Source organism: Eptesicus fuscus, chromosome 3 (assembly GCF_027574615.1).
Source record: "Eptesicus fuscus isolate TK198812 chromosome 3, DD_ASM_mEF_20220401, whole genome shotgun sequence".
Taxonomy (NCBI): Eukaryota; Metazoa; Chordata; class Mammalia; order Chiroptera; family Vespertilionidae; genus Eptesicus; species Eptesicus fuscus.
This window is the reverse complement of record NC_072475.1, coordinates 9,921,795-9,993,383: the sequence shown is the minus strand read 5'-3', so window position 1 is coordinate 9,993,383 and position 71,589 is coordinate 9,921,795. Positions and strand designations below refer to the sequence as shown.

At 47.4% G+C, this 71,589-nt stretch overlaps 1 protein-coding gene, 1 long non-coding RNA gene and 1 other non-coding gene across 5 annotated transcripts in view; 1 reads left to right on the top strand and 2 right to left on the bottom strand.

Annotated features, from left to right (window-relative positions):
* LOC129148545 (uncharacterized) overlaps positions 1–8,138 on the bottom strand; it is a 13,293-nt gene extending 5,155 nt beyond the window's left edge. The window contains exon 1 of the long non-coding RNA XR_008555506.1: positions 8,068–8,138. This is a non-coding gene — a long non-coding RNA (uncharacterized LOC129148545). The remainder of the gene's footprint in view (positions 1–8,067) is intronic.
* Positions 8,139–35,697: 27,559 nt separating this feature from the next.
* LOC114233056 (U6 spliceosomal RNA) lies at positions 35,698–35,803 on the top strand. The gene has a single exon (XR_003619178.1). It is a non-coding gene; the product is annotated as a U6 spliceosomal RNA (small nuclear RNA).
* Positions 35,804–44,194: 8,391 nt separating this feature from the next.
* PRMT2 (protein arginine methyltransferase 2) lies at positions 44,195–71,333 on the bottom strand. Of its 3 annotated transcripts, none has more exons than XM_008145630.3 (11): positions 71,246–71,333; positions 69,918–70,016; positions 63,588–63,692; positions 62,713–62,895; positions 56,295–56,456; positions 55,261–55,425; positions 51,684–51,859; positions 48,839–48,968; positions 47,139–47,275; positions 45,279–45,450; positions 44,195–44,316 (listed from the first exon to the last, which is right to left on the bottom strand). In XM_008145630.3, exons 2-11 carry the CDS (start codon positions 69,954–69,956, stop codon positions 44,284–44,286), a joined length of 1,302 nt encoding a protein of 433 aa, XP_008143852.2. In that variant the 5' UTR covers positions 69,957–70,016; positions 71,246–71,333; the 3' UTR covers positions 44,195–44,283. The 3 variants fall into 3 exon arrangements, with proteins under 3 accessions (XP_008143852.2, XP_028007507.2, XP_054569609.1); XM_028151706.2 differs by having other exon boundaries at positions 69,918–70,019; positions 71,246–71,306; XM_054713634.1 differs by lacking the exons at positions 44,195–44,316; positions 45,279–45,450; positions 47,139–47,275; positions 51,684–51,859 and having other exon boundaries at positions 48,870–48,968.
* Between the last annotated feature and the right edge of the window lie 256 nt (positions 71,334–71,589).

Here is a 71,589-nt window from a genome sequence, read left to right as displayed (position 1 = left end):
TCCAATCTGGGACCCCTCGGGGGATGTCCGACTGCCGGTTTAGACACGATTCCTGTTGGACATCCCTCTCGCAATCTGGGACCATTGGCTCCTAACTGCTCACCTGCCTGCCTGCCTGATAGCCTCTAACCACTCTGCCTGCTTGCCTGCTCACCCCAAACTGTCCCCCCCCCGCCAGCCTGTTTGCCCCTAACTGCCCCTCCCCGCCAGTCTGATCACCCCCAACTGCCCTCCCCTCCTGGCCTAATCGCCCCTAACCGCCTCTTCCTCTGCCTGGCCACCATGGCTTTGTCCGGAAGGACATCCAGAAGGTATCACAGAAGGTCTCCTGATCTAATTAGCATATTACCCTTTTATTAGTATAGATGAGGTGAAACATTTTTCCATACTTCTCTTGATATTTTAGACATTATTCTCCAAGTTCAGAACACCAGCATTGTACCCTGTGTTCATTGGTTGGCAGTTTATTTGATCATGGTTAATGCCAATGGGTAGCATGTACCTATGACACAGTGTCTACCAATTTCGCTTTACAGTTAAAATACTGTCTAGGGAGAAACCAAGATGGCGGCATAGGTTAAACACCTAACCTGCAGCCGGGCACAACAATTTCAAAGATACAACTAGAGGTCAGAACGGACATCGTCCAGAACCACAGGAGAGCTGGCGGACTGAAATGCCCACAGCTGGGGGGAAGGAGAAGGCCACAGGGACAGTCGGGGAAGCCGTAAAAGCCTGAGGTATGGAGAAACGGGCGGAGACACGAGCACACGCGCCTGCGGGGAGGATGGAACCGGAGAGGAGGGGGCGGCTGATGACCTGGCCGGAGTTCACTGGCAGGAAGGAGATAAAGGCTCCGGAGTGCGCTGAGCTCCGGCTCCGATTGCACTGAACCCCATTCCGGGCGAAACCCTGGGACACTCACTCACTTTCGCAACTCCGCCGCCCCCGCAGGCCGCCCGGCCCGGGACGCTGGGGACGCCGCCGCAGCGGAGGCGCCCGGAGCCCGGCGGCCTCCCAGCACCCGTCCCCGCCGCGCAGCCCCCGCGCGCCTGGTCCCGCGGGACGCGCGCACCGCGCAACGGACGGAGGCCCGGGCGCCCTTTCCGTGCACCTCCCGGCGGCGCTAGACTTCAGTAGAGTTGACTGAATTCAAGGGATTAAAAAGTATAAATTGGGGGGACGCTGCGGCGGCGACGTCCGGAACACGGTGATGGCGGTGCCTGGAGCTCGGCGGCCGCCCAGCGCCCGTCCCAGCCGCGCAGCCCCCGCGCGCCTGGTCCCGCGGGACGCGCGCACCGCGCAACGGACGGAGGCCCGGGCGCCCTTTCCGTGCACCTCCCGGCGGCGCTAGACTTCAGTAGAGTTGACTGAATTCAAGGGATTAAAAAGTATAAATTGGGGGGACGCCGCGGCGGCGACGTCCGGAACACGGTGATGGCGGTGCCTGGAGCTCGGCGGCCGCCCAGAGCCCGTCCCAGCCGCGCAGCCCTCGCGCGCCTGGTTCCGCGGGACGCGTGCACTGCGCACCGGACGGAGGCCCGGGCGCCCTTTCCGTGCACCTCCCGGCGGCGCTAGACTTCAGTAGAGTTGACTGAAATGAAGGGATTAAGAAGTACAAATTAAGAAGTTTGAAAAAGATGGCGGCGGAGGTTAAAGGCTGTTCTGTTGCCTCGCACCCAGCGAAATCGGAGGGGATGAGGTGTGGAGGTGCGTGGGTCTGGCTGGTGGCGGGGGAAAGGGGCTTTTGTTCCAAACCTAAGGGAGATTAGCTCTCCATCACCCTGAAACCCATCTTCTGGCGAACTCCGGGAGACCCAGATGCCTGCGGGGAGAGGCGGGACTCTTGCAGAGGTGCGCCCAGCAATCAGTGTTTGCTGCGCTGGAGTGCGGAACGAGGGGACTTAGATACATGGAAGGCAGAAGGACCAGACTCACAGCCATCGAGGCTCGCCGCACCATGGCCTGTTGGCGCCCTGAGACCCCGCCCCGCCCTGGGACCCGCCCCGCATGTTTTGAAGACCTGCCCCGAAAGTCTTGCAGGCACACCTGCGCCCCAAGCAGCGGCTTATGCATGTGGGTGGCCTGCCCTCTGGCAGCGGACCAGATGATCTGCTGTTCTAGTCGGACTGCTCCAGAGCCACTCAGACAGGAGGAAGAAACTACAGTTTTTGCTGTAATCCTTGCTGAGTGCCTAAGGCAGTAGCTGATCTACACCCCATTGGAGACCCAGAAACGAGGGCATCTAGTGGTCTGTGGGTGATGACACCAGATTTCAACCACGTGCATAAGGGACACATTCAACGGGAATATTCAGTGAGCGCCAAAGCTTTGCTGCACCAAGACCCGGCCCATAAACGTGTCTCCTGCACAGCAACTCTTCCTTTATAGACAAAGAGAGCCCCCCCAGTGACACCAACAACAATCAAGACTTAACTATACAAAGGAGGACCAAGATGGAGGCATAGGGCGGAAGCCTGATTGTTGCCTACCACAACAACTTTGAGACTACGACAAGAGAGCAGAGCAGACACCATCCAAGACCACCATAGGGCTGGCTGAGTAGATGCTCTACAACTAGAATAAAAGAGGGGTATGAGGGATGATGCTGATGCCGGTGACCCAAAGACCACACTTTAAGAACTACAGCTCAGGCGACACAAAAGAACTATGGCTCAGGCGATACAACAGCGGCCTGGAACGTGCTCGGCGCAGTTCCCCCGGCGGTCTCCGGCTGAGGGGACGGCTCCACTGGCAGCCAAGCACGGACAGACGAGCCCCTATGAGACATGGGGTGGGAGACTCCGCGCTTGCTGACCTCTGAGTCCGTCAAGAATCTCAACGCCCCGGAAGCGGCCAGGTGCGCATACTCGGCGACCGGCCACCGATGCAGACCCAAGGGCCGACGCAGCGACGCCAGACTGGCCCACCGCCATGCACCGGGTGCACCGGAGCTTCGCCGAGCCGCCGCCCGACGAGTTCTGCAGCAGCCATACTGGAGCTCTGGAAGGATGGCCAGGGGAATTGCTGAGGGGGGATTGACCGGCAGGAATTGGGATCGGGAAGACGGGGCCCCGCTGAGACCCGGGTGCGGGCGGGGTTGCGCGCCTCTGGACTCGGGTGTGGTCACACGCCTCTGGGTATAAGTGAGGCCTCACGTCCCTGGGTCTAGGTGAGGCCACATGCCCCTGGGTCCAGGTGAGGCCGGACTCCGGGTCCGGGTGAGGCCAAGTGCCCCTGGACCCGGATGACGCTGGACCCCGTGCCCGGGCGAGGCCAAGCGCCCCTGGGTCTGGGAGAGCCCACACACCCCTGGGTCCAGGCGAGACCATGTGTCCCTGGATCCGGGTGAGGCTGCGTGCACCTAGGCCCGGGTGAGCCCAAGTGGCCCTGGGTCTGGGAGAGGCCACGCGTCCCTGGGTCCGGGTGAGACCATGTGTCCCTGGATCCGGGTGAGGCCTCATGCACCTAGGCCCGGGTGAGGCCACGTGCCCCTGGGTCTGGGAGAGGCCAAGCGTCCCTGGGTCCGGGCGAGACCATGCGTCCCTGGATCCGGATGAGGCCTCGTGCACCTAGGCCCGGGTGAGCCCAAGTGGCCCTGGGTCTGGGAGAGGCCAAGCGTCCCTGGGTCCGGGTGAGACCACGTGTCCCTGGATCCGGGTGATGCCTTGTGCACCTAGGCCCGGGTGAGTCCAAGTGGCCCTGGGTCTGGGAGAGGCCAAGCGTCCCTGGGTCCGGGTGAGACCATGCGTCCCTGGATCCGGATGAGGCCTCGTGCACCTAGGCCCGGGTGAGCCCAAGTGGCCCTGGGTCTGGGAGAGGCCAAGCGTCCCTGGGTCCGGGTGAGACCATGCGTCCCTGGATCCGGATGAGGCCTAGTGCACCTAGGCCCGGGTGAGCCCAAGTGGCCCTGGGTCGGGGAGAGGCCAAGCGTCCCTGGGTCCGGGTGAGACCATGTGTCCCTGGATCCGGGTGAGGCCTCGTGCACCTAGGCCCGGGTGAGCCCAAGTGGCCCTGGATCTGGGAGAGGCCAAGCGTCCCTGGGTCCGGGTGAGACCATGTGTCCCTGGATCCGGGTGAGGCCTTGTGCACCTAGGCCCGGGTGAGCCCAAGTGGCCCTGGGTCTGGGAGAGGCCAAGCATCCCTGGGTCCGGGTGAGACCATGTGTCCCTGGATCCGGGTGAGGCCTCGTGCACCTAGGCCCGGGTGAGCCCAAGTGGCCCTGGGTCTGGGAGAGGCCAAGCATCCCCGGGTCCGGGTGAGACCATGTGTCCCAGGATCCGGGTGAGGCCTCGTGCACCTAGGCCCGGGTGAGCCCAAGTGGCCCTGGGTCTGGGAGAGGCCAAGCGTCCCTGGGTCCGGGTGAGACCATGCGTCCCTGGATCCGGATGAGGCCTCGTGCACCTAGGCCCGGGTGAGCCCAAGAGGCCCTGGGTCTGGGAGAGGCCAAGCGTCCCTGGGTCCGGGTGAGACCATGTGTCCCTGGATCCGGGTGAGGCCTCGTGCACCTAGGCCCGGGTGAGCCCAAGTGGCCCTGGGTCTGGGAGAGGCCAAGCGTCCCTGGGTCCGGGTGAGACCATGTGTCCCTGGATCCGGGTGAGGCCTCGTGCACCTAGGCCCGGGTGAGCCCAAGTGGCCCTGGGTCTGGGAGAGGCCAAGCGTCCCTGGGTCCGGGTGAGACCATGTGTCCCTGGATCCGGGTGAGGCCTCATGCACCTAGGCCCGGGTGAGCCCAAGTGGCCCTGGGTAGGGGAGAGGCCAAGCGTCCCTGGGTCCGGGTGAGACCATGTGTCCCAGGATCTGGGTGAGGCCTCGTGCACCTAGGCCCGGGTGAGCCCAAGTGGCCCTGTGTCGGGGAGAGGCCAAGCGTCCCTGGGTCCGGGTGAGACCATGTGTCCCTGGATCCGGGTGAGGCCTCGTGCACCTAGGCCCGGGTGAGCCCAAGTGGCCCTGGGTCTGGGAGAGGCCAAGCGTCCCTGGGTCCGGGTGAGACCATGTGTCCCTGGATCCGGGTGAGGCCTTGTGCACCTAGGCCCGGGTGAGCCCAAGTGGCCCTGGGTCTGGGAGAGGCCAAGCGTCCCTGGGTCCGGGTGAGACCATGTGTCCCTGGATCCGGGTGAGGCCTCGTGCACCTAGGCCCGGGTGAGCCCAAGTGGCCCTGGGTCTGGGAGAGGCCAAGCATCCCTGGGTCCGGGTGAGACCATGTGTCCCTGGATCCGGGTGAGGCCTCGTGCACCTAGGCCCGGGTGAGCCCAAGTGGCCCTGGGTCTGGGAGAGGCCAAGCGTCCCTGGGTCCGGGTGAGACCATGTGTCCCTGGATCTGGGTGAGGCCTCGTGCACCTAGGCCCGGGTGAGCCCAAGTGGCCCTGGGTCTGGGAGTGGCCAAACGTTCCTGGGTCTGGGTGTGACCAGGTGTCCCTGGATCCGAGTGAGGCCTCGTGAACCTAGGCCCGGATGAGGCCACGTGCCCCTGGGTCTGGGAGAGGCCAAGCGTCCCTGGGTCCGGGTGAGACCATGCGTCCCTGGATCCGGATGAGGCCTCGTGCACCTAGGCCCAGGTGAGCCCAAGTGGCCCTGGGTCTGGGAGAGGCCAAGCGTCCCTGGGTCCGGGAGAGACCATGTGTCCCTGGATCCAGGTGAGGCCTTGTGCAACTAAGCCCGGGTGAGGCCACGTGCCCCTGGGTCTGGGAGAGGCCAAGTGTCCTTGGGTACGGGTGAAGCCAGATCCTGGGTCCGGGTGAGGCCGTGCACCCCTGGATCCATCCGGGTGAGGCTGGGTCCCAGGCCCGGGTGAGACCACGCGCCCCTTGGGTATGGGTGAGGCCACGTGCCCCTTAGTCCAGGTGACGCCGTGCCCCTGGGATCGGCCGAGACCAAACCAGAGGGAGTCAGACCTCCATTACCACCATATGTCCACCATCCAGAGCTGAGGGGTCAGTGCTGACATGTACACATAAGGAACTACTGGACATCGAAATTGGGTCTCAAAAGAACTGTTGGTCCAGGGGGAAGCTCGCTACAGATTGATTCATTTGCCTGTCAGCATAAATATTATTGCTCGTCTCACATTCAGTTCTTATTAGTATATATCTAGTGACATTTAATCTCGTTCATCTCGAGGAAATGATGAACAACATAGACTGAGGAACAAGAACAGAACCAGAAGCAAGGAGGCATCGATCGGACTATCGGGCCTCAGAGGGAGGATGCGGGAGGGTAGGGGGAGGGTGGGGGGGAGGGGGAGAGTTCAACCAAAGGACCTGTATGCATGCATATAAGCCTATCCAACGGTTAAGTTCAACAGGGGATTGGGGCATGCGTGGGGAGAGGGGTGGGATGGTAATGGGGGGATGAGGACAAATATGTGACACCTTAATCAATAAAGAAATTAAAAAAAAAAAAAAAAAAAAAAAAAGAAAAAAAAAAAAATAAAATACTGTCTAAAGTATTATTTGGGGCTTTAAGGGATGGGAGAAATAAAACCTACAAACATTAGTTGTGAGATCAAATTCATGGAAACTTCTGGAGCCTTGGGAAATTAACTAAATGAACTCAATCTTCCTAGACCAGTAGGAGGAAGCCAGGAATCATTACAAATGCTGGCTTTCTATAAGCTAGACGTAGTTGGGGGGTAAAACTCAGACCACATAGAAAACTCGTTTCCTTCCCATTCTGATTGCTTTCCACTCTCCAAATGCATAGCTTTTGCAATTAAACCTCGTTATGCTCATGAGGCATTTTCTAAGTGCCCCGAGACTTCAAATAAAATGTGCAGCTGGTTAAAAGTTTGCTTTCCTTGTCTCCTGATAGAAATTTATATTGGACCTGGGGCACCCTCTGGGTAAGACACAAGTGATTACGGTGGTAGCTCTAAACTTCTTGCTTAGCAATTTTACTAGATGTTATGTTCTTTTTACCATGATGTTCAGCATGTTCTAGGAGGTTTTGGCAAATAGGTATTCCCTTTCTGCTAGGCTTATGAAATGTAGGTAGGCTTTGAATGGACACAGTGGGAGAAAGTTGTCTAAAACTCAATTTCTTTCAGGCAAGCTTAATCCTCGCCCCTTCCCCAATGTCCAGCTGTCACCTCCTACAAAAACTGTTGGCCCTAAGATGTACTAAAATAACTCTTCAGGAATTAAAGCCAGTCATTTAACACAAATGATTTGCTTTAAATAAAAATCAGTGACAACGTGTACAAAGTTTCCAAATAAAAATGCTGAATGTAAACATGACTGAGATTGTCGGGTCCCCCTACCAGGGAAAGGAAGCATGTAAAGGCAGCAGGCGTTGATGTTTTCATAGCTTGGCACACTTCCTGGCTGGCTTCAAACCGCTCTGGCACTTCTAATTTTACATCCAGAGTCCCTGCCTTGTTCCCTTGCCACGGCTGCTATCGTTCGTACATTCTGGTCTTTTCTCCAGGCACCTCTGGCCCGAAGTCAACAGCATTGCGTAAGGATGAGGAAACAGAGAGTGCTCTTCTCACACCAAGCAGCTTAGCAAATTTGGGGTGTGTTTTTTTTTGTTTTTTTTTTTCATGTCCCACCTTGACCTTTCCCGTATCACTGTCATAATATTAGGCCAAGGCTTTAAAAATTAACAAACAAACAAAATTTAACATTTCTTTGGACTCACTCTCTTCTGTAAACTAAAATCTATACATCTATGTACCTTAAACACATTAAACTATACTGTTGATTTAAGTAATTATTAAACCTTCACTACTTCTCTTCCTCTTGTCCACGAAAAGAAAAGGCAAGATTTTGGAATGATTTTCCCAGGAAACTGCCTTCCTACCTCATTCACTATTGAGCCCAAAGACTTGGAAATAGGTCCTAAAGGGGTCCCCACAAAAGAAATAGAAAAGCAGTATGTGCCCCACTGACCGCCTAACTTAGTATTATTTGATCAACTGATTTAGATCGCATAAAGCCAAAATTAGTGCGCTGGAACGAAAACGGAGAGCTGGGCGTTGGGTTATCAATTTCGATCCAGCTGTACTCACTTTCTGCCATAACAAATTACCGTAAATTTAGTAGTATAAAGCAACACAAATTTACTAACTTGCATTTCTTCCATTGGAAGTCCAACAGGGTCTCATTCCTTTCCAGAGGTTCTAGGAATAAAGCCATTTCCTTGCCTTGTCTGGGTTCTAAAGGACACGCACTTTCTATGACTCATGGTCCTTCCCTCTCCCTCCAAAGCCAGCAACGTGGCACCTGTAACCATTCTTAGTCACGTCTCCCTTTCTCTGACTACAGCCAGGAAAGGTTCTCTGCTTCTAGGAACCTATGTGATTAAGCTGGGTCTGCTTGGATCATCCAAGAAAATGTCCCTTTCTCAAAGTCCTTTCTACCACATCTGCAAAGTCCTTTGCCATGTAAGGTAACGTGTTCTCCGGTCCTGGTATGAGGACATAGACATGCTTGGGAGGCCATTACTCTGCTCACCACACCAGCTGTCAGAGCTTCATTCCCTGTGGGCAGAGTCAGAGCCTCGTTGTTTCACTTTGCAGTAAATCTAACTTCCCATGGGAAGGCGCAAGTCTGTCTCTAAATTCCATCTGTTTCCATCTAGAAGAGCTCCTTGGTGTGGGCTTGTTTTTTGTTTTTGTTTTGAGCATTCAAAAGTAGTTGGTTGCGCCCTAGCAGGTTTGGCTCCGTGGATAGAGCATCAGCCTACAGACTGAAGGGTCTCAGGTTCGATTCCAGTCAAGGGCACTTGCCTGGGTTGCAGGCTCAGTCCCCAGTGAGGGGTGTGCGGAAGGCAGCCGATCAATGGTTCTCTCTCATCAATGATGTTTCTATGTCTCTCTCACTCTCCCTTCCTCTCTGAAATCAATTTTTAAAAAAATTTTTTTAAGTAGTTGGTTGCAACTACAATAGCATTTAATCTGTTGCACAATTTGTTTTCCACTTGAAAGATCATCTCAAGACTCCATAGGACCTGCCTGTATTTTCTGAGAAACTTCTGGCCCCTGCTAGATCTCAATCAAATGTTACCGTGTCCTCTCTCACATGCATCTGGAGGAGGAGTGCACGTAAGATACGAGATAGCACCACTGCCAGCAACTTTACTCATCTTGGGAGCAGGATGATGTAGCTGGTTTCATAAACTTTCCTTTTTTGCAGTGTTCAAGTCTCTCTAAAATTTGAAGGCTTCTCTCTCTTACCCATCTTTGAAAGCACAGAATTTCCTCAACATTTTAAGAACTGGATGACTTTCCCAGACTTTACACTTATTTTTTTTCCTCTTCATGGTCACAACCACCACAGAAAAAGAAAGCCTGTACTTTCAAAATAATAACCCCAGTTTACAAAGTTATTATTTGGAAGCTAAATACTGAATTTTAGGTACTCACTCTGAATCACACACACACACAAAAAGTAAAATTGACATGATTCTCTATATCATACTATAACTACTGTATTTTCTTTTTTTCTTTCTTTCTTTATTGATTAAGGTATTACATATGTGCCCTTATTCTCCCATGGCCCCCCTGCGCTTATGCCCTCACCCCCTGGTGTCTGTAGACTACTGTATTTTCTTGCTGTTATATGACCTCTGTTCTACCTTGGAGCTCTCTGACAATAGGAAACTGCTTTATGCTTTCAGATAAATATAAATGCCCTAGAGATGGAAAGAATATAACAGGACCTTTGAAGAAGTAAATAATCATGTGCACAAAGAATGTGGAAATGATATTTGGATTCTCCAAAGTCCAGCCATTGCCAAACTCCTTGGCTTCTGCGTCCCTTTACACTCTCAGTAATTAAGGAGCATCCCAAAGCGCTTTTGTTCATATGAATTACATCAATTGGCATTTAATAGAAATTTAACTTGAGACATTTTTAATGCTTATTTACTCATCTTTAAATAACAATAATGAACCCATCATATGTTAACATAAATAATATTTTTATGAAAAAGAACTATATTTTCCAAAAATAGTGAATGAGAAGAGTAACATAGTTTTATATTTTTGCAAATCTCGATTGTATGGCTTAACAGAAAGCATCAAGGTTCTTCTACCTGCTGCTGCATTCAATATATTCAATCTGCTGCTTTGGTTAAAAATATGCAAAGAAAATTCAGATACTTCATTAAGAGTGGGGGGGAGTATTTTAATAATCTTTCCAAGTTATTTATGGATATTCCTCTTTGGTACTACACCAAAACTCAAAAAGTGGTAGTCTTCGAAGGTTAGCGGCAATGAACATTTCAGACTCTGAACACTCATGAATGTAAACAAAAAAGTAAATAATATCTTGCCACTATTATGAAAAGAGTTTTGACTTCGCAGTGCCCATGACTTTATCTCAGGAACAACTGCAGTTCCCCACCCCTAAGACCCACTGCTGTGTCTGCTAGGTGAGCAAACGCAAGCTTTCATTGCGTGAAACTCCCTTAAGTCAAAATAAGTCAGGATAGACTCACTCACTTGTAAATAAAGTTTAGTCAGTTATCTCTTCCCAATAAAATGTTCTACCACCTAATATAAAACTTATGTGTGGTGTTAAACAGCTTTTGTTAAAGATCTTTTGAAAATCAAATTTTACTTTGATTTGGTTCTTCAAATCCCTGTCCTGCAAGTGGTTTTGTCTTCCTCTCAAAGGATGCCTTCTCCCACCCATTATGTTACCCATACTTATACCTTATCTTAGCATTTCCATCAGGGTGTTCCTGGATATGATCCCCATCTCTGATTACAATCTCCAGGGTATGGAGAAAAATAGCAAGTCATCTTTCATGTGGGTACAGGCTAGCCAGGTGCAACAAGGAGTTCAAACCATATTTCCAGAAGGATAGTTACAGCATCGGTTACAGCCAAAGAAAATGCGGTAGAAACCTGTACGGTGTGTTTTTTTTAAGACATTTGTCCCTTGGAAAACTGTAACAGCAAAAGTAATACTAGGCAATTAGCAAAACAAAAAAAGAAGATGCTAAAAGTAAATCGTAAAGTCTGCTGTTCCTCCTGCAAAGCTGACTCACACACCTGGAATACTGTGACTAATTCTGACAGCTGTATCGCAAAGAAAACATAGCTGAGCTGGAGGAGGTCCAGGGAAGCCAACCAAAATGCTGAAGAGAACGGAGGCTTCTCTCAGTCAGAAGAGACTGAAAAAGGACAGAGGGTTAGAGTGATTGAAGCCTTTGAAATTATGTAAGGCATAGACAGCATTTAGCGTCATTAACCAAATCTAAGAATTCTCAAACCATCTTTAACTTGTGGACCTTGTGAGTGGCACAATTTTAAATATAAGTAGGTTCTGGAAGGATTTCTGGTGGAAGAGTCACATGGAGGGTGGGACTCTGGAATGCATCTCTCTAATGACTCAGGGTGGCTGTCATGAAGGACAACCAGGCCTGCTATTAATGAAGTGCCCCCCTTGCCCTGGCCGGTGTGGCTCAGTTGTTCAGAGCATCGTCCCATACGCCTAGGTTGTGGGTTCTGTTCCCCGTCAGGCTACATGCCAAGGTTTCAGGTTCTATCAATCCCCAGGCAGGGCAGATACAGAAGACAACCAATCAACGTTCTCTCTCACATTGATGTTTCTCCCTCTCTCACTCTCTCTCTTCATTTCCCTCTCTCTAAAATCAATAAGTGTAACTTCAGGTGAGGATTAAAAATATAAATAAATAAAATAAAGTACCCCTTGGTGTCGCCCCATCAAATATTTCCCTGTGCTCGTATTTGTACAGTGAAATGCAAAGATTATTTTCTAAGGATCCCTTGCTTTCCCATTCTTCTGACCTATGAAGAATTCTAGATTTGCATACTCTGTCTTCCTCTCTTCCGCCTTCCGAGAAGCTCCCACTTCTGACAGACTGGCTCATTTAGGGTTTTTCTGGGCAGAATCAGGTGGGTGGAGGGGAGAAGAGCATAGGAAATAGGAGGGCTGGTGCTAGGGGAGGAGTTTTCTCGGTGAGACTTTTGAAAACTAAGGGCCCAGATACACCTGCAGAACATGGCCGGTGGACGGGAGAGAAGGGGGGAAGGGATGTTAAAAGCATGGCTTTTGAGAGATGTAAAGTATTTAAATTACTTTGAAGCAAATGTTGGTTTCGGCGCTGTATTCTTTTGGCCACAGTGTACCCCAGGCTTAACCACACCAGTCAAAACTTTACCAACATTCCCCAGGTGGGTTCCCCCGGGAACGCTCTTTGGGATTCCTCGCTAAAACATCTAGGATTCTTAGTTGATATTCCTGCTCTACCACATGACACTCTGCAGTACCAAGTGGTTAAGTTAAACCCCTTGGAGGACCTCCGACGTTAGGTAATTGGAGCATAAGAAAGAATCTGTCATCAGATGCCTTTCACTAAGTTAATTACAGATAAAACCAACGCGAAGTGGTTAGAAGCAGAGGTTAAAGTTTCACTCTCTTGGACTTTGTATAGTAACGAATTAAACTGCTGGAGTGGATGGAGGTCTGCTAAGAATATGATTTGGAAACAGAAAAACCGACCAACGTGTGGTTTAAAGGTAAAGTAACACAAGCCTACCAACACTATACCTCCCTTTGATTTTATAATGTTCTTTGTGATAGGAACTGTCAGATGAATAAGAGAATCTATATGCACCTTCTCAAGCAGAGATATTTTCTATACATGTGTGTGGCCAATGAATCACCAAAATACTCCATAACTCAGGCACTGTGACCGCAGTTCAACACCAATACATTTTCTTGAAGTAGCATACGCCACAGATCCAAAAATCGCTCTAAAAAGCAGCCAGTCCTAGGGAGGGGGGACAAGGAGTAGACGTGAAGGGAGACTCAGAGGACAGCGAGTGCTACAAACATGGAAAATGGAACGAAAAGAACCCGTTTGCTGTTTTCCCTGCTGGGAAAGAATCGGCTAAGCCTGCCTGGGTGCATGTGCTTCACGTAAAATGCATTTGCTGGTTTTTAAGACTTTGGGGAACATTCCTGACCTAAGAAGCCATCCAGATTCCAAGCCCCTTATTAAACGGGCTCTGCGTGGCATCGTTGGTGAGGAAATTCTCCTGACTTAACCATGTGGTTAATGCCTCCCATATTCCGTGATAAGGTTTTATGACCCTTCCCCCTGCTGGTGGCGCTTACTATATCCAGTCAGACCCCAGGGCCTTGTTATTTTTCACTTTCCTTACAGCCGCTATAAATTCTAGACCCTGGTTTTTAATATGTTCGCCGTTAAAATATATTAGCTAAAAACTCTAGGTACATTTAATAAAAATCCCAGGTCCCCGCCACACTCCCCTCTGGTAATACGCTCCTTTCCTTCTCAAATCCCACCTTCTCTTTATTGTCTCGGGGGAGGAGGGAGACGCTTCCATTACTGTCTATGACTTCGAATAAAAAATGCTCTCTGTGTGAATGATCCCTGCAGATACCATCGGTGTGTTCAGCTCTCATTTTTCTCTGTTCACCCAGAGCTCTCAGCTGCAAATATCCGCCACTCTCTGTATGAGGGGCCTTCTGGCTGCTGAGTGTATTGGCCCCATGCATCAGCCCTCAACCTTTGACTGACTGACTGAGGATAGGGACTATCTCTCCAGCATCCTTGCCTTCAGGTGCAACCCTGAGGCATGTTCCACACTGCCTCTCAGGGGTCCCAGAGGGAAGGAGCCCGGGCACCTGCAGAGTTACCTGCTCAGCGATGCACCTGACCCGGCTCCTTCCCCTTTCCTGTCTCAGTGCCCCGCTCCCTGGAAGGCACTGCCTGGGATTCCCTCCCAACAGAGATTAATTACTTGCACTCCAATCCTTATCTCAGGATCTCCTTCTGGGGGAACCCAACTTGAATCAGAGGGTAAACTGAACAAGATTCCCTGATGGGGGAAAAAGGGAATCAGCCCAGCCAGTGTGGCTCAGTGGTTGAGCATCGACCTATGGATCAGGAGGTTACAGTTCTATTCCCGGTCAGGGCACATGCCCAGGGTTGTGGGCTCAATTCCCAGTAGGGGGAGTACAGGAGGCAGCCGATCAATGATTCTCTCTCATCATTGATGTTTTTATCTCTCTCCCTCTCCCTTCCTCTCTCTGAAATCAATAAAAATATTTTTTTTAGAGAATCAAAACAGAACTTTAAAAACTATTCATCTAAAGGAGGGGACTGATAGGAACAACTTCACTTTAATTCGAGCCTGTCTGTGATATGAACTCACATCAGAACAAGGCAATTTACAAACATTTGACAAGGATCCACAGAAGCTTCAGTGAGTCAATCATGTTTCAAAAAGGTCTCAAAGGATGACTACAAGGTCATCTGGGGCAGACATGCTTAGAGGACATCCAAGGCCGAGGGTCAACAGACTCAAAACCAAGACAACACAGCGCCCTTGGGGTGAGGGGAGTGTGAAGAAGGTGAAGCAGGAAATCGGCTCAGGGCCCTGAATGTGATGCTGAATCCTAAGAGCATACATTTCATTTTATGGGGAGAAAAAATAAATGTTTGATCAGCGGGTGAATACATTACAGTTGTTTAGAAACATGTGAGCAGCGCATATAAGACAGATAAGAACAGTATAAAATTTTCAAATCTTATACATCTATATCTACACTCATAAAAGAGAAATATGCAAATTGGCTACCTCTGTGACGCCCACCAGCCAATCAGGAGTGAGTATGCAAATTAACCCAACAAAGCTGGCAGGTTAATTTGCATATGCAGGCGTGGAGCGGCCTGGCGGGGCGGGATGCCTGCTATGAGGGGAGGGCGGGGGGCGGAGGGAGCTACAGGAGTGGCGCTCCAGCCAGAGCGAACACTGAAGGCTCCGGCAAAGACAGAAGGCAGCAGCCAGAGCAAAGGCCTGGGTCCTGGATGCCGGAGGAAAACCGTTGCCGGCAGCAAGGGGAAGGAAGGCCTGTTGCACAAATCTTCGTGCAACCGGCCTCTAGTATATATATATAAAATCCTAACATGCAAATAGACCAAATGGCAGAACAACTGAACAACTGGTCGCTATGACGTGCACTGACCACCAGGGGGCATGCACAGAACATGTTGGGCGTTGGCAGCAGGCGGCAGAGTGCAGAACATGGTGGGCATCGGCCGCGGCAGGATGGTGGAGCAGGTGAGCAGAGGCACCAGACCAAGGCAGGGTGTTGGGTTGCTGTCATCGGGGCAAGCTTCTCCTGGTTACTGAAAATTCTTTGCTCCCATGCACCCGTGGGGCACTCACACCTGCTGCCGGTGCCCAGTGCTGGCCCTGACTGCTCGGCGCCGTCAGTGGGTGCAAGCAGTGGCCGCCAGCTCCAATCACCCCTGAGGGCTTCTCCATCTCCCCCTGGACCTTAGGGGCAATTGGGGCAGCAGCTGCTGCTAGCATGCGATGATGGTGCCAGCCCCACTCATACCCGCTGCTGGCACTGGCCCCAATTGCTCTGTGCTTGTCAGTGAGTGCGAGCAGGGCTGGCGCCTCAGCACGTGGGAGCAGCTGCAGCGGGGGCACGGCTGCCAGCAGACAGGGGACTGGGGGCTGTGGTGGGAGGGGCCGGGCAGGGCGCAGAGGATGGGCAGAGACCCACCCCTGTGCCTACCGCAGCCTCGCAGCCCACAGTTCTTTCAAGGTGCATGAATTCATGCACTGGGCCCCTAGTTTGTAATAAAGCTAAATAAAGGTTTTGACTGGTTTAGACCAATTGTGGCAAACCTAACATTTTGGTGTATATGTGTTTGCATAGAATTATACATATGAATATTGACGTTTCCCCACTGTTCTCAAGTGCTCTGTCACCACCCAGCCACAGCCACCATCAGCTCTCACTGATGGACAGCCCCTTACCCACTTCATTCTATTCTCCCAGAAGGTCATGTCCCTCTGCAACTTAGAGTCCTGTGTTGGCTTCCCACTGCATCTATATATATAAAAGCCTAAGCGACCGTTATGACCAGTTGACCGAAGGACCAGTTGACCAGTCGCTATGACACGCACTGACCACCAGGGGGCAGACACTCAATGCAGGAGCTGCCGCCGGTGGTCAGTACGCTCCCACAGCCAACCTCTCTCGGTCCCTCTCCCGAGCCGGCCGGCCCATTATAATTGGCCTCAAATCAGATTAACTTGCATTGTAATTGAAGTAAAATTTAAACTACTGTTTAAAAATCATTGTGTGTGTCTCCTTTACCTATTTAACCCCCAATCCTCCTCTAACATCCCTTTCTCAGGTAACCTTCCATGGCCCCAGATCAGCCCAGATCTCTCTATTGAGTGTTCTCCTGATGTTCTACTATTTTCCTTCTCCATCTGTCATTATCTACCTGTGTGCTGATTTGATTGTCTGCCTTCCTCTCTAGACCCTAAGCTCTGTGAAATACATGTGGCAGGGGCTTAAGAAATTATTTTAATAAGTTAACTTGCCTCATGTGTCTTATTAGTCACTTGAGAGGCATTATCTACTTAGGACCATGTATAGCTAAAGAATACTAAAGCTGAGAGAATCTTAAATAACTTGCTCAGTCAGTGATGACTGGCCTGAATTTTACTCTGTCTGACTTGAGCTGACACCCCCGACCACCACCCTATTCAGCACGGGAGAATAACAGGTGACGTCCATTGAGTTGTGTTACTGTTAAGTTTTGCAAGAACATTTTTCTACTCGGTATTTTCTGTTATATCATTGTCTTAATATCCCTTCAACAAAAATGGTCTTTTATATGATAGATAATTTTTCCTGAGCTTTATCTTATACAGATTCTAATTTCTAATTAATCTCTGAGCATCCTTCTCCAACTTGGTTATCTGGCTTCCCACTGTACTATATTATGCCATTTCAGATATATTTTTCTTACTCTTTGCCTATATTTTCCTCTAATTTTTACGAAGCTGGAAAAAAGTGGGAAAATACACTACCATTATGGCTTGTCAATTTTGTTCAAAGTATAAACGCATTTTCCGGTACAGGTGGGGTATGGAAAGTGTTTTTAGAATAAGGTAGGAACGGATGATGAGATGAGGCTGAACTGTATATAGAATCAAGACTAGGAAAACTCAGTTCCACTTTGGAAACAATGAAACCAGATAATATTCCCAGTTGATAGAACAAACATGGTTGAAGAATGCCTACAGCATCGTGGGATTGAGAAATACGCAGAAGGCTAAACATAATCTTTATTTTAAAAAGGAAGAAATTTGTTCAACAACATTTACCCAAAGGAGAGTTCGGTATAATTGATAAACTTGTATAATAACAGAATCACTATGTATTTTAAATATGCTGCTGTTTTGTTGATGAAAGTAGAAGCATTTACGATATATAAATATGCTTTTGTAGCTTCAAACAGAAAGTGATTTGAAGAAAGAGAAAAAGGGTGAGGTCCCAGTGAATTAAGAAAATCAGGTCAACTTGATTAATGGTGAGACAAAGCAGTAGATGAAAATACCAACAATTCTTGCATAATTCGTCACTGATTGTTTGCAACAAGCTCAGGCATGAGCCGTGGTATTGTTCTGGCCCGCAATCCTGTGCCTTTTCCCAGATAAATCTACTTCTGCCCCACACAGCCAGACCCCTACCCCACTCCACCCCCCAAAAAAAGCCAATTCTGGCCCTGGACGGTTTGGTTATGTGGATAGAGCATCGGCCTGCAGACCAAAAGGTTCCAGGTTCGATTCCAGTTAAGGGCACATGCCTGGGTTGTAGGCCCGATCCACAGTAGGGGGTGTGTAGGAAGCAGCCGATCAATGATTCTCTCTCATCTTTGATGTTTCTCTCTCTCTTCATCTCCTTCCTCTCTGAAATCGATAAATAAATATATATATATATATATATATATATAGATATATATATATATATTAACCTATGATGCATGTCTTGGTTTAGATGCCCCCAAATGCAGATCCTGAGATAGAATTGGGGTGCAGGTACTTTATTTGGGAGATGATCTCAGGGAGCACAAGTGGGTCAGTGGGAAAAGCGAGGCAGGGACAGGAGATAAACTAAACAGAGTGTAGCAAGGAGATGGGTAATTGCTGAGGGCAACTGGGCTTCACACCCAGAGGGACACCAGGAGGAAATGTATGAATGGAACTTTATGAAATCCCACACAGCCATCTCTACGCTCCTATGCACACACCACCTGCTTTCCAGGTGTTGCAGACTAGAGTGAGGGCTTAGGTTCTGCCAGTTCTCAGATTGGGCTCTGCAAGTTCTATCATTCCCAGCCCCAAGCCCCACCTACTATCAGAGGCCAGTCTATTGTCCTGCCAAACAGTGCTGTCCAGCAACCCCTGCCTGCAGGTGGTTCATCTCATTTGAAATCTTGCTTTTAAATCATTATGGATGATTTTTATGATCTGGTCTTCAACCCTTTTTTGTTCCTCTATTTCCTAAAATAATTTCAAAAGACTGTGTACCTTCTACCTAAGACACCTATACTTTTTTTATTATAAGTTTAAGTAGTTGCTAGTTGTGACTTCCAGTGAACTGTAAATATTGAAAAGTGAAATAAGCCAGTCAGAGAAAGACAAATACCATATGATCTCTCTTATATGTGGAATGGAATGAACAAAATAAACTGACAAACAAAATAGAAACAGAGGCGTGGATACATGGAACAGAGTGACAGCTGTCAGAGGCAAGAGGGAATGGATGAAAGAAGGTGAAGGGCTTAGCAAAAAACATATGTGCGTAACCCATAGACACAGACAACAGTGTGGTGATGGCCAGAGGGAAGGGGTAGCGGGGCCTCGGTGAAGGTGGGCAAAGGGTAGGGTGGTTGGGTAGGGAATGGGGACATCTGTGATAGTGTCAACAATAAAAATAAAGTAAAAAATAAAATAAAATAAAACTGTTATCCACTATTTCAAATGTTTCTAATGAAATATAAATCCTAAAGGAAAATGATAGCATTGTCTATTCAAAAATATAAACATACAAGTGTATCTTGTTTTATAATGTTCTCTGAAGTCATATTTCCATTTCACTTTCCTCATAGAACTTTATCCTAATATGACAACATATTATACTTGAAAGAATTTTGCTAAATAAACCTACCTGAAATTGACTGAAAAAAAGGATGTAAATTGACATTTATTTTTAAATTTCCTGTGACCATAGAGGTTCAAATGTTTTGGGGTTTTTTCTTGTGAGAAGATATCATTATATTTCTCATTTAGAACACAATTAATAAAAAATTTACAAATATGTTTAAAATGTTGATAAATAAACATATAAATCCAAATTCTACCAGAAATTCAGTTCTTAATAAAATGGACAGGACTGGTTTGTTTTTCCTAATTATTTCATCTCTTCATGAAAGAATATTATTTGTTGCTAGAATGGGAAGAGGCCATAATTAATGCCATTCCTCATTTAAAATAACAGCACTGAAAGGACTTGTTTTTTTAAAAAAAAAAATTGTAGCTGGAAATGGAATAGATTTTGTAATAGTAACGTCTTTCCATTCTTTAAACGTTTTCACAGTCACATCCAAACGTAGCACAGTGGTCTGTCATCAAGGATTACTTTGAATAATCCTGAGTAGGTCTTCAGTTCTGTTTAGAGCAAAGACTTAAAAAAAACATCTGAATTGTAGGAGGATGTGTTCGCCAGTCCAAGCAGTTTGCTTTCTCAATATCATTATTTCACAGAGTCCCTTGGGTTGGCACTCAGGGTTTATTCACCACAACAAGAATAGGAGTGAATAAGGAGGGGAAATGGGGAAAGGGCAAGTGTGGAAAGAACACAAGAAGAAACCCCACAGAGCATAAGTGTAGGGTTTGTCCATAGACAAATCCAGTTGAGAAAAGAGGACATAGGAAATTGGAAACTGATTTGCTTGGTGCTGCCCATGTCCCTGCATAGCCCCTGGGGAAAGTCTGAAACCCCAGGGTACACGCGCACACAGCCTGTTTACAGTTCACTGGCCTTGGAGTAGACTGTGACCCCCAAGTCCTTGGGAACCTTGCCTTGTGAAATTCAAAGGCCAGGCTTTTGAAACCCAAAAATCTGAGAATGAACTCTTAGGTTTGGCCATATCATCCTTTAATGAAATCCTAATGCTCTGGCAGCTGCCTGAAAAGGAAAGGAGGAACATGGGGGCAAATAGTTACCCCAAAAAAATAGTGCATTCGTTAACATCTCAAAGTTGCACCTGGCCACAAATTAAAAGAGCCTGCTCAAAATAACAAGTGAACATCGTGCATCCTGGGTGTTATAGGATTCCCCAAATCCAAATCATTTGATTTGGGCTTTCAGTTGAGACTTAAGATCAGCACAGAAGAAAAGGCAGAGGGCAATCAATACACTGGCAAAAATAGGGGTGCTGGAAATCACCAGAATATTCAGGAAAAAGTGGGACCGTTTTTGTAATGTTCATATAACAGGCAAAGGGGGGGAGGGGGAGGGGAAAACATAGAGAAGTTAAAGGGGACAGAGAGGGATCAATGGAGGGGTCCACACAGGTAAAGTGCCTGCAGTGGCCATCTGTAATGATCTTTAACGTCCACTAATGCCGGGAGGCAAAGACCAACAGTAGTTAGCATATTAATGCGAAAAGATATTCAGCAGGGCTGAAAATCAACATAATATTGCCCTGCTGTTGGCCAAATGGCTCAAGGCAATCCCCTAAACTGATAATGCTTTTACTGTTTACCAAACTTTACCTTTGATATGCCTGTATGCATTCCTAAAGGGCAAATGTGTATTCAAGTGAATAAAAAGCAGACGGGATCGAGTTTCAGAAAGCTTCTTCACTAGAGGGAAGTTTTCCGCCTGGTCCCCCATGCCTTCTAAATTCATATTTCTTGTCTAGTGTTTTCATTTGTGCGCGGCCCCTTCTTCAGATCCTGAACCCTAGCCACAAACGGATGCAGCAATCACAACTAAGGCAGAAGGAATGTGGACAGGTCATCAGGATTCTATGCCATTGGAAGTATGTCAGGAAATTAAATAAAATCCACAGGTAGATAAACTCATAAAACAGCCTGGCAGGTCTTGCCTTTGTGGAAACTTTCCAGTGATTGGTTTAGATTTGTATGGGTGTTAAATGTAGCTTTATTTGACATGTAGTGTGTGTATGCTTACACGTGATAATCTGAAACAGCCTACTGCTATTTAATTATATAGCAAGAGTGTGTGGTTTCAGGCAGTCTAAACCAGTTGGTTGCTGATGATTTCTTTACTGACTGGTTTATTTATTGAATTAAGAGTGATTCCTTCTATCACAGGGCAAATGGGCACACCAAAATTGTGTCCACTTGAGGTGAATTACCAAGATTTTACCTGGAAATGTAAAAGAAAGCAACACTAAAATTTGTTATAACTTTTCTAAGCAATAGCAATAACAATGATAAGGACTTTGTCACATCCTGGCCTTGATACCAACATTCAGATAAAAACACGGAGACCCATATTATGACACTGAAGTAAATGTTCTTCTGAAGATGGCTGTGGTGAAGAGAAGAATGCCTCCCCCCCACCCCGAAAGATGTCCACATAGTCATCCCAGACCAGTGAATATCTTGTCTTCCATGGCAAAAGATGAGATAAATCAAGGACCTTGAGACAAGGAGGTTTCCTTGATTATCTGAGTGAGCTCAATGTGACCACAATGGATGTGACCACAAGGGTCCTTCAAAGTTGAAAGAAGGAGGCGTGAAGGCCAGAACCAAAGGAAATGCGATGGCGGATGCAGAGATTGGAGCAATGTGGGGCCACGAGTGAAGGATGTAGAAAAGGGGAAAGGCAGGAAAACACATCCCCCAGAGTCTTCAGGAGGAACCAGCCCTGCTGACCACTTGATTTCAGCCCAGCAAGACCCATTTCAGACGTCTGACCTCAGAACTGTAGGGTAAAAAATTCGAGTTGTTTTAAACACTCAGTTTGTGGTCATTTGTTACAGTAATGTAGTAGGAAATGAACATAGTACCCTAGTTAAATAACAGGTATTCTTACAAATTAACTATGTAGACATAGCACATATTACCTACACATTAAAAATGCAATCTTTTTTAATAATTATCACCTATGACTTTTGATTACCCTATGTAATCTAATGCAGTTATGAAAATAAGTATATCACCAGGGTAGGCCCAAAGGAAATTGAGAGAGGAAGGTAGCAGACATTGGGGTTATTAAAAATTATGAACCTCCCTAAAGGGTGGGAAATTTATCAACTGTGCTTTCCTTTTCTACTCAAGAAGTTTACATATGTTTGCCCAAAAATCCAAGAAAATGAAAGCACTCTGAGTATATCTTCAGTGGACAAATACATGCTTTTGACCTAAATTCATGATGTAGAGAAAAGATCAAAGGCCAGAGGTCACTGGAGATAGGAAAGTATCAGATTTTTAAAATGGATATAATCCAAATAGCACGGGCCAACTTGAGTTTTGGTGAACCTAATGATTTTTTGAAAAATATCTGTTAGAACTCCTCTCCATGCCAGGCCCCAGGGTAAAACCACAAGTAGGAATTAATCTGTTGTACTTTGTAAAGTCCAAGTGCTGTTTTCCTGTTTTTAACTTTAAAAAAAAAAAAAACAGAATTTGAACGAGGATGTAAGAGAAGAGATGGAGACAGCACATTTTAACCTTCTCAAGCTGCCAAGCCACGAATCCCCCCTCTTTCCCTCCAGAGGGGGTCAGGCAGTGCCCACCCCCGCCCTCCGGGAGCTGTGACTCCTAGTGAGGGGCAGTGCACACAGTGTCCCCTCCTAGACCATGGTTGAAGAATGTCCAGGAGTGGGCAAAGCTTCGGGATTAAGTGCACACTCATTTAAATACACTGAACTACACTCATCAGAAAGAATATATGCACCCCTATACTCATAGCAGTGCAATTTACAATAGCTAAGACTTGGAAACAGCCTAAGTGCCCATCAGCGGATGAGTGGATAAAAAAAAAACAAAAAACTATAGTACATCTACACAATGGAATACTATACGACAATAAAAAGGAAAGAACTCTTACCATTTGCAACAGCATGGATGGACCTGGAAAGTATTATGCTGCGTGAAATAAGCCAGTCAGAGAAAGATGAGTATCATATGATCTCATGTATATGTGGAATCTAATGAACCAAATAAACTGATGATCAAAAATAGACCCAGAGACATAGAATCATGAACCTCAGAGGGAAGGCAGGGGAGGATGGGTGGGAAGAGATCAACCAATGAACTTGTATGCATATATGCATAACCCGTGGACACAGACAATGGGGTGGTGAGGGCCTGGGGGCAGGGGGGGAACGGGAGAGGGCTGGAAGAGGTTAATGGGGGGAAAAGGAAGACCTATGTAATACTTTCAACAATGAAGATTAAAAGAAAAAAACATAAATACACTGAACTGAGAAAGAACAAGTGAGAAAACAATAAGGGTGCCCAAATGATTGTAGCCTCATTAATACTTTCTGGGAAGTCTTTAAGCATTTAATAACATTGTTGACCTCTCCATTTCTCCCCGAAGTGACATGGGCATGCCGCTATGATCAGATGGGAAAGCCTGCCCTCCTTTTGAAGTCACCTCCAAGTCCAGCAGCTGCTAACACCCCAAAATTCCTCCTGCACTGTGGTCATCCAAAGGTCCAACTGAGTGAAGACTGGCTCCCTGTCACTGACGGTTGGCAGGAATTAGCTCCTCCTGGCTGTTGGACTGGGGGCCCCAGCTCCTTGCTATGGGACCTCTCCTTAGGGTGCTTCTACCATCACAGCTTGCTTCACTCCGGAGCCAGGGCTCCAGGAGGGAGAGAAAAGAGGGCGCCAGAAAGACAGTCACTCTCTTTTTGTAACCTAACCCAGAAGACATCCCATCCCTTCTGCCATATTGTGTTTGTTAGAAGCAAGTCACAGGGCCAGCAGGGGAGGGGAGAGTACACAGGACATGAAGACCAGGAGGCAGGGGTCCGAGGGAACCTCCCCGAGGCAGCCCACCGTGACGGGCAAGTCCTCCTCCCTGGGGGCAGCTTGCCCCCAGGAGAAATGGTAGTGAATGGGGTACACTACACCTCCTCTCTCACACCCGCCAACTGGGTAAATAAGCTGAATGCGTGAGGGAACCGTGGAGAGAGGAGCTAGTGGGGAAAGGCGAACGGGAAAGGAGAAGGTCTTCTAAATGGAAAGAAACATCAAGAATACGGAATGAGCAGTTCCCAGCACTCACAATACCCTGTTCACACTACAACGTCCGTTTTACATGGAAAGTAAAGTGTGGAGAGACGGAGTAGCCCACGGTCACACAGAAACTGTGTGATGGAGCCTGAACCCTTACTTCAGCACCCAACCCCTGAAAACCTGCCATTCTCTGTATTATAACTCCACTTCCCCGTGGCCAGACTCTGCTTGGAAACAACCATTTGATTCATTGGACATTGATACTTGCCAGTGGAAATATCTCATTTCAAGAATGGGAATAAATTATTTCTTCGGTGTCCTTAAATGTCCCCCAGACGCGAAGTTCTGTGACAGGGATGAAACGATCGCTCTGCCAGAGGAGGAAGTGCACACCTGGCTTGGCAGCAGGCGGTCCCCGGAGGAGCCGGCCGCTGGCCCTGGAGATGCAGCGGGACCCTCAGCGGTGCGGCCCGGGCCGTCCGCCCAGGGACCTGCCAACAGCGTGCAGCGCAGGCAGAGGTGGTGACATCCAAAGGTCTGTCCGGAGCGCGTGGGTGGGATGTGTTGCTCCTGATCGCATGCCAGGTCGCAAAAGCACTGCTTTGAACTTGAAACAAGACACTTGCTTTCACCGGCTATCCGGTCTCTCCTGCCCTTTGTTCTGTGACATCGGCTATAGATCAGAGATGGCGACACTTCGCCGCCCCGGCCTTTGAAGTGCAGGGTCTGTACAGCAGCTATTTCCAGTCCTACGTGCTACACAGAAATATCAAGCCTAGGGACCTTTGCCTCTTCACGATTCTGCAAAAAATTGACCCAAAGAAAGACCATTTTAACCGCAGTATCATGATAGGTGCCCTCTCAGACTTAGCCTCATTTATTCACTGGATATTTGAGTGCCCACTGTGTGCCTGGCACTGAGAATAAAGCAGAGGACTCGAGTGCCAGGGGCGCAGGGCCTCATGTGGGGAGACACAACGCAATGAGTGCTGTTGTAAAGGGTTGTCCCGGTCATGTGGGGTCTCTGAGGGGGGGCTGCACATGTGAAGGGGACCCTCAAAGGCAGAAGGCTCTGGATCGTGGACCATCCTATGTGTGTCTCTCTCTGGGAGCCGGTCCACGAAACTGTTCTTCCCTGGCCCAGAACAAAAGCCTAGGAGAGGTGGGGTGTGGAGAGGAACTAGATGGGGGTCCACGGGTCAGGATAAAGGAACTTGTGTGAATGTTTCCCAGAGAGACGGGTATAACGAATGTCCCACAGAAACCTATTTCTCCCTCCAGATCAAATTTTGCTTGTTGGTAACACACAGATTCTTCTAGAATAGGGACTATGCAAGACTGAGGCTCTATGGGGGTCAATTTGCCCTCCGCTCACCGCTTCCCCTGGCAAAAAATATAGTACAAGTGAGCAGCGCGAGTGTTTGTACAATTCGCACAGTCTTCATTGACCTGGACATAGCAGAATTCCTCTTAGGCAACATCGCCTGTTTCCTGTCTAAGCATCCACTAGAGTCTCCAGCTGAGTGTCCTGTCAAGCACACGAAGCATCTAGCAGCTAGCTTTTCCTGGGACATGCCTGCAGGTCACTGCGGTGTTGGTGAAACCAGTGACGCACTGACAGGCAGTTGAACTTGAATTACTCACATCCTCCATCCCTATCTTACATTCTGCTCTTCTTTTCTCTGTGAGTTACTAACGTTTTGAATTAAGTTCCCTACCCACTTCCCACCCCCAGTTTTTTCACACACAGATTTTTTTTCTCTTTATCTGACCTTTTCATGATCTCCTTGTTCTTTGCAAGCCACTGTTGATTGTTCGGCCACAGCACCCTCCCTACCCAATCCACCAGCAATGGCAGCCCTATTGCTGAACTCTTGTCTCCTTCACGCTAGTATTTCAGTGACCTCCATCCACAGATGTCTGCTCTCTCATTTCCCGGTGCGTTTTGGGGCTGGAGGTAAGCCATCATCAGAGCTCTTTGAAGGAGATATTAACATTAGCTGTTAGAGCAGTCTTCCTAGTATTAAAACATTATAGGAATTGAGATTTCTATATCCAAGGTCCCCAATATCCATATTGGGAGTTCAAAATGAAATGGAGCCACCCACATCTTTGTTTCACAGACCTACCTGTTCATCGAGGGAACATAAAATAGGTTGTGGTCTGCTAAAGGAGAGACCCAAGTTTGCAAAAGAGCCTCCCTGAGTTCATTGTGGACACTTCAGACCCTCATGCAGAGACACAGTGCATTTATTTTTTTCAATATATTTTTTATTGGTTTCAGAGAGAGAGGAAGGGAAAGGGAGAGATAGAAACATCAATGACGAGAGAGAATCATTGATGGGCTGCCTCTTGCATGTCCCACACTGGGGATTGATGTTGCAACACGGGCATGTGCCCTGACTAGGAATCAAACCATGACCTTCTGGTTCACAGGTCAATGCTCAATCACTGAGCCATGCCAGGCAGGCTAGATACATTGCATTTATTTATAAACTAGAGGCCCGGTGCATAAAATTTGTGCCCGGGTAGGGTCCCTAGGCCTGGCCTGTGATCAGGGTCGATCTTCCCTGGCTGCTAGCAGCCAGCCCCGCCCCCCGCCACACCACTGCCATCTGCCCAGGCAATTGAAGCCCCAGTGCCACCCACGTCCACTGCCACCCACCCCCAGTTCCCAGTTCCCCATCAGACAATCAGAGATTGCCAGCCAGGGGAGGGACCAAGAGGTTGACTGTTCCCACCCACTTGCTGGCCCTGCTCCCTGCCTCCACCAGTTGCCCTCTGTGTGGGGTGACCAGTGGGGCGATCGGGCCATGGCGCCATCTGTATCTGCCGCCACCCACCCCCGGTTCCCCATCAGGTGATTGGGACCTGCGGGCTGGGGGCAGCTCCTGTGTTGAGTGTCTGCCCCCTGGTGGTCAGTGCACGTCATAGCCGACCGGTTGTCCCACCATCCAGTCTATTTGCATATTATGCTTTTATATATATAGATATCTGTACAACTTTCAACTCCGACAACATGAGCACACCACTGAAATCTTTTCATCTTCATTTTTCACAGTTGTTGTCTGCCTCAGCCTGTCTGCTTTTAGTCATAATCAGAAATTTGGCAAGACAACTTTCTTTTATTTTTTTAATACTTACAATTTTGAAAATTTGGGTTGTTAAAATAATTCACCCTGAGCTTCTGCTCATAACGAATGTTTCTAAATTATGTTTCATGAATTGGAGAGGCAATGAGCAATTTTGACACGGCCTCTGTAATAATCCTGATCAAAACCACGCCACCGTTTTCATCAGCGCTAAGGCGGTTTGCTGCCTGAATAGCTCATGGAAATGAGGTCTCAGCACTAGGCAGGGAGAAGCTTCATCTTTCCGGCCCAGTCGGTTCCATCCTCTCTAACTGTGACAACGTACGTGTTAACATTAAGTAAAGGCATCAAACGTGTGGCACCTGCTCATGAAGATAGCTAGTGTGTCAATTAGATGCTGCTATGTAACACGCCACCCCACAATATAATGGACCAAAAAAATTCAGGTTACTATAACAGAATTCCGCAGACTGGGTGGCTTGCGAACAGCAAGTATTCTCATAGTTTGGGATGCGGGGAAGTGCGAGACCGTAATGCCAGCGGATCTGGTGTCTGGGAAAGGCCTGCTCCCTGGTTTACATGGCCACCTTCCTGCTGGAACCTCACGTGGCGGAGGGGCAATGGATCCCTCTGGGGCCACTTTCATCAGAGCATTAATCCCACTCATGACAGTCCCGCTCTCAGACCTTAATCTCCTCCCAAAGGCTCCACCTATTAATACCATCACACTAGGGGCTAGGATTCAACGTAAGAATCGGAGGGGACACAAACATGTAAACCATAGCACCCTAGACTAGAATAAGCTGGTGCTTCTACTCTGGGCTGAGCAGCCTCAAGCATCTGGAGTCACCTGTGGGGGGGTTATGTGGTTCTTCTTCCAAAAGTCAGCAGGGTTGCTCAGCTCTGCTCTATGTGGTCTCTCATCCCCCAGCAGGCCACTCTGGGCGTGGTCTCATGACCTTGAAAAGGCCCCAGGAGAGAATGGAAGTGCACAGGTATTTTGAGACTGTCTTCGTTTTCTGTTTCTGCGTAATAATGACCATGAACTTAGCATCTTTTTTTTTTAATTTCTTTATTGATTAAGGTGTCACATATCTGTCCTCATCCCCCCATTCCCATCCCCCACCCCTCCCCACGGATGCCCCCACACCCCTGTTGTCCTTAACCATTGGTTAGGCTCCTATGCATGCACACAAGTCCCTTGGTTGATCTCTCCCCCCGACCCCCACAGTTCTTTTGAGACCCAATTTCAATGTCCACCAGTTCCTTATGTGTACATGTCGGCACTGACTTTTCAGCTCTGGATAGTGGACAAATGGTGGTAATGCAGGTCCGACTCCCTCTGGGTTTGGTCTCGCCGGGACGCAGGGGCGCGGCTTCACCCGGACCTGGGACCCAGCAGCACCCAGGCCCCGGGGCGCGTGGCCTCACCCGGACCCAGGTGTGTGTGGCCTCACCCGATCCCGGGATCCATGATGAACTTAGCATCTTAACACAACAGTCATTTATTAGCCCACAGTTCTGTAAATCAGACCTTCAGCACAACATGACTGTCTTCTCTGCTCTGGGTATCACAAGGCTAAAAACAAGTCAGGCCGTCTTATCTAGAGCCTGGCGGGTGGGGGGATATCTGCTTCCAATCTCATTCTCGGTGTCGGAAGAATTCAGTCCTTGTGGTTGTAGGACAGAGGTCCCTGTGTCCTTGCTGGCTGTCAGTCAGAGTTCACTCTCAGCAGCCGCAGGCTACCCACACTCCTTACCACAAGGCCATCTCCCAGGCAGCAAGGGCACTCCAAATCCTTCTCATGCTTCCGATCTCTAACTTCCTAAGTCTCTGGCCTCTAGGTCCAGCTTTAAGGACTTATGAGATTAGGTCAGGTCCACCTGGATCATTTCTTGATCTTAAGGTGAACTGATTTGGAAAGTTACTTATATCTGAAAAATCCCTTCTGTTATGACGTAGCTCATCATATTCACAGGTGCTCACGGAGGTCAAAGCAAGGAGATTACACAGTCGGGGAGGATGTCTACGGGTCACCTTGGAATTCTGCCTACAGCAGAGGCCTGGACTCCCCCAAGTGCAAACTGTGGGGAAAGAGATGCTACCTTTTGGTGGAAGGAACTGCAAAGTCATCTTGCAAGCGGGCGTCGACACAGGAGGTGGAGGATCGAGACCTTTTGTGTTTTTGCAATCCGCCATACACAGTCCGCCTAGGACTTGCTCTCAGCCATACCTACAGTAGTTCTTGCTGCAACAAGGTGACCTGGAGAGCAGGCCCACGTCTCATGACGAGGATGAGGACATGGACAGGCAGGCAGTAAAGTCAGGCGCACGCTGTGCCTGTGATAGACCAGCCTCCTTTACTTCCTGGTCTCTGCCTCCTGCTCTCTCTCACCAGCAATAAAACGTCAGGATGCTTTCACACCAGACTTCAGGGGGCTCCAAGGGAGGGGACTTGCTGTTCCCAAGCCGGAAACCTGAGCATGTTAATATCCTTTCTAGAAACCCTGCTGACTCCGTTCCCAGAGAAAAGGATGAGAGAGGCAGGTGCAGAGGAAATACAAGCCCCGGCCAGCCCAGATGGGAAAGTCAAAATGGGCAGATGGGTTTCCTTTCACCTATTGATATTTCAAGATTCCTGGGGTTTTTAAACGTTATCTTCATCATTCGTCCTAGTTCTCATCTCCCCTCCCTACTTAACATTGAGGAGCTGGGAAGGTTTAAAAGAAGCTCCCCATCAATTCTGAAGTAGAAAGAGATGAGTCCCAACTAATACAAAAAATATATATATTTTCTGTCCTCAGTGAAGTTTTTATCTATTTATATTTAATGTTTTTGAGGCCTTGGGAGCAAAGCCAGAGAAAACAACTTTTTATTTTATTTTATTTTTTTATGATTTTGGAAGTGTTGAAATTATGGCCTCCTTGTGTTTAAATGGTTTTTCAGAGCTTAATTCGTCCATAGAATGTTTAAAAAGAAAAAAATATAAGCTGCTCTATGATTTCTGGGCTGCCTTGGAAATATGCACCCACTTTGAATGAAAGCTCGTAGGGGACATTTTTTTTTTTTAAGAACTCTCAACAGCTGTATAGAATCATGCCTTTACATACATCACTTTACTGCTTTCACATCTCAGCCAAATGGGCTAAACTTACCCAGCTCTGCATTATTTCACAAGCCAGGTCTGCCAGAACTCTCACGAGTTTCCATTGCTGATTGGAGTCTAGCCAGTGATATGCCCCTAACATTCAAGAAGGGCGAGAGGGAAGCTCAAAATAAAGAACCGTTTTCAGGGAGAAACACAGCCAAGAGAGACACAGGGTAGGGGATCACACTGCAGCGGTATTTATTTGGAGACAGGATCAGAGGAGGGCTTGAGGGTTGGTGTTTTTCAGCTTCTTCACGTGACATTCAGATCATTGTTGCCGGCAGAGAGCTCAGAATAGCAGTCACTTTCCGGCAAATCTGAGCCCCTTTTTACATATTAATCTTTTTGTCACCTTCCATTTATGTATGTGTTAGTGAAGTAGCAGCAGACGTGTTTAACTTTCTTTTTCAAAAAACGATTAGCTTAGCCGGTGGTCTGTACTATTTCCACATTTAAGCAATAAACCAGTGTTTCTTTTTAAACACCTGACCTTTTTCAGTTACGTTTGCTGCCAGATCTCCCCAAAAGACAGCTGGTTTATTAAATATGTTTATTGCTATTATTTAGAGGAGGTGTTGGCACCGTCTGAGTGGGGCGCAACGTGGCTGATGTATTCGTCTTACAATGTAAGGCTAAGACAAGATGAAGGGAAAGGAATGGGGGCCTGGGTTTTGGTGTGGAGCTAGGGAACGACGCCCCTCTCCCTGCCATCTTTCTACCTTCCATCAGTAAGAAAGCCGATTCTCTCCCTAGAGAGTAAGTCTCTGCAGGGACACTTGGGTCAGCCTTTCCGAAGCCTGTCTGTGACCCAGGAGAGAGCCACACGGAGAGACCCGGAGCCTGGGCCCTTATCCTTGGGGCTTTTTCATCCGGTCACTGCCTGACCATCTGGTCCCCAAAACAGTAGGGCCTAAGGCCTGCAAAAATCATCCTGATCCCCAGTGTTTCTAACTTATAGCGTTTCTCACCCCATCCTAAGACCGGAACTGCTCTCCCATTTAAACACAGCCGTGCAATAGAAGCCAACCGCAACACGGCGCTTTGGGGACACCTGAGTTGACACCGGGTCAAAACAGACAGCACTGGTGCCCTCGGGGAGTCTGCTTCCAAGTAATTTGAATGCGTTTGTGCTTTCCATTTGCTTTTCCTGGTAGAATGATCAGAAAATGACCATTTTAGCCATTTTGATGGCATATGATCATTTTGAGATCATTAGCTACATCCTGAAATATACTGGTTTGTAAACTATGGTTAAAAATTAGCCTAGCAGGCATGGCTCAGTGGTTGAGCGTCGACCTATGAACCAGGGGGTCACGGTTTGATTCCCGGTCAGGGCACAGCACATGCCTGGATTGTAAGCTCGATTCCCTGTGTGGGGCGTGCAGGAGGCAGCCAATCAATGATTCTCTCTCATCATTGATGTTTCTATCTCCCTCACCCTTCCTCTCTGAAATCAATAAAAATATATTTTTTAAAAATTAAAGGTCTCTTTGCCCTGAAGTTAAAGTATCCTTAAAGTGAGACACACAAAAACAAACACCTCAGCTAGGTATTCACAGATATCCTCTTGAGAAATTACCGAGAGCAGCAAGGGAAACTGACATGCTGTTTCTGACTCCGTTTTGAAGGCCTGAAAACTTTCCTCCCTCTTAATTTTCTCTTGCTAAATCACAGCACTTTCCTGTTTGGCACAAATAAAATAAACATGTAAGTAAACAAACAGGTCTTTCTTGTTTGTTTGTTCGTTTTTTTCTAAGGAAAATAGGGACTTGGCTACTTGGTTTAGTGAGGCCATTTAAAACCCAACTAATTAAAGAATGGTATCCTGGAATCAGTATATGATATTTAACTACATTAAAGGAAACTAAATATAAAATGTTACCCATAATTCCTCAGAATGGGGGAGGAGATTAGCAGTGTTGATGAGAGCTGAAGAACACGGGCGTTAAGGTGCCTTCTCCATGGGATCCTTTTTTTAAAATGTCTCAGTTGGACAGATCTAGAGACAGAGAAGCATCCATCAGACCGTCAAACCTCAGAGGGAAGGCAGGGGAGGGTGGGGGGAAGGGGGAGAGATCAACCAAAGGACTTGTATGCATGCATATAAGCATAACCAATGGACACAGACAACAGGGGGGTGAGGGCATGAGTGGTGGGGGGGGGGGGCAATGGGAGGATAAGGACACATATGTAATACCTTAATCAATAAAGAAATTTTTAAAAAATAAAAATAAATAAATAAATAAAAGTGGGGAAAAAAAATGTCTCGGAGGAAAACTAAGTCTTCAATATTGAAAACAACTCTGTGAGCAAAAATTGGACCTGTCACCCTCTAGAACAGATCAAATAGCACGTTCTGTGATAATGAAAATGAAAATGTTCTATATCCGTGCTGCCCCAATTAGGTGGCCACTAGCCACATGTGGTTATTTAAATGTAAATGAACAAAAACTCAATAAAGTAAGCAATTCAGTTCATCAATCACAGCAACCATATGTTAAGTGTTTTACTGCGACACGAGACTAGTGCCTCCTACAGGTCAACACAGTTCCAAAAGCTAGGAGAGATGTTTAGGTATTCCGTGCAAATACATATTCAAAGTTTGCCAAATAAGGGTGGAAATGGAAAGCGTTTCCCAAAAAGATCTATACAGAGCGTAAGAAAAAAGTCCACTTTGTATCATCTGAAGGATTTTTTTTCTCTTTCCATCAAGTTTCAGCCAATAAGTAAACCAAGTTAGCAGTACTTCTCATCCCCACGCCTTTTGCAAACGCTCACGTCCTCCCCGGAGAGCTCCCTGGATGTGCGTTTACGTAGCCTGTCTATAGAAAGCACACTTTCCAGGCACCCAGTGTGTATTTTTCATGTGAACTCACTCTTCTGGTCCTTTGAGTATATTTATCATGGAAATTCCCCTACATAAAGCCTAGCTATATCTTTGCAACCACACTTCCCAAGGCTGTTCCATGGAGCAGGTTTCTCTATTTAGTTTTGTCTATTTCTACAAACCAGACCAGGCAAGAAAGACGAAAATAGACAAAGTCCTTGATTGTACCGGGCAGCCTCCGGAATGCCTTGACTTCTCCCTGAGAGCTGACATAAAGCAGGGATTCAAATGAGGCCGTGTCAGTGTTTCAAGGCCAACCACAGACTTTGCCTAGTTTTCAGTCAATGGGTATCATAGTCCACATACAGACAATAGAGTTTATTCATAAAGTCATTCATACCAACGTATTCATGCAAAGGGAGGGGATCTTGTGTGACAGAAGAGGTGCCTTTATCCAGCCTCAGTTGCACCCTCAAGGGCTTCCCTCCTAGAATGTTCTTATAAGCTTAAAATTAACGTGAGACCAGAAGCTATCAAAAGCACCCTTCCATGGCTCCGTGCCCCTGAAGAAGTGTGCCAGGGGACATGATTTGCTTTATTTGCCGGGGGGCTGCCCCAGTCTGGAGAGGTTGGGAATAACCTAGCACAGTGGTCGGCAAACTCATTAGTCAACAGAGTCAAATATCAACAGTACAACGATTGAAATTTCTTTTGAGAGCCACATTTTTTAAACTTAAATTATATAGGTAGGTACATTGTTATTAACTTAATTAGGGTACTCCTAAGCTGGCCTTTGCTAAAAACTCAAGGGGCCAAAGAGCCGCATGTGGCTCGCGAGCCGCAGTTTGCCGACCACTGACCTAGCAGGTCAATCCCCTCAAGAGAATCTCTTCAAAAGCAAACCAGTCTGAGGTCACGCAGGGCTCAGGTGTGCCCCGAGGTAGCCTGGAGGAGTTCACGATTGCTTATTTCCGCAAGCTCATCAGCATTTTCTACGTCCGGACCATCTTCACCCAGAGAATTGATATAGGCAATGGTCTCAAGTGAACCACACTTGGAATTAACCCCTGGGGACTTGCCTGTTAATAAGTGCATCATCTTCTTGAGAATTGTTTAATGTATTTTGTGACATACAGGGCACTGTTTATAAATGTATATGTGCATGACCTCTGATATAATTACTAATGTAATTTGCTCCCTGAGCTGGTTGTTCATTCATAGGCACACATATTACCACCAGGTACTTGAAAAGCATTTGCCCCATTACCTTCGTACTTACTTGGCCGGTTCCAAGCACAATCTCAAGCCTAAACCCTTATCACCAAGGTTGAGCCCAAACCAGATGGTGCATGGGATGAACTAAGAAAACATGAGGTATGCCAGACTCATCTCCCATATCAAGCTCAAGAGTCAGTTTCCTCCTCCACCCAACCTAACATTTTACCTCCAAAAGAAGTAACACAGGATCATGCTGCAAACGTAGGTGGAAAGTAACAGCGTTTGAGAAGAAAAACCAAAGTGAGGGTGGGCAGAATGTCTACAGAAGAGTTCAAACCTGGTGCAAAGTCTGTCTCAGAGGGACAGCAAGCCCAAGTTTAGAGCAGCTGTTGGCAAACTGTTGCTCACAGCCAACTCTGCCTGCCTGCTTTTATAAATAAAGTTTTATTGGAACACAGCCACGCCCGTTTGTGCCCCGATGGTCTACAGCTGCTTTCCAGAAACAACTGCTGAGTAACGCAGTTGCCATAGAGACCAGGTGGCCCAAAAAGCTGAAAACAGTTACTGTGTGGACCTGTGCAGAAAGTGTGCTGACCCCTGGTTTGCAGTATTAGATTTTGCTGAAAACAGTCCATATTGGAGTTCCCTGAAGCAACTATTCTTTTCTGTTAAGAAAAGAAACGCAGGGCAACTGAACTGTGTCTGAATGGCCATCACAGAGGAACAAACACGCCTGCCTCCGCCTAAAAGGCCGCTCTCAGTCCCATTGCCCTGTTGCCCTAAGTTCTGAGAATAATTACTTCTTTGTTAACATTTGGTAAACTTATCTGCAGGAACTTGAAAGAAGGTTGGGAACATCTCTGAGGCTTAATTTCAGAATACGTTTAAATCTAAAGCTGGGATTCTCCAAGTGGGAAGCTAGAATAACAAAGTGTTTGCCTAAAGGCTTTTCAAGGGGACGCTGCTGAGTGGTACTTTGTAGTACAGGCCACAGGAGTGAACTTGAAAAACAGGCATAATTGCTTTTCCAAGTTTTCACCATAAATAATCATTTTTTTTAAAAGGTTCCAGTAACTTGCTCACTAGGGAAAAAAGAAGAAGGGGGAGGAAACAGGAAAGAGGGACAGTGACACCGTGGTTTTGCTCTGAAGCAATCATTCGGGATGTCATGCTGCCATCTACAGCATTTCCACATTTTTACCCGAACATGGAAGCTGTTCGGAAAGGCTGGGATTCGCTGTCTCTCACTCTCAGGCAAAAGCAGCACTCTTGCCACCGTGCTGCAGCCATGGTGAGACCTGAAATCCAAGAAAGCCAATTTTTAAAAAAAAACTTTGGTAAATTTGGGGGATAAATAATCTAAGGGCAGTGCTCATTGAGCAGCACATATAGTAAAACTGTAACAAGACAGGTAAGATTAACATGAGCCCTGCGCAAAGATGAGGCACAAATTCCTGAAGTGTTCCATATGTAAAAGGAAAAAGAGAATTTAAGAGGATGTATTAGTTTGCTAGGGCTGCTGTAACAAAGTACCACAGACTGTGTAGCTTAAACAATGGAAAAGTATTGCTCACAGCTCTGGAGGCTGGAAGTTCAAGATCAAGGTGCCGACAGGGTTAATTTTTTCTGAGGTCTTCTCCTTGGCGTGTAGACGCCTACCTTCTCACTGTGTCCTCACGCGGTCTTTCCTCTATACTGCCTGTGCCCCAACTTATTTTTATAAGGACATCAGTCATTAGATGAGGGTCCACCCCTATGAACTCACCTGATCTTAGTTACCTTTTTAAAAACCCAATCCCCAAGTACAGTTACATTCTGAGGTACTTGGGGTTACAATTTTAATGTATGAATGAGGTTGCGGGGAGCACAATTCACTCCATAACAGGAACTAATAAATAAAATAAAGTACTTGCTTCTAATGTAAGGACCTAAAAGGAATAGAATACAGTGAGTAGCAAGGCATTAGGATGCCAAGAAAGAAAATAGGGATGAAGGAAGGAAGGAAGGAAGGAAGGAAGGAAGGAAGGAAGGAAGGAAGGAAGGAAGGAAGGGAGAGGAGGGAGGGAGGGAAAGAGGGAGGAAAAATCTTGATGAATGACTGGAGCCTAAATTGGTCCAAACTAAGTCTTGCTTAATTAAGGAATTCACCCTATCTGTGCCTACTAGGAGGAGGAAGAAGTCTAAAACAAGAAAAGAGGATGAAAGTTGGATGATGAAAGTTGGATGATCCCAGCAGGTAAAAACACTCATCTTGGCCTGATATGCCTGTATCATCCAATAGTCGTGTATCGTCCAAGTGTCTTTTTCTTTTCTTTTTCTTTTCTTTTTTTTGAAAGTATTACAGATGTCGCCTTTCATGTAATAGTGTCTTAAAGCTGCCATCACCATGGCTACCGGTGCTCTATTGCTCTGAGGCTATCAAAGAACCCAGACACAAGGCAGATCCCAGACGAAAACTGCCCCCACAGGTGTTCTTTAAATTTGCACTGAAGCTGTCATCCAAATTGAGCAAAAGAGGAAAGCATGAATTTGCTATTCCCGAAAGGTATCAATGGCTCACTGCCGAACACTGGTCAGCGTGTCTATGGAAGGGTAGAAGCCTCGGCTGTTTTTTATGCCCCGGCACAGCCAGTGAGGGAGGCACAGAAGACAGCGCACCCGGTGGTGTTTCCACTAAAGCAACTTCCTGATATCTCACTGGCCGCTCCTGAGCCACGCCATAACGAACGGTTGCATTTACTCCTAATCTATCATTTCTTCTTAATAAGTGCGACCACAGCCTCCATTTCTTATGATCCCTGCTGTGCATGAGGTTTGTGGTGGGTAGTTTACATACATTCTCTTATTTGATAACCACCTTAGCAATTTTTTCAGCCACATAAGTGCATTGAACAGAGATCTATTTTATATAAATGATTATAAAATATATAAATCATATAGACCATATTTTGTAACCATTTTGTTTTATGCTTTTAGGGAAAATCCATCGGCTGCAAATCCAAGAATAAATTACGAACTAAACAGTGTCATGTTGTTTTTGTCTTGCAATGTGGCGGGGTTGGTATAGTCTGGCTGTGGGAATATTATACATCAATTCACATACTGCTTAGATTTTGTTTGGTTTTTTTTTTACTAATGATGTTGAGTCATAAAATGCATAGAGTCGCTGACAATGCAACTGTTAGACTCCCATTTTCCTAAGACAGTAACTGAAGTAGACCTAAGCATCACTACTAACAATAACAGCAAATGTGATACTATTCATTTATGGGGAAAGTGCAAATGTAAGATAATGTTTATTATATGTATGATTTCGATTGCTACTGCATTGGGAAACGCATGTGATTGTAGTACTTTAGCTACAAGATTGAACCTTTTGGTGCGAGCTTTCTGTGGGGCAACACTGCCATCTGGTGGTTCATATGAGGTATTTCACATCCGTTGGAGCGAGCGACTCCCAACCCTTGAAAACGTTCAGGGTCTCCTTTTGTCCGTTTCATTTTTCCCTTGATCTGTAATGGAGACAGAGACTCTGACCTGTACACATAGGCAGGAGGGAATCTACATGTTCTTCAAAGCGTATGGAGGAGGTTGTTCCCGGCCTTCACTGCCTGAGACCCGGGAAGCGGGACCCTGTTCTGCGCCCACCCCTCCTGATCTAGAGGACGCAGCTTTCCCTGGCTGTGGCCCGCCCTACAGATCAGAGAGTCCTGGGGCCCAGGGACGTGCTTGCCCAAACCCACGCCCTTTTCTTCCGGCTCCCTCGCCCTCTACCTCACCTCCACCGCCGGTTCCGCTTCCTTGCATCCTATTAATGCACGAATGCTCTCATTTCGCCGGAGGTTGTAATGAATAATAGCGGGCTCCCGCTTCCCAGATATCATTTTGCATTAGAGCAGCTTCCCGAAATATCCTGACACACCCCTTCCCGGCAACACTCCTAGCGAAGGGGAAGTTTACACCAGCAAAAGCAGACCCCGGGGATCACTTGCCTCGCCCCTCCCAAGCAAACACCGCGCCTCAAGCGTGGACCTCTGCTGCCACCTTCAGGACGCCGCCGGCCACCGCAGCGTGTTCTGCTGCTGCTGTTGACGTCATCGGAAACGTTCCCTGCAGCTTCAGCTGTCCAAGACCAGGGGCTTAGGGGTCTGCGGTACAACCCGTGCCTGTAGTTAACCACACTGTGCTGTGCACTGGGAAGTTTGTTAAGAGGGAAGATCCATGTGGAGTCTTCTTAGGATAAATAAATAAAAGCTACTTAAAGGAGGAAGACTGTCAGAGGAGGAATCTGTCTGAAGCTTGTCACAGAGGCAGCTATGACAGGAGTGCCCGGCATTGCATGTGTGCTATTTCACCCACCTTGTGGCACATTTTATCTGCTCCGTTATCAAATAATAAAAATAGCTAACACTCTATGTAATGTAGATATCTATAATAATAAAAGGGTAATATGCTAATTAGACCGGGCGTCCTTCCTGATGAAGCCGGGGCCAGAGGAAAGCCAGCCTGGGTCCTGGAAGGGAAGCCTTACTCTTGCAGAAATGTTTGTGCATCGGGCCTCTAGTATATGTCATAAAAGCATAGGAATGTCATGTTTTATATACATAATGAAACAGATGGATATACGTGATATAGAACCACCCTGCCGTCAGAGCAGCTGGCACTGGCATGGCGCCTGCTGTGTGGCAGGCAGGTTCTGTGTCCTGCATGGCTGTTGCCATGTCCACACACTTGGCTGTCTCAGCATCTCCGCGGGTGGATCCTATGATCAGCGCCATCCATTCACAGAAGAGGAAAACTGAGGCTCCGAGAAATGGACTTGTCTGAAGTTTCCCAGCTAGTGCATGGCTGAGCTGGGATTTCAGGCTTGTACATGTGCCTTCAGAATACTAATAGAGAAAAGAGAGAGTGGAGACAAAAGGCGAAAGAAAAAATAAAGAAGAGGAGAGAGACAGGAGAGGGGAACAAGAGAAAAGAGAAGAGAGAGAGAAGAGATAGAAGAGAGGAGAGAGAGACAAGAAAAGAGAGGGGAGAGGGAGGAGAGAAATAGAGATAAGAGAAAAGTGAGAGAGAGAGAGAGAGAAGAAAGATAAAGAGAGAGGAAGAGGGAAGAGAGAGAAAAGCAAAAGGAGGGATGAAAGAGAGCAGAGGAATTGGAAGATGGCTGCAGAGTAGCTGGAAGCTGCATCCACTCGCTCAGATTCAAACTGGATTCACAGCTCAGTCACAGAGCAAGCAAGTTGACGAGCAGCGTGAAGTATAGCTTTTCAGAAATATCATAACCGAGGAGTGCAGAAGCCACGCAGAGACTGGGGAGGGGGCGAAGACGCGGGAAGGGACAGCCCCTCACGCAGGTGCGGCAGCTGGGAAGCCGGGGGGGGGGGCGGATATTAAGGCCACAAAACTCCCCACCCGTGAGGACACCGGGCAGAGGGAGCCTCGGGAATTGTTGATTCTGATGTATCAGCCAGGACACGCTTTATTGCAAGGAACTGGACGTACTCACTGAAGTAAATACTTTTCAATGGTAGAAGCAAATTAATACTTGCAAGAGGCAAGTTTCAGAGTGGGTTTGGGCCTGGCAGGTCCAGGTTCTCACTCCCGCAGTGGGACCTGGTCCCTCTCCAACCCTCCATCCTGCTAGGTGCCTTTGGGTGCCCCACTCACAGGCACAGTCTCGGCCTCCACGGGTGCCGGGTGACACCCGCTCGCTGTCCATTCTACCAGGAAAGGCGTCTTCTCCCCTGGGCCTTGCTTGGGTCACAGTCTCGTTCTTGAACCCATCAGAGCACCCAGAAGAAGGAAGTGCGGTTGGCTAGATGTGGGGTCGGGACTCAGGAACTGTTTGGACTGGAAGCCGGAGAGATGTCTTTCCCACGGGGAAGCTCAGGGGCTGGACTGGAGCCTGGGAACAGATGCTGGCGGGAAACCAGCAGGTTCCACATCACTGGTGGCCCAAGCCCACAGAGACAGGGGTTCACCTAGGGCCGTGATCGGCAAACTGCGGCTCGCGAGCCACATGCGGCTCTTTGGCCCCTTGAGTGTGGCTCTTCCACAAAATACCACGGCCTGGGCGAGTCTATTTTGAAGAAGTGGCGTTAGAAGAAGTTTAAATTGAAAAAATTTGGCTCTCAAAAGAAATTTCAATCGTCGTGCTGTTGATATTTGGCTCTGCTGACTAATGAGTTTGCCGACCACTGGCCTGGGGCCACGGGCTGCAGACACCTGTCCGGGGCTTGCTGTCCTCCCATAATGGCAGAAGCAACTCCCCTTGCGGGAAAAGCACTGCTGCTGCTGGGCATTGGTCCTTGCATCTCAGAGACTGGCCCAGAATAGCCCATGTGCCCGGGGAAGGCACACAGACCTCCTCTGTGTCCCTGGGCGATGGAGCCCAGGAGCCACACCTGCCCCCAGCCACGTCAATCAGCCATCCCTGAAGAACAGAGTGGCTCGTTCCGGTCTCTCCTTGCTCAGTGAAGCAGCCGGAGGCTCGGGGTTTGTTCCAAACATGGAATCCACAGCTTTCCAGAGGCCACCAGGGCTGGACCGTGGGCACATGTGGGTCTCAGAGACCATGCGGCCCAGAGTGAAACCTCCTGTTGGGAGATGCAGGTGCTCCCCCATCTTCGACTCTGTTACCTCTCTCGGCAGGCTGAGGCTGCGAGGGAGGAGGTGCTTGTCTCAACCTCCTGGATGTTAGGAATTAAAAATTCCCAAGGAGCTGCCTACGCTGCCCAGGTAGCTGTTCGGCTGCCCAGCAGCTCAGTCAGCTTGGCGGGCCCGGCTGCGCGGAGCTGCAGGACTGGCCAGGCCTGCCTCAGCGGCTGTCCTGACTGAGACCTGCCTGCCTCCTGCTGCCCACTCAGAGGGGACGAAGGATCCAGCCAGTCCCAGGAGGAACCACCAGCCCTCAAGAAGGCTGCACCTGGCCTGGCCGGCATGGCTCAGTGGTTGAGCATTGACTTATGAACCAAGAGATCACGGTTCGATTCCTGGTCAGGGCACATGCCCAGGTTGCAGGTTCGATCCTCAGTGTGGGGTGTGCAGGAGGCAGCCGATCAAGGATTCTCCCTCCTCATTGATGTTTCTATTTCTCTCTCTCCCTCTCCCTTCCTCTCTGAAATCAATAAAAATATATTCTAAAAAAAAAGAAGGCTGCACCTGGGGACTGACAGGTCATTGCACCCATTCCTGAATAAATTTACACGTCTGCTGCGCGTCCTTGTGTGTCAGGGCTGTGCCCAGGCACATGGGGCCAGCACCACCCTTCCCGGGTGGGAGGGCGGGGGGGACCCTGCATGACCTCTGAGGCCCTCCACAATCCCACCCACAAAGCAGTGCCAATTTCAAGGAGCTCACAGACCCCTAAAGCCAGTCTATGGGCCCTCCTCAAAACCTCACCAGTAACAGAGGAGCACAGAGCTTCCCTATCACACACTCCCATCCCTTGAAAGGGAATCCTTCTAAAGAACATAGTAAACTGATGAACCAAATAAACCCAGAGACACAGAAACATGGAACGGACTGATGAATCTCAGAGGGAAGGCGGGGGTGGGTGGGAAGAGATTAACCAAAGAACTTGCATGCATATATGCATAGCCCATGGACACAGACAATAGTGTAATGAAGGCCTGGGTGGGGCGGGGGGGAGGGGATAGGCTAGAAGGGGTCAATGGATAAAAATAAGGGGGGGGGGCATATGTAATACTTCCAACAATAAAGATAATTTTTTTAAAGGAATCCTATCGGTCATGTTCCTGGAGGTCTCCATAATGTGAGATAATATGAACCCTTTTCTCAATGGTCATTTACCATACTCAGTGATGTAAAATAAGTAAGCAAAATGACTAAAAATGACCCCCAAACCCAACCAACGTGCTGGGAACAGTCTGAAGACGGATGTGTACGATCAGAAGGCAGCTGGTCTCCATGCTGACTCTGAAAAACTGTCTGATCATTTCTGGTAACGCCGAGCTCCTGGTGAATACTCAGCGGAGGCGTGCACCAAAGCACACACCAAGAAATGTTTACCTTTGCACCAACCACTGCCTGCGGGGATCGGGCCGAAACCGGCAGTCCGCCATCCCCCGAGGGATGTAGTAGTGCGCCAAGCGGCAGGCGGCCAGGGAGGAACCCAAGCCCAGGCAAGGCACCACACCGCTTCCGCTCATCCCGGCCCCGCTGCACCTGCCGCCACGGCTCAGTAGCGCTGCCACTGTGGCAGGAGAGGCTCACACCACCACAGCTGCGCTCCCCAGCCGTGAGCCCGGCGTCTGGTGCCCTGTGGTCAGCTGAGCAGTGCTCCCGCTGTGGGAGCGCACTGACCTCCAGGAGGCAGCTCCTGTATTAGCGTCTGCCCCCTGGTGGTCAGTGCGCATCACAGTGGCTGGTCAATGGGTCATTCAGTCATTCGGTCGCTTAGGCTTTTATATACACTGAGTGGCCAGATTATTACCACCTGACGTTTGTAGGCAAATTAGCCATACACTGCATCGTATGGGATATGGAAGCCGAACGCCTGTTTGAACACCTTTGCTGTCTGCAGTTACCAAGATAAAACGTCTCCAATTCACACAAGAACACAAGGATTGGACAGTCGAGCATTGGAAAAAAGTCATGTGGTCCGATGAATCACATTTCCAATTGTATTATGCAGATGGCAGAGTGAGAATTTCACGGAAACAGCATGAAAGAATGCACCCCACATGCATGAGTACAACCCTTCAAGCTGGTGGGGGCAGTGTTATGGTTTGGGGGATGTTTTCCTGGCGTGATGTGGGCCCTTTACAGTAATTCATGTGGAACAATGTCTAAATAGCACAACATACCTAAGTATGGTTGCTGATCAAGTTCATCCTATCATGTTGATGGCTTCTTCCAACAAGACAATGCGCCATGCCACGGTGCTCGTATTGTGCAGGAGTGGTTTCAAGAACATGAGGGAGACTTTACCTTGCTTAGGTGGCCCCCACAATCACCAGATCTCAATCCAATTGAGCATTTGTGGGACGAAGTTAAAGGAGCCATCAGGCAGCTGGTTCCACAACCATCAAATCTCACAGAACTGGACAGTGCTCTTCATCAGGCATGGGGTCAGATTCCTCGCATCACCTTTCAACATCTCGTGGAGTCAATGCCAAGAAGAATCGCCGCAGTATTGAAGGCAAAAGGTGGCCCAACCAAGTACTGATGGGGTGGTCATAATAATCTGGCCTCTCAGTGTATATAGATAGAAAGTTCACTAAACGTCAAAACAACAAACATAAAATGTGGATGTGTACCTACTGGCTTGGAAGTTTCTTCTTAATACTAGATGAGAAAGGTTACAAAGCAATGCACGTAGTACAATCCCATGCTTGTGCAAATCATGTACATGCACAGAAGTAGGATCTACACGAACATTCGTTTATTTAAAAATATTTATTGAGATGGACTATGTGCCAACACGATTTATTTGGAAGACGTCTCTACAAGGTACTACCTCATGCAGAGCCCAGCGCATGCACTGCCACCCCAGGTCCTGCACGGCTCTGTGCAACCTCACGTTCGGCATGGTGAGTGGATGAACCGAGGGCGGTAAGGACACCAGTAACACATGAAGCACGAACAGTCACTTCACAGGAGTACAAGGTTGGCGCGCGTCCTATGCGTGTGGAACTAGACCTAGCTTAGGAACACTGTGCCCCCAGCCTGCCCACAGGTGGGCACTGTGGACAGCACTGGTGGACACCTGGAAACACAGCTACTTCTAGAGGACAGACACGGGCCGTGACAGTGGCGAGGGCAGCCCAAGCGTGTTTGTCGTGGAGCCACAGAGAAGGGGGTGACCGCCTGCCAGGCAGAGTGAGCGTCCGCAGGTTTCACAAGAAGGAGTGTTCACACTGGGTGTGAGCTCCTCGCTCCTGTGCATTCCTCCAACAAGCTCACACTGCTTCCCAAGGAGAACTTCAACTGTCATCTCCAGATCGGAAAGACTTTTTCTCCAACCTGGAAAAGACAAAGAAAACAAATCAGTCAAATAGCAAATCGTTAAAGTTTGTTAACACACAGTATTTCCTAGTAATAATTTAATATTGGACAGGAGAATGGCATTCAGGTGCAGAGTATTCTTAAATGACAAACTTTTAACATAAAATTACCGTAAAGCAAAGCACAAAACAGGAATCAAAAATAATGAGAGCCCTAGTGGGTTTGGCTCAGTGGATAGAGCGTTGGCCTGCGGACTGAAGGGTCCCGAGTTCGATTCCAGTCAAGGGCACATGCCCGGGTCGCAGGCTCAATCCCCAGTAGGGGGCATGCAGGAGGCAGCCGATCAATGATTCTCTCTTATCATTGATGTTTCTCTCTCTCTCTCTCTCGCTCTCCCTTCCTCTCTGAAATCAATAAAAATGTATTTTTTAAAAATGAATGGGAAACCATGTGATGATTTTCTTTCCCCTCCTACATTAACCCCAGGTCTGAAGAAGAGAATCCATTTCTCAGTGGCCTCTGAAGCGTAAGGCCTACCAGCTGCACTGTTTCACCTGTGGGAACAACGGCTCTTCGGTCCTCAAACCTCCACCTGGTCAGACCATGCCCCTCACACCACACGGCTGCACACCCAGCGCCGGTGGGCACCAGGTGTGTGCCAGGCTGCACGATGGCTCAGCCCTCGGTCCCTTCTCTCCACCCATGGCTCCCGGACACAGAGGGGTGGCCCCAGCCGGTCTGGGTCTCCTCTCCCTGACTAGCTGTGTCACAGAGCAAACCACTTACCTTCCTGCACCTCCGTTTCCTGTTCTGGAAATAACAGCATCCACTGCCCATCATGAGAATTAGAAAAATGATGCAGACAAGGCATGGCCGTGGTGTCTGGCCAGGGCAGGGACAAGTATCCGCCACGGTGATCACCACAGACCCATCCCCCAGCCCAGCACCACAACATATGCCTTTACATTTCATTATCTTACTCTCTGCAACGTGGGGTCCTGTCTGGAAGTGACAGACCAGCTCAGAGCGACGGACATGTGCCTCCTCCACACTGGGTTTCTCTGCAGCACAATCGAGCCTGTGAGCACATCCCCTGCGTGGACGGGGACGGGCTCGTCCATCATAAACAGCACCTGCTTCCAGTGGGTGGTGCTGCAAGACACGGGGATGGCGTTACTGGAGTCCCCCTGGGCCAGACTCTCAGGGTTACTGCAGGGTAGACAGCCCAGGGAGGGCACGGCTGCTGGACGCTGCTCAGATCCCGGGAGAGGGGAGGGGAGGGGGCTCACCCTGGTGGCCCCGGGACACTGGGGTGCTCAGGGCGCATGGCCAGACACAGGATCCCCGTATGGTGCCTATTCCCCAGCCCCTCCAAGGGTCAACACGGCCTCCACAACCTGGCACAGCCGGTGTCCACCCCAAGTCACCCAGCTCTTTCTCTAAGCCACTGATGCCCGAGGTTCTAGTTCCTGCAGTTAAGAAGAAATACACACTGAGGAAACTGTGTCCAAAACACGCTATTTCTGTGATTGCATGCGTACAACACAACTGTGACATCTGGGGGAAACAGTAACACTCTGGGACCCTTTAAGTTCTGTAGGCTCATCCCCTGACATGTCCTCTCCCAGGCACCCAGTGTGGCCCCAGATCATGCCCAGCTGAGGAGACACTCAGGCCACCTCCCTCAGCCTCCATGGGGGTCTCTTTCCCTGGCCCTTCAGCGAGCATGAGTCCTCTAGCTGTGCCCTGCCCACCGCCACCCTGTCCCTGCCACCACCTGCGTGTAGACAACCGACCGCAGACCCTCAGGTGGAGACAAGCCCAGGCACACAGCGCTCAGCGCTGGTTCCTAAGGTGAGCACTCGATCTATGCAGGGGGCCCCTCCGGGAGGACTGGCTGCAGACCCAGCTCTGCAACCTCCACAGGATGCTCTGGGCAAGCAGCTCTCGGCCTCACTGGCCGGGGTCCTTCAGGCCTAAATAGCACAACCACCCCCTCCCTCGTGCCTTGCTCACTTCTAGCTGACCCCTGTGCCTGAGGGGGTGTCCAGGGCAGTTACTGAAAGCCCCCACGAAGGCAGCATTTCCTTTCCATGGGCTGCTGGGTCAGCACCTGAGCAGACGTCGGCTCCCGGTGTGGGCACAAGTGTGCAGCCACGAAACGCTGTCGCACAAAACGTGTGTCTCAAGAAGCATCTGCCTTCGGCAAAAAGTCTGAGTAAAAGCTCCTAGAATGCTGCTAACCATGAAAAGCTGTAGCAGCCTGGCTGCGGTGGCTCAGTGGTTGAGAACTGACCTATGAACCAGGAGGTCACGGTTCATTTCCCAGTCAGGGCGCATGCCCAAGTTGTGGGCTCGATCCCCAGTGTGGGGTGTGCAGGAGGCAGCCGATCACTGGTTCTCTCTCATCATTGATGTTTCTGTCTCTCTCTCTCCCTCTTCCTCCCTCTCTGAAATCAACAAAAATACACTTATAAAAGAAAAGCTGTAGCAGCGTTTAAAGACAAAGCCTGCTCAACCCCGAGCCCCGCTCTGTTCATCCAGGGGGCGCAGGAGCAGCCTGAGGAAGCCAAGTGCAGGGACGAGTGGGGGCGCAAGACCCCAACACCTCCACCCAGCCTGGGCCCCGGCGCCCACCCACTGCACACCTGACTCCCCATCACAGCTCCCCAGCCCAGGGGTCAGCTGGTCTAGAGAGATTGTAAGTCAGCGTTCGATACTACTAGATCTTTAAATTCATGACTCTGTCGTGCTTTTTGTCAGGCCAATAACTTGAAGGCAAACCCTTTTACGCTCCACGGAGAGGCACCCGTGCGCCCGCGAGAGGAGCAGACACTCACGGGTGGAAGGGTCCCGTGCTCAGCACCAGCTGCGGCTCCTCCTCCTCCAGGTTCTGAAAGCGGACACTGAACCAGGCCGTGAATCCATGCAGAGTGCCGGCTTTCTTGATATCGAAGCACAGCTCACCTTTCATTGTCTGTGTTCAGACAGAGAGAAAACGGACATGGGTCCATAGGCACGTGACACAGGCTACCTCGGCTCTGTCTGAGCGAGACTCGGCAACCTCTTCCTCCGCTTGGGCACATGTCACAGATCCCACCACACTGCCTGTACCCCCATCTCAGCAACTAGAAACAAACCTGTCACTTGCTAGTTTAACTGTACACATCAAAAAACCATACAGAATATCCTCCTAGGAAAGTAAACACTAAAACTTGCATTGTGAATTCAAATGAGCAGATAATCAGAGAAGGTTTCAAGCAATCTGGGCCTCATTTGCCTAATTTTCTGCCCCAAAATTCGTGAATACCTTCTCTTCTCAGTTCTTTGCATAGGAAGTTCAAGGCTGGGTCTCTACAATTGTAGCTGAAACTAACAAAACCTCAAAATTTCAGTTTGCATACTGTTTTGCCATCAAACTCCCAGTTGGAAGCTGTGGGGGGAGGTTGGTTGTGATCAAACATTATCTCCCCCAAAGGGATGGTCCTGAACCTACATACGCCCTTATGACAAGAGAGGGTAAGTAAAAGGAAGAACCAAATTTTGTCAAGAATAGCTAAAAACACTTAGAAAAAATTTTTGTTAACATTCCATCATGAGCCCAGCCAGTGTAGCTCAGTGGTTGAGTGTTGAACTATGAGCTACTAGGAGATCACAGTTCGATTCCTGGTCAGGGCACATGTCCGGGTTGCGGGCTCAATCACCAATGTGGAGCATGCAGGAGGCAGCCAATCAATGATTCTTTCTCATCATTGATGTTTCTATCTCTCTCTCCCTCTCCCTTCCTCTCTGAAATCAATTAAAAAAATATTTTTTAAAATTCCATCATGAAATTGGTTATAATTTATTTGAATCTGAAGATGCTGATAATATTAAACATAAACCTTTAAAAATAATGGAAGATGTTAAAGAGGTTAACTAGAAAGAAAATAATCCTACCTAATAAAATGGTAATATGTAAATTACCATCACTCCGCTACGCCCACGATTGGGCCAGCGGGAGACGCAGGGGGTGGGACTCGGGGTGGCCGGGGTAGCTGATTGGGCCAGCAGGACGCTGAGCTCGCGTCGCCAGCAGCGGCGTGAGCTCAGCGTCTGCGCCATGGCTGTGCTGCGGAACAGAAGGGGCCTCTGGGGCAGCGAGCTCACGTCCTGTCGCGGACCACCAAAAGCGGGGGAGCTGGGTGCCTGTCTGCTCTGGCACCAGGCCTTTCAGAAGCCTCCGGCTCTGCTGGAGTGCACCAGCGGACAGGCACCCAGCTCCCCCGCAATCGAAAGCAAAAGCGTATAGGGGACCCTACACATGCATGATTCAATCATGCACTGGGCCTCTAGTGTAAAAATATGAAAGAAAATCAGAATAGACCATACCAGTGGTCGGCAAACCGCGGCTTTGCCGCTCTGTTGACTAATGAGTTTGCCAACCACTGGACCATACGAAGAAAAAAAGACTACGGGAAAATCAATAGTAAAAAGCATATAAATCCGTTTCTTTGTATAACAAGTTTCACACGTGTGTGCACCGATTACACAGCCTCACCTCCAGTTCAGCGATCTGCACCGTTCTCATGTCCAGCTGTAATATAGTGCACGGCTCAGAGAGACAGTCTTCTGGTTTCAAAATGTGGTTATACTTGGGCTTCGAAAAAAACTCCTTAATTGCTAAAGATCTGGGAAAAAGGTCAGAGTAATTACTCAAAGCCATCACCAACAGCTCAGGCTCGGACACACGTGACAACAGGACATGCCTTTTCTCTTCTGTATGAGCAGGAACTCTACTCCACTGTCTGTAGCCCTGAGAGCCCAACTCTGCGTCCCTCCCCCCGACCCTCCCCACAGGCCAGGCAGCCTGAGTGCAGCAATGGGGCACTTCCCTTTTGCCCTCTTCACGAGGTCTGAACACACAGAAACCAACCTTCACCACACACCCAGGATACACAGGGCACAGTGTGTTTTCTTTATTTTTAGAATCTATCCTATATAATAAAAGGCTAATATGCAAATCGACTGAACGGCAGAACAACCGGTCGCTTTGACACGCACTGACCACCAGGGGGCAGATGTTCAACACAGGAGCTGCCCCTGGTGGTCAGTGTGCTCCCACAGAGGGAGCACTGCTCAGCCAAAAGCTGGGCTCATGGCTGGTGAGTGCAGCGAGCCTCTCCTGCCTCCGTGGCAGTGCTAAGGACCTCTCGGGGGATGTCCGACTGCCGGCTTAGGCCCACATCTCCCATGGGATCTTGGACTGTGAGAGGGCGCAGGCTGGGCTGAGGGATCCCGCCACCCCCAGTACACGAATGTCGTGCACTGGGCCTCTAGTTTTATTATAAAAGACCTTTCATGGGTCTTCTATTACACAGCAAATAAAAATATATTCCTATTCTAGGTTATTCCTTAATAAATGCAGTGAATCAGCAGGACTGAAGGCACCCTCTTGGGCCTGACTCTCTGGAGACACTGCTGGACCTCTTGCATGGCCCTTTGCATGTCCTCCTCTAACACTCCATTTCACAGGCTGAACCCTGTGTTTGCCAGTAAGTAATCAGTTATTTACCACAGAAAAGTTTCAAAAAAATAAGGACAGCAGTAACTTCTGAAATAGCAAATAAACCTGAAGCTCAACTGTGCAAGAGTGTCACATGTTAAACATTTTAATAAAGATTCCACTATATGTACATATTTTAATAATTTTCTCTGATGATAAAACAAGTATGCACTTATAAGGAATTAAGAATATATGGCATATTAACACAAAACTCTTAAATCCACACGGAATTAAGTTTTAACGTGTGGTGTGAGAAGGGACAATCACCTGTCCCAGGATAACTGGCTGCCTGCCCTCACGCCCCACCTCTTCCATAGTCTACAGCTCTGTGCAGCTTCCTGTCCTATTCTGCTCATCTGTCTTTTCTGGTCACAGGACCAAACTGCTTTAATGACCCTACCATAGACGTCAATACCTGGCAGCATAAGAACCTCCTCACTGCTCTTTTCATAACCTGCCCAGCCCTTCCTGCCCATTTTTTCCTAGATGAACTACAGAACAACTCTGTCAGACCCTCCCCTCCATTCCCTTTGGGGTCTGGGTTGAGGATGCAATGATTCAGTGTTAACTAGGAAAGATTTCATACGTATGCATTACTATTGTCAACCCGAGAAGAATATACCTGCTAAGAACTCCTTGTGGTTAACTGGGCTCAAACACAGAACCAAAGTCTAGCAGTCATTGCTTCCAAGGGTCCTGGGCCTCTCATGCACACTGCATCATTCAGGGACTAGCAGCAGCCTCCAGCACTGTGTTCCTCTCTTCCCTTATAAGAGAGCTCCTAGGACCGAAAGTCAACCCAAGGGCTGAAGACCTGCCCCACTCAATGAGAGCTGTGCAATTCTATTCTCATTTGTGTCTTTACTGGCCAATCAGAATTCATGGAGCTGACCGCTCAGAACAGTGCTATTTGGACCAACCAAACTGTACAAATTTGGATTCCTCATTTACATGAAAATAGACCATTCAAGGACAGGGGCAGAAATTTCTCTCTATATAAGCCAGCCTCCCCTCTGTCTCAGTGGATTGCTATGGCTGTGTTTCCCTGGTTGGCAAACTGAGCTGCAACAGGAGCTGTGTTCACAGACAAGCTGTTTCACTGAATCAAGTCTCTCCTGTATGGCATCCCAAGTTGGAGACTCCTGTGGCATTGAATTGGCAGCAGTGACCTTCAGTTGACACTTATTTTTCTTCAATTTTTTAATAAAAAAACAAAAGGCCTGGAGGCCCCTGTCTTGCTGTCCACTCCCCATCTGGATGTCCAGCAGGCATCCAGGCTCACCTGGTCCTTGCTACATGAATGGAAGTTTCTTGCAGCTACTGACAAATGGCCCTTCCCTAATTTCCAGGGCTTAATTACCATGGCACTCTCAGAAGCAGCCGCCAGCTTATGTTGCCATCCTTCCCCGAGGAGGCAGCATAGAAATTCGAAGGCCTTATCAGGAAATCAAACCTGAAGCTCAACTGTGCAAGAGTGTCACATGTTAAAAACCAGGAAATCAAATGTTCTGATCCTTGTTTAAAATTTATAGCTCTTAGTGGGAACATATATTTGTGTTTTAATGGCCCACATATTTATAAAGGCCTTGCCCGTAAACATTACATTATTTTTCCCATTATATTTGGGACCTTAGATTGCAAAAGACAGTGCAATTCCCATCACAGCTGTTATCAGTTTAAAGGCATTAAAGGCAACATGCAAAATTCTCAGGCACATGAGTAAATTTAGTTTCATGGCAAGTTCTATAACAGAGTACATTATTCTGCCCTAGAAATGCCTGCAGTCCATCCTGCGGGAGGCCCAAGTGTGCCTGTGGGTGCCTGAGCCCCGGACACTCACTTGAGAGCGCTGAGGTTGAACTCATAGGCGTTGTCCCAGAAGAGAACCTTGCTGCGGTAGTCTTTGTCAGCACTGCAGGGCACGAGGTGCAGTGCGGCAGTGGTCGGCCAGATGATCCCACCCTCCTTCAGCCATGCATCCCGGGCGTACAGGATGGACTCAATCATGAACTCAAACTGCATGGGAGGGAGAGACACATGGGAGACACGGTGACTGAGGCCAGTGTCTGCACAGACCTCCCTGCTGCATTCAGACAGTCTGGGATCTTTATAAGTTTAACCCTCAAGAGTATTACCAGCCAACACGTCTCGGAGGATTTCTTCTACCCACACATCAACGGTCACCTCCTATTACAGCTTGGGTTTAAGTCACATCATTTTGAGTTAGAATTCAGAACTGGGCGTGGCTAACTGTCAGACTAAACTTCACTCTCATCCCACCTTGGTCGGTCACTCAGTAGTTACCACGACATGCTCGCTCCATCTCACCTGGACCTGGAGCTCGGTCATTGCCACATGTGATTTTACAAACAAAACTGGAATCGTACTGCAATTATCTTTTTGTGCTTTTTTTAGAACCAACAAACTATCACTAACTTTTCTCTACATTTATCCAGAATCTTCCTAAAGCCTAATTTTTAATGGCCACGGAGTATTCTCTTATATAGACTTGCCACAGTTATTTGTACTTTTCCCAATTTTCTTCCATTTTAAATGGTGTTGTCATATACATTTTTGAGCATGAGTTTATGTAAAAATCTTAGAATAATACCATTTAAATATTTTCAATGCCTTGTTTTCCTTCAAAAAGCTATACCAATCTATACTGCCAGTAAGAGTCTGACAGTTTCCCCAAAATCCCAGTGACACTGGCTACCATCAGATATTAGGTGATTTCTCAGCCAATTTGATATCTCAAAAATATTTAAGTTACCTTTTTGATTACTAGTGACAGTAAACAACGTTCATATGTCTGGTCTTGTGCTTTTTTATGCCCCCTGGCCACCTTCCTGGAGTTATTTATCTTATGCTTTTCTTAATGCCTTATTGGAACTGCTTACAAGGATCCTTTGTCTTATAAGCTGCAATTCTTCAGTTTCACTTACCTTTTAATAATCTATAGGTTGGTTATTATAAAGGACACATCTTTGGTCAAACACTTTATTCTATAGTTTCTTTGTGGGCTTTGCTTTTAGAAGAACTTTCCCATCCTAACGTCAGATAAAATCTGGAACAATTGTTTTATGTTCACTTAAAAAATGCTTAACTCTGTAACCCATCTGGAATTTATTTTAACCTATGGTGTGAAGAAGGACCTAACCATTTTCTGCAAAATAATCAATTGTTTCAGCAGCATCTTCAGACAATTACATATCTTTGCCTCAGTGACTGAAACCCACCCCACCCCCCCTTATTATAAACTAAATGCATTTATATTTGGGTTTGATTCTGCATTTTCTTTGTCCCATGATCTCGCTGTCTCATCACTGTAATCACGACAGAGTAGGAAGATGGGCGGGAGAGGCTGGGGACCTGAAGTCTGAGGAGCTCTGAGAACAGGCCGGGAACCTGAAGAGCATGCCCGGAGGGCAAGAAGCACAGGAGAGGGGCAGCTGCACAGAACAGCGGGCTCTGCCTAAGGACATGGGGACATTACAAGTGGGTGAAACTGTGACAGCTCCCAAATTCACAACCTCTCTGTATCCAGTGTCACCAACTCTGGGCCGAGACACCACGGGGACCCTTCCTGACAGGATGTCCCCAGGCACCTGCACAAAGCAGCCAGGCCTCCCAGGACTCTCCACCTGCTCCAGGGTCCTTGTCCTGAGTTTGGTGCCACCCAGTTTGTACTCACTCCTGCGCTCAGTCAGGGTCCATGCCCTCTCCCCCCCCACCCCCAAATCCACACCGCCTCCCTGGAATCCACACTCCCTTCCCCCAACCCAATCAGAGGCCCCACCTGGAATCCACACTCCCTCCCTGAAACCCACACCTGCACCTGCACCTAGAATAGAGCTGCCAACCCCACAAGTCCCCTGCTGGGCCCCACCAGCCACCGCTTCCCTCTGCCCACACCCCCCACCAGCAAGTCCCAGGTCTCCTCTGTCTGAGAGACTACAAACCTATCAGTGGCTCCAGAGGACAGGGAGCCCACCAGGCCCTGCCTCCCCCCCCACCCCCACAATGGGCCCCTGCCAGCATTCCCCAGAACACCTCCCCTGTCTTCCCCTTCAGCTCCCTTCTCTGGCCCTTTCCCCTGCAACCTCCCACGGACCCTAACTGTCCTCTCCGACCCTGCCACCCCCAGCACCCCTCCCTCAACCCCCAGACCCTGAAGACCTCACCAGCACTGCAGTCCCAGGGAGGAATCCCATAGGTGACTGATCTCTACTCCCCCCTTAAAAGTCCTGACCGCAGCTGGGAGCCTAACACACGCACAATGCACCCCGACCCACCCCTGGATCACAGGGACACTGAATCCAGGCCACTGCCCCTGCCAGAGGCTGTTCCATCCCTCCTCTCCCCTCCCCTCTGCTCCTCTTCCCTCTCCCCCTCATCCTCCTCTCTCTCCCCCCTCCTCCTCATGTCTCCCACATTGCCCCACTTCCAGTGGCCGAGCTGGATGCTGGCAGTGAGACATCCCCAACTGCACTGGGCATGTGGGCGCATCTCCACCACAGGCTGGCTCCCCATGTCCCCATGGCCAGGAGGAACTCAATAAACACTAAGTGGTGTTTGGGGGGCAGAGGCCAATGTCCACTTTATGGGTTAACAGTGTGGTGAGTCCCTTGCCCCCCAGGTATAATCTTAGGAATCCAGAGATGTCATCAATAAGCCAAATTATATCATGGATGTTGAGTCTATTTACACTTTATCTTCAGACATCATTTCACAGGGCTAAAGGCCCAATGGCATTGGCTGGCATTTCCCCCAAACTCTGCAAGCTATAAGAACTAGTAGCAACACATTTAAACGGCTCTCTCGCTGGGAATATCAGCCACATTCCCCTCACGTTCACCCAGGTGTTATTTCTCTGGATTTTTACAGATGCTAAATTTCAGATTGGGGTGTTTCACTCTAATGTCTTAAATCCTGAGCCAGCAGAGGGCTGGGCAGAGGGTCCAAGGAGAGGGAGACACGCAGGCCCAGCTCCCACACCTCTCACTGGCCTCCAAGTTCAGGATCTGTGAGCACATAGCACTGTGCAGGGGAGGGGGCGTATAACCAGAAAACTGTCCACCTGTGAGACTCAGGGAGCACCAGGCCGGGTCTCACTGCCGCTAAACAGGGGGCTGCTGGGAAAAGAGACGACGGCTGCTTGCATCAAAAATCAGCCTCATACATTAAGCACTGGATATTCCCAGGTTCCCAAAGAGAACAGAGTTTATGTAAATCACTCATGAAAGAAAGAATACCAGATTCTTATAAAGGCATTTTTTAATCAGTTAAAAATAAGACACTAGGCCAATGTTCATATAAAAAAATCAATTACATCTGACCTTAGAGAAAACGTCAAAATTAATCACGATTTGTGAAGAAGATCCCAGAGACCAGCCCAGCCACTGCCCCGCCCTTACCAGCAGGCAGGTCCCCATCCACTCGGACACCAGCACGTCCACCTTCTCCGGCAGCACCACGTCCTCCACCTTCTGCTGGAACACGGTGATGATGTCGGCGAAGCCATTCTGCATGACCAGCTGCCCCGTGTGCTGGGCCATCTCGCTGGCCTCCACCGCGTACACCTGCATGTGGCAGAAGCACCATCAGTGCACGTGCTGGCACTGCTCAGCCTGTCACCGCCTCGGCTGAGTCAGAACCTGCATCGGAGCACATGGCAAACGGCAGGGACAGCAGGAAGGCATGTGCCGACGGCGGAAGGGCCAGTGTGCTGCCTGTTCAGAGGGAGCCCTGGGGGGGGAGCTGCATCTACTCTAACTCCACCTTCGGCCTAAAAGATCTGGGGCCGCAGGTGAACAGAAGCCTCTGCACCCACCCAGGGCCGCCTGCCCCAAGGCCCCCTGGCTAAGGCCAGAACCCGGCTCCTGTTCACGCAGCAGCAATCCCTAACTGACGCAGGAGGTTCTCGGCTCTCATCTGAGGACAGCCCGACTTTCAGGATACCAGTGGCTTCTGACATCATTTCAATCCAGGTTCTCAGCGGAGGGTCCTGAGCACCATGTCCTGGTTCCAACAGGATCTGAACTCAGGTGGTTCCTGCACGCAGCCTCACCTGTACACTAGGAATTACATCAGCCTGTGCAAGGGGCTGCAACTCTGCACAGCCCAGACGTGCTTTAAAGAAAGAGAGTGAGGTCTGTCCTGTCCCTGATGAGTAGTCACTGCTCAGGGTAGGGACGACATGTGGATGTGACCTATACATGTGGGATGCATGTGTTTCTATATCCAAGGGAAATAAATATTTCAAAAAGCTACACACCACATGCAGCTCACCGGGACATTTTCTATCTGTCCTATCACACTCTGTGCTGTTTGTGGCTCGTTAACCAATGTCATGACCTCTGGCTGGCTGCCTGCAAGGATACGCTGCCAACTTTGTCAACACGATGGCTGGTACACAAAGGACATGTCACCGAGACTTGTTCCTACTCACCGCTCTGGGCTGCGCATAATGTGCACAGAAGAGGCTGATGATCCCAGTCCCACAGCCGACATCCAGAATCACTTTGTCTTTGAGGGACGCCCTGTTCTGCAGGATCACGTGGTGGTATTTTGTTGTTCGTGGCTGGTCTGTCAACATCTCCAGGTGAAGTTTCTACAGGAAAAGCACAGTGAGTCATTGCCTATAATTATAAAAGGTTAATATGCTATGCAAATTGACCCTAACAGCAGAACGACCAGGAACAACCGGTCTCTATGATGTGCACTGACCACCAGGGGGCAGATGTTCAATGCAAGAGCTGCCCCCTGGTGGTCAGTGTGCTCCCACAGGGGGAGCTCTGCTCAGCCACAAGCCGGATTGACGGCTGTGAGCACAGTGGCGGTGGTGGGAGCCTCTCCCACCTCCTCAGCAGTGCTAAGGATGTCTGACTGACAGCTTAAGCCCACTCCCCAGGGGAAGTGGGCTTAAGCCGTCAGTTGGACATCCCCTGAGGGCTCCTGGGCTGCCAGAGGGATGTCTGACTGCCAGTTTAGGCCTAATACCCCCGGAAGCAGGCCTAAGCCAGCAGGTGGACATCCCCCAAGGGGTCCTGGACTGCAAGAGGGCGCAGGCCGGGCTGAGGGACCCCCGCTGAGTGCACAAATTTCCATGCACCGGGCCTCTTGTTGCTTATAATTAGAGCTGCACCGATCTGTGGTTTAAGGTGAAACATAGGGGCCTAAGTTAACCCTCTCAACCCCACATATAAACACATGAGCAGTCAAAAGACCAAAATATGCCAACAGATAAAGAGTAAACAGTGAAGGAATAAACTGGAAGTTTCTGGACGCTTTCAGCCTCAGTGAGGTGCCTGCAGCTTCTCCTTGCACAGCCCAGTGAGCCAGGTGAGCGAAGAAGCAGACGTGGACCACTAGCAGGCAGAGCAGGCGTCACCCTCCTGATCATGGTTCCCAAGATCAGGGCATGGACAAGCCATGAGGAGAGATCCTAGAGGAGAAACACGGGGCCCCACCCCAGAATCCTCTTCACACAGGGCCCAAAAGTCACTCTCACACATAAATCTGTCCCTCATTTGCTTGAAGAGAGTAGAAACTGTAGCTCTGGAGGGAGGTGACAACCCCACCCATCCTTGGAGGTTCTGCTCAAGGCTCTCAGGCATGTACAGAGGAAATAAAACATCTGAAACTCAAGGACACACCCCTTGGGAACTGGGCCAATGCCCAGGAAGGTAGAGAAAGACTCCTCCAGATGGTTCATGAAGCCAGGTGTCAGTCAGAGCCCTGACTGCTGGAGAGGCTGTACCCACAGCCCCATCCCCCGTGCCCCACTCCTCAGGTCTCAAGCTGCAGAAAACCCAGCCTACAAACAGCATCGCTTAGAGGGAGACACACAGCCAGGCCACCCAGACTGTTAGGACAAACGGGAGGTCTGAAGGGGCCTTCACAAGCTCACCTTGGCTCCTCACAAAAGCAAAGGGACGGACATAGGGAGACTGGTAGAGTGGAGTGAAGACCCAGCTATCCTGCATGCAGCTATCATCACCTCAAGAGAAAGTCAGAGCTAGGATGCAAGGGTGTGCTGATGCCAGCGGAAGGAAACTGGGGTAGCAGCATTAATACCAGAAAAAATACATCCAGAGCAAAGAATGTTCCCAGGGACAAAGAGGATCCATTCATAATACAGGAATCACTTCAGCAAAAGGATATAATTCTAAATACTTTTGTATCTAGTAACAGAGCTTCAAAATACACAAAGCATAAACCAATAGAATGTGACAAAGAATAGACAAATTCACAGTGATGGTCAGAGACTTCAACACCCTTCTCTCAGTAACTGATAGAAATGGACAGAAAATCAGTAAGGACATAGACTTGAACAACACTATCAAACAACTTAGCCAAACTGATATTTACAGAACACTTCACCCATCCGTCTACAACAATAATACATAAAAAAATACCTAGGAACAGGCTTAACAAGAAAGGTACACAACCTTGTATTATCAACACCTTAAAACTCAGAGAGACATAAAACAAGGCTTAAGAAATGGGGAGAGTCAGCATATAACAAAGTTGTCACTTCTCCTTAAATTAATGTACACTTTCATGCAATACCAATTAAAATGCCAAATAATTTGGCATGGGGAGGAGAGGACACAACAAATGATAATAAAATTTGTTTCTAAAAAATAAACAGCCAAAGCTAGCCATGACAATGCTAAAAAACAGAAGCTGCTCAAGGCCTAGTTCTCCCAAAGTTAAAAAGCTACAATAATGAAAAGCGTCTAGAACTACAGAAGAAATAAACAGATCAATGAAACAACAGATTCCAGAAAGATCCTAGAAATTTAACATGATAAATGTGCATTTCTACATCAGCAGAAAAGGAGGTTCAATAACTGATACAGGAACAGCTGGATATTTATGGGGAAATCAAGTCGAAATTTTTCCTTATTCTTTACAAATAAATTCCAGGTGACTTAACTATTTCATTGTAAAAAATGGAATCACAAAAGTTCTAAAAAATATATTTTTATATATTTACTAGAGGCCCGGTGCACAAAATTCATACACGGGTAGGGTCCCTAGGCCGGGGCCTTCCTTCCCCAGCTGCTGGCTGCCGGCCGGGGCCTTCCTTCATTCCGCACCACCCCCTGGTGGTCAGCGCACGTCATAGTGAGCAATCAAACTCCCAAGGGTACACTTTGCAAATCAACTGAATGGCAGGAAGACCGGTCGATATAATGCACACTGACCACCAGGGGGCAGACGCTCAATGCAGCAGCTGCCTCCAGCCTGCAGGCTCCAGGCCAACCAAGGTGTGTGCCAGTGGTCCCCCCATCCAATCGCCCCGCTGGTCGCCCCACAGAGGGAGGCGACCTGTGGTGGTGGCAGGGGGGCAGGGCCGGCGAGCGGGCGGCACCATGCTGGCCAAGGCAGGTGCCAGCGAGGGAACCCCCCCGCCCCCGATCGCCCCGCCGGTGGCCCCACACATCAGCCCTGATCGCAGGCCAGGCCTAGGGACCCTACCTGTGCACGAATTTTGTGTGCCAGGCCTCTAGTAAAATATAAAAGCTGATCATTCTCACTTTTAAAAATGAAAATCAAAAGCATAATACTGTATTTCACCTTTAAGATAGAAAATTGTTTCCCTGGAGGGGTCAATGCGGGGGGGGGGGGGGATATATGTAATACTTTCAACAAAAAAGGTTTTTAAAAATATTGCTTCCCTTTATTTGTCGTAGCAACATCTTTACCAATACAGCTCCTAGGATAATGGAAACTAAGGAGAAAATAAACAAATGGAACTTGATCAAAATAAAATGCTTCTGCACAGCAAAAGAAACCAACCACAAAACAACAAAAAAGCCCACTGCATGGGAGAACATATTTGCCAATGTTCTCTCTGATAAGGGTTTAATCTCCAAAATGTATAAGGAACTCATACAACTTAACAAAAGGAAGATAAACAATCCAATCAAAAAATGGGCAAAGGACCTAAATAGACACTTTTCAAAAGAGGACATACAGAAGGCCAAGAGACATGAAAACATGCTCAAAGTCACTAATCATCCGAGAGATGCAAATCAAAACAACAGTGAGGTACCATCTCACACCTGTCAGAATGGCTATCATCAACAAAACAGCAAATGACAAGTGCTGGAGAGGATGCGGAGGAAAAGGAACCCTCATGCACTGCTGGTGGGAATGCAGACTGGTGCAGCCACTGTGGAGAACAGTATGGCGTTTCCTCAAAAAACTGAAAATGGAACTTCCATTTAATCCAGTGATTCCACTTCTAGGAATATATCCCAAGAAATCAGAAACACCAGAAAGGACATATGCACCCTATGTTCATAGCAACACAATTTACAATAGCTAAGATTTGGAAACAGCCTAGGTGCCCATCAGCAGATGAGTAGGTTAGAAAACTGTGGTACATCTACACAATGGAATACTACGCTGCTATAGAAAAGAAGGAATTCTTACCATTTTCAACAGCATGGATGGAACTGGAGAACATTATGCTAAGTGAAATAAGCCAGTCAATGAAAGAAAAATACCACATGATCTCACTCATTTATGGATAATAAAGAACATTATAAACTGTTGAACAAAAAGATAGATACAGAGACAGTAAAGCATCAAACAGACTGTCAAATTATAGCAGGAAGGTTAGGGAGAGGTCGGGGAGATAAGAGATCAACCAAAGGACTTGTATGCATGCATATAAGCATAACCAATTGACGCAAAACACTGGGGGGTGAGGGCATGTATGGGAGTGGGGTGGGGGGGGACCCAATGGTAAGATATGTACACATATAATACCTTAATAAAAAATTGAAAAAGAAAGAAAAAAAAAAAAGAAAAGAAGGAATTCTTACCATTTGCAACAGCATGGATGGAACTGGAGAGCATTATGCTAAGTGAAATAAGCCAGTCAGAGAAAGATAAATATCACATGATTTCACTCATTTGTGGAATATAATGAACAATATAAACTGATGAACAAAAATAGAATCAGAGTCATAAAAGCATTGAACAGACTGTTCAACCTATGAGGGAAGGCGGGGAGTGAGGGGGTAAGAGATCAACCGAAGGACTTGTATACATGCATATGAGCATAACCAATGGACACAGACAGTGGGGGGGGGGGGGGTATGAGGACATGTGCTGGGGGGTAGGGGCAGTCAGGGAGAGGTCAATGGGGAGAAAAGGAGACTTATGTAATACTTTAAACAATAAAGAATTTAAATTTGAAATACTGCTTCCCTTAGATGCTTTGTGGTAGTGAACTAGGTATCCACACACCACTGGTGGGTGTACAATCAGTAAATCTTTTGGGAGGGCGAATTGGCAAAATCCACCAAAGTAAAAAACATACACACACCCTATGAATTTACCCAATGGAAATTCTAGCAAAGTTTAGCAGTACTTGTGTAGGAGGACATCCATCACAGCACTGCTTGTCATGATAAAAAGCCATTAACTAAGCACAGTCTACCAACATGGTCTTTTTATAAGCAACACAATACTCTGTAGCTGATATAAAGAACAAACCTTCAAAATAACATAGCTACGTGAAAAGAGCAAAGTGAAAACAGAGTGTGTGGAATATTCCTTTTCTATAAATTTAAAAAACTAAAACTGATGTAGCTTAGACCTGGTGGAAGCATGAACACTGCAGCTGAGAGGACTTGCAAGGTGCAGCGGTCTCTCTAGGGTGGGAGTGAGGACACAGACTCTGGATTTCATTACGTCTTTCTTAAGAGACAGAAAGCTCTAACCATGCAGTCACGCACGGGATCCCTTCTGAGAAATGCATCGTTTGGCAATTTTGTCGTGCACACATGACAGAGTGCACTGACACAAACCTAGATGGTACAGCCCACTGCACACCTTGGCCACATGGTACACCACCATGACATACGTGGCCCGTCGTTCACCAAAACATCATTATGTGCCACATCACCGTACATATATCAACAGTTCTTCATTGAATTTAGCACTTTTTATTGTGAAATATGACATACCTACAAAAAGTTTATCAAATCCAGTTTCAGAGCATCCAACACCAGAACACTGCTAGCACCCCAAACGTTCCCATCCCAGCCTTGCTGATCAGAGACCCCGATGACCCACAGCACCCTTCAGGTCCTCAGAGGAACCAGGTCCCTGATCTCCTTCAGAGTTCCGCCATTGTGTACACTCATCATAAACAATACCTTTTAACTTTATATAATTGAATCAAACATTAACTGTTCTTTGATATCTTGCTTCTTTCACTCCACATTAGGTTTGTAACATTCGATCTGCAAGTATCAGTTTTGATCTAGTTTTAAAATATAAATGGGGCTGTCTGGACCATAGGATTATGGGTCTTTATCCATATTGGGGGGAAAAACACAGAATAACACATTAGTTATATAGAGGTATTATTATTGTTGCTCTATGTCTTTTTTGTATTTTTTTACATAAAATTAATAACTTTTTTTAAAATACTGAGGAACGTTCATAATCTCATTGCTCAGATAATATCCCTAAACCAGGAGTCAACTAACACTACAGTCCATGGGCCAATCCAGGCCCACCACCTGCTTTTGTATGGCCTGCAAGCTAAGGATAGCTTTTACATTTTTAAACGATTTTTAAAAATCAAAAGAAGAATATGACACATAAAAACTATATGAAATTCTAATTTCAGAGTCATCAAGTTTTCTTGAAATACAGCCATGCTCGCTTCTTTGTGTTTGGGGGCTGCTTTCACACTACGACAGCAGAGCCGAGCAGCCTGGAACCAAAGGGTGTGGCCTAACAAGCCCTGCTCTAAACTGAGGTGAGTGGAAGCCCAGAAATTATTTTGAAAAGTTGGAACGTGGCCAGCTGAGCAGGCAATCTGAAAGCAATACCAGAGTTCCGTAGCTGCCGAAGTACTCCTCATCCTGCCACGTGTCCTCGGGGTCACACTCCTCCAGGTCCTTCCCAAGGTGGTTCGCTGGTATGTATCCACAGTAACCGGCACGCTCGCCCCACCACCAGTCAGCAGTAGTTTGTCTCAGGATGAGAATTTTCTCTCCTCTCAGAAAACTGAGCTGGAAACACACATGGAGAAGTGAAAATTCAAGAAAAACGTGTAGTTGTCATTTCAACTGTGACTTTGTAATAAATCCCCTATCACTGGGGCCCAAATCACAGCATTTCAAAAAGAAGTCACTAGGTAATTATACCAAGTGACAACTTATGAAAATGGCACCAGGATTTAGAGATTTTTGTGGCTTTATCCATCTACATGAAAGAAAAGCACAGCTTAATTGGTATTTTTTAAAAGAAAGATTAAACATTTTCAAATGGCTTAGGACAGAAATTCTCAACAGCCTCTCCGCTGTAACTCAGCTATGTGATAGCCGATTATGTGACTGGAGGCCCTGGCTAGGAAATTCCTATTACAAAGTAAAGAAAGCCCAATTCAAGCAGGGATTTTTATTTTATAACCTTATTTTTCAGTAACAAGGGTAGGTTCTGAATCAAGGTTGCCAGGCAGAAACTGAAGCAGGTACTTCCTCCCCCATTCCTCACACAGATATCTTTCACATCAGGCTTGGGATCACAATTCGTTAGGCTGGGAAGGAAGGATCGACCACTCACGGGCCTCACGTGGCTCTAAACATCTGAACACTTCTTTAACTTTAGCATGACTTTCTGAAAAATGTCACCTACTTCCGTCATTTCACCTAATTCCAAGCATGCTGGAATCCACAGAACATGGACCTGATGCACACGCTACCTGTGTCTCATCGGTGGCAGAATAGTCCGCGATGGCCACGAACTCCTCGGGGTGCACACCCTCTGGGAGGTGCTGTTCACAGTGTTCCACAGGTTCTTCTCCCCGCTGCTCAAAGCCAAAGAGAGAACAAGGAAATTATTATGGGCTTCTGGGTTATTAGGATAGTGGGAGTGGGGTCTCTGGGTTATTAGGATAGTTTTATGAAGATTCAGCTGACCCAAGTTTTTATCATACAAACAATTGGGTCATCCTCACTAGCAGAATTGAGGGGTCTCACCTGCACTCCACCTTTACCTCTTATCTCTAGTACAAAATGATTTGCAACCTCAACAGAACATCAAAGAAAGAAACGAGAAAGAGGCATTTTTAGTGTCTATGAAGTGACTGACCTCTGAGCATCTGGGAAGCCTCCTGAAAATGATGCCCAGCCCCAGGAGAAGGAAGTCCCGCCTCTGCCTGTCGCACTGTGGGGACCTCATGCGGCTTGAACACAGAGCTGGACGGGCCTCATGGGCCTCGCTGAAGGCCTAGGGAAGGAGCTGGCGACCTGGCACCAGGTGTGTGGCCTCACTGGACAGCACTGCCACTGACACATGCTGCTCAGGACCCAGAGGAAGGTCTTACACCTCAGGGACCTGCATGCTGCCCAGCTCCACTTCACAGCACAAGGGGCTGGCCTGGAAGACATCGCCAAAGGTGGCAGAACCTCCAACCGCTGTTCCAGCTCACTGCAGCACTCCGTCCCAATATGTACATTTTTAACATATTTTCCTACACATAATGTAACTCCCGTGAATTTCTTGTGACTCTTGTGAAAGCACAAGAGTTCACAGTGGAAGATTCAAACCATCTGTAATCTCCATCACTGGTTAGAGATAGAAACAGTTAACACATTTATATCTTTTCAGGCTTTTTATCTAAAGTGTACCTTTAACACATGCATACAGGGTGTTTATTGGGATAATGCAATTCTGTCTTGTGACATGTTTCCCACTTATTAAATTCTGAATGTTTTCCTTCATTATTAAATACACTTCTAAACACATTTTAATATCAGACAGTATTCCACTCTATGAATTATTAAAACTTATTTATACAATCTTCTAGTTTTGAACATTTAGACTTTTTTCACTTTTTTACTATAAATTAGGTGAAGATAAACTTTCTTAAACAGAAATCATTTTGTCTCGCCTTGATAATTTTCTTTAATGTTTTTATTGATTTGAGAGAGAGAGGCAGGGAGAGTGAGAGAAACATCAATGAGAGAAACATGGATCAGCTGCCTCCAGCATGATCCCTATTGGAGATCAAGCCCTTAACCTGGGCATATGCCCTGACTGGGAATCGAACCTGAGACCTCTTGGTGCATGGGACAACGCTCAACCAAACAGCCACACCAACCAGGCTCCCTGATAATTTTCTTAGGACAAATTCCTTATTGTGAAACTATAGGACCCCTAGCAGCTGCTGGCTGCTGGCCAGGGCCTCCCTCTCTTCCCCCTGCAGCCTGTCAGCGCCAAGGCCTTCCTCCATTCCCCAGGCCGGTCCGCCCCTAGTTGAACTCCTGGAAGAACTCAGGTCAAGGGGACAATTTGCATACTATGCTTTTATTATATAGGATTGAGGGATCAAGATGATACATACTTTCATGACTTTTGATGTCACTACCAAATGCCCCCCAGAAAGGAGGTTGTTTCAACTCCTACACCGGTAAGATGTAACATGTGAAAGTAAGCCACAGATTTTCCTACACACTTATCAATAATGGATATTCATCACTTTAATCTCTGCCAATTTGAGAGGGAGAAACTACCTTTGTTACTTCCTTGGATTATCAGTGAGGTCAAACATGTTTTGCAAATACTTATCAGTAACCGTTTTTATTTTGCTAATTGCCTATTTATATCCTTGGCACGTTTTCTTATTGTGGTAACATTAGTTGTAACAGTGTCATTTTCCTCTTAGCCTGTCCTCCATCCCCTGTTCCTGCTCCCCTCCATCATCTCCCTCTCATCACCCCCCTAATCCTTAATCACCTGGTGTAAATACTCCCGTACTTTCTCCATGCTGTGTGACACACACACATGGTTTATTTTTTCTTTTGATACAGTTTTTTGGAAAGGACTCTTCTTTTTTTATTTTGTTTTTTTACTCACACAAGACCTTGTGAAAAAACTGCTCAACAGTTAGTACTCTAACGTACAGTTTTCAATGGCTATATAATATTGCACAGCAGAAATTCTGCCTGATTCTTCCGTCATCCTCGACTGATGGGACTTTCTCCTGGTGTCCAATTTTCTACCACCATAAGCAACACTGCCACAAACATCTGTGCACATTTATTCTTACATGATGACATTCTATCTTTATGGGACAGACTGCCAGAGCTGAAAAATAAGCATAGTTTTCATTCAAATATTTTTCAGATTCTTTCCAAAGTTTGTAGGTCTTCACATGTCACCAGCAGCAACAGGTATTATCACTGTCTTTATTCTCAGATTGATAAGTGTAAAGACCCCAGAAAAGGTAACTATGTGGGAAAACAGACTATTTCTTATACTTTCTTCAAAAGACTTTTGATAGTATAAAGAAACAATATAATTTATTGTGGGGTTTATAACATATATAGAAGTAAAATTGTTACAATAGCACAAAAAAATGGGACTGGTAAATGGAACCAGTTTGGTGGATTCTTACATTGTGAAGTGGTCCCAAAAAAGACTGGTCTAGGTTAAAGATTCATAGTGCAATTTCTTGAGTAATCACTAAAATAGTATTTAAAAGATACAGCTTAAAAGCTAATGGAAGAGATAACAAAGAATTACAGAAAAATGTTATTAATCTAAAAGAAGGCAAGAATGGAGGAAGGTACAAAGAAGAAATGCAACATAAAAAATAAAAAAAAAAACACAGCAAGATGGTAGACTTAATCATACCAGGCATTATGTTAAGTTTTAATGGACTCAATACTCCAAGTAAAGGGCAGAAACTATCTGACAGAAAAGAAAGACACCACTATAAGAGAAGCACTTTAAATACAAGGAATTAAGATAGGTTGAAAATACAAGTATATATTCGTTTGTGTGTCATGGAAACACTAACCATAAGAAAGCTGGTAGAGCAATATTAACATAAGACAAAATAGATACAAGGCAGAAAGTATTAAAAGGTAAAAAGAGACAGATTACATAAAAATAAAAGGACCAATTAATCTAGAAAACAAAAACCAATCCAAATGAATGCACCAAATAATAGATTCAAAATATATAAAGCAAAAAGTGATAGATCCAAAAGTAAATAAAAAGACAAATCTACAATCATAGCAAAGATTTCTAAAGCTCATCTCTCTCAGCAACTGATAGAACAAGTGAACAAAGAAAATCAGAAAGGACATAGAGATTTGAATAATATTGATAACCCATTTGTCCTTAATGACATTTGTAGAACACTACACCCAACAACTGCAGAATATGTATTCTTTGCAAGTGCACATGGAACATTAGCCAAAAAGCCCGTATGACTAGGCCATAAAGCAGGCCTGAATAAATTTCAAAACAATGGAAATTTACAAAGTATGTTATATTTTCTGACAAAATATAATCAAACCAAAATTAAATAACAAAAAGATAAGTATCAATAAAGTAATTTAAAAAAAAAAAGATAAGTAAAACTTCATAAATGTTTGGAAATAAAACAGTATGTTTCTAAAGGGCTCAGAAATTTTCTAATTTCCAGTGTGATATATTAGAAAGTATTTTAACGGAACAATAATGGAAATACAACATATTTAAATGAGTGAAGGGCAGCTAAAGCAGAGATTAAAAGAAAAGTTATAGCTTTAGCCGAAACCGGTTTGGCTCAGTGGATAGAGCATCGGCCTGTGGACTGAAGGGTCCCAGGTTCGATTCCGGTCAAGGGCATGTACCTTGGTTGAGGGCACATCCCCAGTAGGGGGTGTGCAAGAGGCAGCTGATCGATGTTTCTCTCTCATAGATGTTTCTAACTCTCTATCCCTCTCTCTTCCTCTCTGTAAAAAAATCAATAAAATATATTTTTTTTAAAAAGAAAGAAAAGTTATAGCTTTAAAACATACATTAGAGAAGAAAGGTTTAAAATCAGTGATCCTAGTTTCCATCTCAAGATGTTATAAAAAGAGAAAATTAAACTCAAGTAGAATAGACTAAAGGAAATAAAAAGCTGAAGTCAACGAACAGATGAACAAAGAGAAAGTCAACAAACACAAACTGGTTCTTTGAAACGATAAAATTTATAAAACCCTAACAAAATTGATCAAGGAAAAAAAAGAGATTAAACACAAATTGTGTATATTAGGCATCTGTTCTGTAATGGAGGGTGCTATTATATTACTCGGATGAACACAAATATTACTGAAATAAATTTCAATGTTAACCTAAATGACAATAATATTTCAGTAAGTCAAATCATGACTCACAAGTAATCAGAAAACTAAAATAACAAGATACCATTTCTAACCCATCAGACTGACCAAAATTTAGAAGTCATGCTCTCACGTGTTAGCAAGCACTGTGGACTACTGGCAGACCCGTGAACTGGTAAAGCCACTTGGGAGAACACTGAACATTACCTAGTAAAACTGAAAACATGCAATCCCTTCCATCCTGCAATGCCATTATTAGAGCGCATGTGCACAAGGAGACAGGTAGAAGGATGTTCACTGCAGCCCCTTTTGAAATAGAAAAGAACTGGAAAAACAAGTGTCCAACAAAAGGGAAATAAATAAAATATGATGCATACCTAATATACACAGACCTATATACATATCTATGAATGTGATACATTCTCATAAGGAACACACTACAGGAGCACCCTAAAGGATTGAACTAGCTCTATACACACATTAAGAACAAATCCCCCAAAGTAACATTAGTGGAAAAAGCAAGCTGCAAGGTGACACACAGAATATGTCACCATTTAGGTAAATTCTAAAGATGCTAAAACAGGTTATAAAAAGTATAAAACTGGTGCAGAAGCACAATATTCCATTCATAATTCTTAGTAGTGTTTGCCTCTGAAGACAAAGAAAGATTGGGCCTGGGGTTGGGAAACAAACTCTATCTGTGGTTTTGTTTTATGTGCTGTATGTGTGTGTGACGCTAAAGCAAACATGACAAAATGTTAACCAATTTTCACTTCTGAGAAATGTGTACTTGATGTTTGCAATATTATTCTATAAATGTTCAAATATTTCTCAAAAGAAAAATGAGACAACCATGGAATTAAAACATTTTATGACTGCCTGCCAGTGTGGCTCGGTAGTTGAGTGTGGATCCATGAACCAGGAGGTCACGGTTCGATTCCCTGCCAGGGCACATGCCAGGGTTGCAGGCTCGATCCCCAGTAGGGGATGTGCAGGAGGCACCTAATCAGTGATTCTCTCTTATCATTGATGTTTCTATCTCTCTCTCCCTCTCCCTTCCTCTCTCTGGAATCAATAAAAAATTTTTTTAATATTTTATGATTAATTTTAAGAAATTGATTAATCAAATGACCCAACTATAAATAAAATTCCAATATATAAAAACCCAAGCCCTGGCCGGGCAGCTCAGTTGGTTAGACTGTCGTCCTGATACACCAAGGTTGTAGGTTCCATCCCCAGTAAAGGCACATACAAGAAGCAACCATGAGTGCATAAATAGGTGGAACAACAAACCAATGTTTCTCTCTCTCTCTCTTCCTCTCTATCTCTCTCTTTCTGTCTCTCCTCCCCCCTTCTCTCTCTCTCTCTCAAAATCAATAAAAATCTCTTTTTTTAACCCTAATGAAATTACAACAATCATTAGAATTCAAGGGGGGAAATGTTAAACTTGACATCACAAACCTGAAATTGTTTAATTTCTTTATAAACATTATTTATTAGAGAATTCATTTGGTTTTTAATTTTTCCTAATCAATATTCCTTGAGATTTAAGGTGACTTTTTTACTGCTAACTTGAATGGTACTATGTGTGTCCCAGGCAAAAAGCAGTATGAGTTACACAAATCTTTTCTAATGTATCTGACCTGTTTTAACATATCACGCCTGAGAGTTTATTAACAACTAAGAAAATGTGCTTGCTTCACCAGCACAGGTACCAAAAATGGAACCCTAGGTTCTTGGGAAATGTTTACAGTGCCCAATTCAGAATGTCAACTGTAACGCTTACAGACATTGCATTTCCTGCATTTAAGCACACCATAGTTGGTGGCCACCTTCCTAAATCCAAGGAAAGTGCTATTGCTCCGGGCTGAGCCCTCTGTAACGTTCCCAGTGTTTAAGTACAGGTTCTTACAGACCAGAACTGAAATTACCTGAGATTCACTTCCGGGGCAGTCACCTGATGTTGCCATAGTTCTTTTAGGATCTGCCGCATAGCTGCCACTTTTAATGTTTCATTTTCCTCTCCATTTCTACTTTAAAATAGAGGGAATGAGAAAATGATTTGTTACATTGCATAATCATTACGTTCGCCTCCCTTCTAAGGTCCACGACAAGGTCCTCTACCACGTGGAAATAAAACGTGTATGTTTAAAGAATGAAACAGAAATAAAATTTATAAATGCAGTTCTTTACAAAAACAACTGAAAATGTATGAACTTCAAAGAAGTGTGTGTTTTCTTCACCAGTCTGCAAGGTGTTAATCTTACTCATTGGCCAAACGCAGCCTGTTAGTTTCTGTCCCATCACTGGGTTGATTTAACACACAGCGCTGTAAAATCTTTCCTTGGAATCCTGTTAGCTTTCATTCCAATTAAACTTCCCTACCTGAGGCTTCAAAGTATTTCCACTAACAGGAACCAAGGTCTGCATCTTCCAAAGGCTTTTCCTTCTCATTCTCAATTCTTATGTTTCCAGCGACAGTGCAGTCTATATTAGACACTGAGGGTTTTTTTTTTTCAATTCTGTTTAAAATGCGTGTTTCACTTATCAATCAAGACCTAATAATTATTTTGTGACATTTGTAATTACAAATACTAATATGCATACGTTACATTTTCATTGGAGAACACTGCCCTGGGACCAGGGTGGGTCAGGGCTGGGCAGGGCCGAGTTGAAGGGGCGGGGCTGGGTGAGGCGGGGGCGGGGACAGGGGCGGGCCGGGCGGCGGGCGGGCGGGAAGACTGCCCTGAGGACCAAGGCCGGGGTGGGGCCGGGGAAGGCCAGTCCTGCAAAGGGACGCAGGCTCCGCGCACGGTGGGATGAGTGGCCCAGGATCGTGAGGGGCAGGTGGCCAACGAGGGGAGGCGTGAAAGGTGGGGGGAGCGGAGAGAGGGGGCGGGGCATAGACGCCGCCGATGGAGGAGTAAGCAGGCAAGAAAGGATGACGTCGGCTCACAGCGGGGGGTGGGGGAGGCTGAAAAGGGGGCGCGGACCGAAGGGAAGTGGGCGTGCCACGGCGAGAGGCGTGGCTCGAGAAAAGGGCGTGGCGGAGGGGGCGGGGCCCGGGGAGGGGCGGGGTGCCGAGCTGGCACTCGGCCAACACAGCGCGAAGCACTGAGGTGGGGAAGGAGCCGGGTGGTCTCGGGATGGGGCGGAGGCCCCAGTGCGCTGGCCACGCACACGCCAAGCGAAGACCTCTCACTTGGCATGTCCTGCCCCCGCGCGGTCCAGCGCCCCGAGCTGCCCACGGAAAACCTACCTCAGCCGCGTTTCTCCGCTGAGTTTCAGCGTCCACACCGCTAGCGCGGAGGGGCGGACGGCACCTAGCGGGAGCGGGAGCCGGAGCCACCGCCCTCGGCCCGCGCAGGCGCGATGCGCGCAAGCCGTCAGCGGAGAAAGCCCGCCCCGCGGATGCGCATTCCCTACGCGCCCCTCGGACCCGAGAAGTGGAGCCACGGTCCTCGGCCTGCGCAGGCGCGGTGCCCTCAGGCCCGGCGTGAAACGTCCCGCTCCGGGCGGGAGCCCCACGCAGGCGCACTTTGCGTGTCGTGACTCCCTCCGGTCGCGCCAACCTGCTGTGAGGTCCGGCCTCGTGTCCGCGCG

Bases quoted from the DNA above. Each gene is read 5' to 3' on its own strand.
- PRMT2 (XM_008145630.3), bottom strand. From the start codon at position 69,956: ATGGCAACATCAGGTGACTGCCCCGGAAGTGAATCTCAG. The intron at 51,860-55,260 runs GTAAGGGCGGGG...CCTCCCATGCAG, and splicing joins GGATGGGGACCTGCCTGCTG to TTTGAGTTCATGATTGAGTC. The intron at 47,276-48,838 runs GTGAGGCTGTGT...GTCTGAACACAG, and splicing joins TGCAGATCGCTGAACTGGAG to ACAATGAAAGGTGAGCTGTG.